The 61625-nt window shown below is 30.9% G+C and overlaps 2 protein-coding genes across 11 annotated transcripts in view; both read left to right on the top strand.

Moving 5' to 3' along the window:
* Window positions 1–8990: 8990 nt before the first annotated feature.
* On the top strand, window positions 8991–42029 carry LOC134687607 (xaa-Pro aminopeptidase 1-like). Of its 8 annotated transcripts, none has more exons than XM_063548039.1 (22): window positions 8991–9187; window positions 13446–13541; window positions 15595–15705; window positions 16312–16375; window positions 19061–19165; window positions 20249–20344; window positions 20946–21092; window positions 21387–21482; window positions 22362–22449; window positions 23562–23694; window positions 24852–24971; window positions 25718–25801; window positions 26592–26642; window positions 28471–28535; window positions 29332–29481; window positions 30991–31051; window positions 31911–31989; window positions 34310–34414; window positions 35234–35311; window positions 35900–35976; window positions 38345–38443; window positions 41166–42029. In XM_063548039.1, exons 2-22 carry the CDS (start codon window positions 13518–13520, stop codon window positions 41355–41357), a joined length of 2025 nt encoding a protein of 674 aa, XP_063404109.1. In that variant the 5' UTR covers window positions 8991–9187; window positions 13446–13517; the 3' UTR covers window positions 41358–42029. The 8 variants fall into 8 exon arrangements, with proteins under 8 accessions (XP_063404109.1, XP_063404104.1, XP_063404107.1 ...); XM_063548034.1 differs by having other exon boundaries at window positions 13446–13546; XM_063548037.1 differs by lacking the exon at window positions 31911–31989 and adding an exon at window positions 31682–31751 and having other exon boundaries at window positions 13446–13546.
* Window positions 42030–43520: 1491 nt separating this feature from the next.
* Window positions 43521–61625, top strand: part of LOC134687605 (xaa-Pro aminopeptidase 1-like) — a 22767-nt gene continuing 4662 nt past the window's right edge. The window contains exons 1-18 of one of the 3 annotated variants that reach the window (XM_063548033.1): window positions 43521–43823; window positions 45800–45888; window positions 47200–47316; window positions 49952–50015; window positions 50496–50600; window positions 50943–51050; window positions 51649–51795; window positions 52215–52313; window positions 52792–52885; window positions 53464–53596; window positions 55780–55896; window positions 56277–56360; window positions 56956–57006; window positions 57625–57692; window positions 58711–58860; window positions 59090–59150; window positions 59491–59674; window positions 60157–60234. In XM_063548033.1, the coding sequence (XP_063404103.1) occupies window positions 43766–43823; window positions 45800–45888; window positions 47200–47316; window positions 49952–50015; window positions 50496–50600; window positions 50943–51050; window positions 51649–51795; window positions 52215–52313; window positions 52792–52885; window positions 53464–53596; window positions 55780–55896; window positions 56277–56360; window positions 56956–57006; window positions 57625–57692; window positions 58711–58860; window positions 59090–59150; window positions 59491–59674; window positions 60157–60234 (1807 nt within the window). In that variant the 5' untranslated portion in view covers window positions 43521–43765. Of the gene's footprint in view, window positions 43824–45229; window positions 45498–45796; window positions 45889–47199; window positions 47317–49951; window positions 50016–50495; window positions 50601–50942; window positions 51051–51648; window positions 51796–52214; window positions 52314–52791; window positions 52886–53463; window positions 53597–55779; window positions 55897–56276; window positions 56361–56955; window positions 57007–57624; window positions 57693–58710; window positions 58861–59089; window positions 59151–59490; window positions 59675–60156; window positions 60235–61625 lie in introns of those variants that run through there. The other 2 variants (XM_063548032.1, XM_063548031.1) reach the window with 2 other exon arrangements.

Here is a 61625-nt window from a genome sequence, read left to right as displayed (position 1 = left end):
TTTCAAACTGATGAACTGCACAATGAGATATTCTCCAAAACTACATGTCTTAGACTGAATATAAATTCAAATCTTGTAAAAGATACAAGTTACCTCCTGATCTTGTCATTTTTTTTATTTTGAAACCAAATGTCGTTATTTAATGATACTTCATTAATTAAAAAGGTGACATCATAATTGTTGCCTTTAACATTCAATTTATAAATTTTGATTTTTCCATTTCTTTTTTGCATGCCGAATCAATGTACACGCAACTGCGTGTAAGTGTATATGGAGCCACGATCTTTTTCTGCATGACTCGAAACAGCTTCATCAACACTTGTAACTATAGGTTGGAAAACTAATATCCGGGACACCAACAGTCTCCGACGTTAAACAAATATTATAATCGTTTGGGATGAAAATTTCAGGAACTCAATTTTCGGCTCTCCCTTGACACCATTTGCGAGTATGGTCTTAAGGAATCGATGATAGTCCGTCGGAAGGGGACGATGAATGGCTGACCCGTGTTAAGAGAGAGCCACATCTCTTGCACGTTAAAGACGCCCTTGTAGATTTCGAAAAAGACTACAAGGCAGCACTCGCACCCGCAAAGTGGAAAGGGATTAATATAAGTTGCAAAACTTGTTTCCCAATCCACTGTAAATAAATATGTTTAAACTAAACTAAACAAAAAATAAATATGTTTAAACTAAATATTATAATCATAATAGTCTAAGATAATACATGCATCACGCGTCGCTGTCCGATTCCGATTGACAACTTATTTCTCTCTCTCTCTCTTTCTTCATTTTTTTTTGGTGAAAATGACGTGGATGTACGTGCTGTCGTGCCTCTGGGTAGCTACGCCCCTGTAAATCATTTGCTTTGCATCAAATTTATGAAATCTGCTATATATCAGAAGCGGGGAAACGAGAATGCATGTTTTTATATACAAAAAATAATTGTTTTAAAATACTTTTACTGTATATAATTTCAACAAATTTCTAATTAATAAGCTTGTAAACGTGTACATTCTACTTTTAAATATGAAATGGTGTTTATCCTCAACAGAATTAAGATACAATGCTACTGTTCTAATTTCTTCTTTAATTTTCTAGCAGGTTATCTTTTTAATTATTTGCCCTTTTCAAAGTTTAACTCATTTTCATGAATTCAAACTGCATGTTTAATTATAAAAATAATCCCAATGTCTTTATCTGCCATTTTCTTGGCTAGCGTATAATTGGCATGATTTGTTCAATTTTATATTATTAATCTCTTTAGAACGTCTGGATTTTATTATACCCAATTAGCGTTATAAGATCAATTTTGGTAATTAACATATACGGTTTTCCTTTTAAGGAACCCTGTAGTGCTAAAAGATGGACCATTTCACAGTCGGGGAAAATCCATTAATTTACACACAAGTGACATATTTACCACCTATTGAGGGATACTTGATACTATTTCTTTATTGTATTATTAGGCATTTTCAATTGTAATCATAACCATTCTGATAAAATACATGTACATGTACGTGCATACTCGTGTATTTTCAAATCATACGATCATGCATAACATTGAAAACACACGCCTTTGCTTAAGTTATATTGAACAAAATAATTAATCAATTATTTTCTTGATTTAAATTAGAAAAGATCACAAATAAGCAGAAACTAAACTAACTTTTTCCAAGTCCACACCAATATTGGTACTTTAGCTTGGGTTGAGAAACCGTACCGCTTTGATCGATATGATCATTAGATTATTTATTCTGGTTTAGAGTTCATTCTAATAATTATGCTGTCATTTCTTTTCGTATTTTAAAGTACAAAAAGTAACGCTGCTTAAAATTTAGTACAGTGTTATTATATTAGTGCATTTCTACCTACAACTGAGATTGATGTAGCATTTGCAGCTGGACGTTTACACAAATCAATCCATCAACCCATTCATTATGTGTCTTTAAGCTATAAAAAAAGTATCAATTGACTGTTACAAACGTCGTATAAGTTAAAGTTATCGTTCTGATACAAACAAGCATATCGAATTGTTAACCCCGCTGTAAGAAAAGATAAATACTTTTTTTTAAAGCATTTGTGTTTTTTTTTCACCAGCAAGTTCTTACAAAATCCTCTTTAAAGTTATAAATAGTTTCCTTGGTTCTGGAGAACAGCTTTGAAGATTTGCTTAACCATTCAAATAGAAAAAAATATCATCGGTCCGACATTGAAAAAGCACCCTGCCACTTTTAATATCATAACTTCAAAAAGTTCTGGTTTGAATTCGGGAAGAACAATATCTGCTGAATCAATTCAAATATTTTCATGGTCTCTGAAACGATCAATACGTAAAATTTGCTCCAATAAGTCTTATAATATGTAAGACCCTTTTTTTTTTTTTTTGGAGTTGATAAAATACATTTCTTTACATATAGGAACGATATCGACAAACGTTTGCAAATATTACACAAACATTTGACAGCATTTACATTGGTTGTAAATGTTTTATAAACCGCGGTCTCTCAAAGCTTTGCATACGTCTGTAAAGATGTGTTGCAAATATCAATATTTATCAAAATAACTATGATACTGGAAAGTATTAGTAAATAAAATACATTTCTTTACATACATGAACGATATCGACAAACGTTTGCAAATATTACACAAACATTTGTCAGCATTTTCATTGGTCGTAAATGTTTTATAAACCGCGGTCTCTCAAAGCTTTGCATACGTCTGTAAAGATGTGTTGCAAATATCAATATTTATCAAAATAACTATAATACTGGAAAGTATTAGTAAATAAAATACATTTCTTAACATACATGAACGATATCGACAAACGTTTGCAAATATTACACAAACATTTGTCAGCATTTACATTGGTTGTAAATGTTTTCTAAACCGCGGTCTCTCAAAACTGCCCACACCACTGTAAATCAGTTATGCAAATTTTAAACTTTGCATATATCTCCTATCTTGGAAAGTGCATGTAAATCTATGGCCTATCTTTACATATCTTTGGAGAATGACTAAAGCTATGGAAAGAAAATAATTATCTTTAGCATACCTTTGACTACCTCCTAAATAATGTCAAAGGAATAATACATTTACATATACATTAGCAGATCCGCAAATTTATCTTGCAGAAAAGTAGTTACATTTGTCATACATTTACATGACTGTCCAAATTGTTGTAAATCTGCCTTTTCGTGTAGTGCAGACAAAATATAAACTTGTGTTTTAGTATATGGATCTCTCTAAAGTTGTACTATAAAGTTCTATACTACAAAGGAAAGGCTTGGATTGAGTTTGGGGGTATTTGCCCCAAGGGGGATTAAAAAAGTTGGGGGGGGGGGGGATTTTTTCATATTTTTATTAAAGCAATTGCTTTCATGCCGTCGCGTATGGCCATCTTTGTGACCCAGATCAGAGACTCCGCCCAGATCAAGCCATAGTATTTTGTTAAACAGGCTCCTGGTCTGTCATTCTTAAACACCAATGTATGTTTTCTAATGCAATACATAGCTTGAAACTCTTGAAAAACGTTAGTGGATTTAAGAAGTTTCAGCATACGTTCTTGTAGATGTATTTTTGTATTTAGGGGGACAACCGTTTGACTATCAAAAAACATAGACGTCCGAGTGAAAAAAATGCATTTTTATACCTGCGATTCCGTTTTCCGTTCGTACGTTGTTTCAACAAAATATGGAATCATTTCAGTTGTTGAGTTAGTATTGAAAATTTGACTGAATTATCTTTTATAATATACGGTTTTATATGTTTAATTGGTGTTTTTTTAAGAAAGAGGTCACAGTCCAACATCCATGCACAAGAAAGTGAAAATTTCATATCTTCTCTCAATTATAAAATGGTTAAGTAGTGCTATAAATCTGTCATTTCATACTGATAAGGCGACTGATATTATTACAACAAACAGATGTTTAAAACACAAAATTGTTAAACTTTTAAAGTTTAGGGAAAATGCACAGGCACTTATGGGGTTGACCCTCCCCCTTTTTTCCTAATTTTTGGTGTTCAATTAATTTTTTTTTGGAATTGTTCTTGATGTTGTTTATCCTGACTTTTAAGATTAATTTGAAACCCCAATTATTTTTAAATATGTTTTTTTTTTTTAATATTTTGATCTTGCAATTTATTGAAAAAATTAAATTTTGTAAAAAAATCACAATCACATATATAAGAAAAAAAAGATACATTACTTGATTGGTATTGTGTATTTATTTTAATCTCTTCTTGTAATTGTCACCTATGAATTGAGAAAGAAACCATGTGGCATCTGTGAACTAACATAATATAATTGATGTGACAGATTAATTTGAAAATATTGTGTTTTCTAAGTGGTGCAGGAGATAAGTTCACTTTTTAATCAACATCATTTTGATGCAAATTCTTGGGCTTAGTTTGAAGACTGGTCAGGTGCTCTTGTTCATTCATAAAATTGTCGTTCATTCATAAATTTATCGTAAAATCAAAATCACTAGTTATACGTAGTGTCAAATGATTACCTGTAATCTAAAAATAGACAAAGATAACTGACCTATTTTGTTGATTTGTTTGCGCAAATAATTTAGAGGAACGAAACCCTTGTTAAAAACACATAACAATAAGTCTGTTTTCCTTTTTTGTCATAACTCCGTAAGATTTATCGATTACCTTACTAATGAAATGGACCCGTCCAAACGTGATAGATGCCAATTAAGTCCAGATGAAGAGATATTTACAATTTGGAATTTTCTAGTTTCATAGATTAAAAAAAGTACATCCTTTTTGGATATCATATTCAAAACTGGGTATGCATGACAAATGATAAAACCATTATCCTCGTCTTTCCAATGGACGAGTCTACTACGTTTGTTGACCCTCGACGGTCCACCGTGTTTGCAATTTTATTTCACATGTTTTCGAAATATTGAAGATCATTTTCACAATGTTTCCTGAAAATTGGAGAAATATCAAAGCAACTTAGAGCTGTTTGTTCTTGTTCGTTTAATGACGATTTAATGTCATGTTTGTCTGTGATGGCCCCTCTTTTCGGGATTGCACGAGATATTATAGTTATCTCGTACCGCATGAGGATGACACATATCAACTGAGCAATAATGTTTGGGACTTAGTTTTTAAGAAATGATGACAAAGTAACATTATGAAAATATTTTTAGTCAGCTGAAATATATATTTATTTTTTACATGTTTATGTCTTGTAAAATATTTTGTTTCTTTCCCGTTTTTCAACATTTGCGTCTGGAAAGTTGAAATGTTTTTACTGAAGTGTTAAATTTAAATTAATTATGAAAATTAAATCAATAAAGGAAATTATTGCCCAGTTACAAACACTACTAGGGGATAATCCATTATAATTTCTCTTGGAGTTATATGTTTCAGCACATGTATATTTGACCCCAACTTTAGCCTGGTAAAGGTGTTGTCTCCTTGTGAAATTAAATATAAAACATATTAAAAATGACTTTCTGCTAAAGTCTTTAATTGATATACAGTTAAAACCTTCTTAATTCTCACTAGACAACACTCCTGTCATGTTTAATTCTTAAATATATGTGGATGAAAAAAAAGTCCCCAAAACATAAACATGGCAGCAATTGCTTTTACAGCCTTTCAGGCTTTGATTTTCAAAATTTTTCAATTTCAAAAAGTTTCAAGAAGAAATCTTCAATTACAGAATTGTGTGATTTGTAAGATCCTTGACCACACTTATTTTGTGTCTGAAACCTATATTATGTCAAATAATTTTATCGCAATCCAAATTCAGACAGTATCAATCTTGAAAATCTATCTAAATATGCCATCAATGTTCAGGGTTCGACATCTGCAGTCATATTGGGCTTGTACTGTAGATAGATTGAAACTGGAAATAACAACAACAATCAGCAAATTAAGATCTACAAATAAGTCAACAAGCCTAGACTTCATTTCGTTGTTCAATGATAGCAATTAAGGTTAAGTACACACCTTCAATCCAATGTATTATACCATATACTCGTCATTTTAAGATTCTGTGAAATATCAGAGATATTTTATCGAGTACATTCCCTTTTGAACTTGAGACTTTTTTAAGTGATTTATATAAATTTTTCATAATTGGGTGAGTTGTTCAGCTGTCTTCCAGTCAAGATAATGTTCTCCTTGGGTGACATATCACCAATTTGTGTATCTATAATGCAGGATTCATATTTATATTTCGACCTGAACATGCATGGAATAATTGTCACTGTACACAAAGCAACCAACTATCAATCAGTAATATTCATATTCCCTTCAGATCAACATGTTCTAGTCCTAGTATGTATGTAATACTTGCCACTGGACACAAAGCAACCAACTATCAATCAATAATATTCATATTCCATTAACATCAACATTTTTAGTCCTAGTATGTATGTAATACTTGCCACTGGACATAAAGCAACCAACTATCAATCAGTAATATTCATATTCCATTCACATCAACACGTTCTAGTCTTAGTATGTATATAATACTTGTCACTGGACACAAAATAACCAACTATCAATCAATAATATTCGTATTCCATTCACATCATCATTTTCTTGTCGTAGTATTCATGAATTATTGGCCACTGGATTTCAATCAATCTTTTCAATAGTTTATTGTCAATGTGAAGTTTCTGTGATCATGTCTGTTTCTAAGGTGGTAAACTTTGTTTGGTGCATATCGATATAAAGACGTGGTATGATTTCCAATGAGACAACTCTCCACTAGATACTTATGACAAAGAAGCTATCAACTTTAGACCACTATACAGGTTTCAACCAAGTGCAAAAAAAAATAAAAAAATTGCATAGCAAGCTATAAAAAGGTCTCAAAATGATAACTATGAATGAATCAGATGAGAAACTGCTACGGCCTGAATAATGTACTAGACATAAAAGAAATTAAAAAAAACAGTTGGAATATGCTGCCACAAACGACAATTATTCACAGACTCTTGACTTGGGACAGGCACATATATATAGAAAGTGGAGGGGATGGGTACAGCATGTATGTGTATGTTCAGTCCTACCCTTACTTCAGACTGGTGTAGAATAGTTGCACAGTATATATTGTGTTCGTCTAGTATAGGGTTCCGATGGCATTGACCAAATGTTTATGGTTAGTGGTCGACGATTAGCTATTAAGGTAAGTTATAAAACAGTGGAAGATCCAGAAATTTGCATAAAGGGAGGAGCAATCCGACAATAACTACCTAAAAGGGAGCCGCTCCAATCATGCTTCAGTGCTTCCCTAAATATGAAACAAAATTAACCTACAAAAAGAGGGGCTGCCCACAATGACAGACAGACAAGACAGAAAGTAAATTCAGTATAATTCTAACAGTACTATGTACCCTATCAATTCAATGGCTGCATTTAAACAATGGTATGGGGAAGAAGGGGATTCGTGATGTTTATTTGATAATCTGGGTAATAAGATTGCCACACAAACAAAACAAGTATATACTAGTATGCGTTATTCTCATTACCTTTAACATTGCATGATGAAAAAATATATGTCTTATGTAAAATATCGCACTGCATAACACATTTTGTAACACTAGTAGTTATGCCTTATTGTTACGATATGTAACCTACAATTACATCCATACTTTTCATTTTTGTTCTCGACGTCCTGGCTGTAAAATCTTTGAAATTTTGAGAGATATGATACATGAATAATGATGTGTACAAATTTAAAAGTAAAAAAAGAACTAATTTGACCTTGCAAAAAATGAAATAATTTTAAGATTGAGTAAAATCTAAGACCAGTCTAAACGATTTTGCGTATGACATAACACAAGTAATTACATCAGGAATTAGCAAAAAATGATAAACTAACTGGTAGTCATCTTTATATCCATGTCTACACACATGTACATATAGATTGACATGCAGGCATATATCGCATGTCTTATTGTAAATTGTGCAAAGCATTCACATACACCCTGTCAATATGGATGTTTTGTTTCTTTGGCAGTAATTAGGAAATCAGCTAATCCTATTGTTCGCTGTCGGCTGATGTATGCACAGTATAATAACGAAGTAGTTAGTTATGATTTAATTATAATAAAATGTTTTTCATCAAAGCAACATTTCATGCCGTAAAATTAGCATGATCCCTGTACGATATATTGTGTGATGCTGGTAAGGAATTACTGTATAGACAAAATTTATGTGGAAAGTTTTGAAGCCATGAGTTTGGTCCATTTATATGTTTTGGAGTCAATTTTCACTAAATTAGTACTCATTTTTGGGATTTTTCGCTGTGTTGAACAAGTCAAAGATATTGATGTCCGAGATTGACACATTCCCCTTAAAGTTTTTGTTCTCAATTTTATGATAGGGAAATGATATGTTTGTTCAATATGCATTGCTACTTCAGTAATGACGTATGTTTCATTAAATATACCCAAAACGAAAAGAGTAACATTATTTGAATATTTTGAGTTCTTGGCTTCGTTTTGCTAAATCGAATAAATTCGAGAAATCACCTAGGATCTGCCAAGCTTTTCAGATCATCTATATTTTTTTTTACTTGTATGGCTCTTTCAAGATGGCATTGTTTTCGTCTGAATCTTCAAACTGCTTTTCCATACATATACTTTCAAGGCCGAAAAGTTGGATATATTTTTACAAGTATGCAGATCATGGCAAGCATTGTTTAATACTCAAGTTATTAACTTTCTCATTTCAATTTTTGCGTCTACCCGAATCTTACAAAGAATTTATGACGATCGACATGCACACTCAATACTTTGTATAATTAACTTCTGAGAGTAACGAATTGTTACATCCCCATGACTCCTCTCACATGTCTCAGTCATTGAAACATGAAAAGAATTGACGTACATTTTGTAACAAGTTACATGTTCATTAGCATGATTATTGAAGAGTTACATGCTATCCTACTTAATAATTGTTAATTATTTGCTCATGATTTAGCTTTATCAACCCATTTGTTAACATTTCTTATCAACTTCTTCAGCATGAACAATATAAAGCCTATTTACCAGGCTATAAAATCTCGCAGATTAATATAACACTTAAATAGTACTTTAATTGATAAACAGATACACATGCCAGTCTTAGTGTAGTATCGTAGTAGTTGGGTAGTACAATGCATCACCTAAATATTATAATTGGAATATCTATAGCAATCAGTTTTGCAGGTAGGATTACTTTATTCCTCCTTAGAAAAGTACAATTATTAGAAATTTTTAGCTTTAAAGGACAAATCAGATGACCATCAAGAAAATGGAAACAAAAACAAAAATAAGTAAAACAGTATTCATTATTCTATCTCCAGCTGCATTTTTAATTTATGAAATACATTTTTGTTCTTTCTTTGTTTTTATTAAAGCTGGTGTCTTATTGTTGGCTTGTTATATTTTTGATAGCTTGAACAGTAAAGAAAGGAATAAAAACATAATATGTTATCGTGCATATACCGCAAAATTCGTAAGTTTAAATGCGTCAAATTTATAATAAAATTTAGAATGGAATTAGTAAATGTTTCAAAGAAACAACGACCCGACCAAAGAGCAGACAGTAGCCGAAGGCCACCAATGGGTCTTCAATACAACGAGAAAATCCCGAACCCGGAGGCGTGGTTCAGCTGGACCCAAAACAATTCTACTAGTTCAGTGATGATAGACGTCAGAATTATATTTAACAGAAACGCTTCTCGTTTATTTCAGGGGCAGATCCATCCATTTTCAAAAGGAGGGTTCCCAATCTACGAAAAAGGGGGTTTCTAACAATATATCCCCATTCCTATGTATTGATTGTCCAAAAAAGGGGGTTCCAACCCCTGGAACCCTCACCGTGGCTTGGATCCGCCCTTAGCTGGAATCGGTGTACGGTTTGTTTTGTTTTTGAAAATGAGTAAAAGAAAAGTTATCATTCAGATTCATGCATAGCCTAAGGCAATCATTTTTTTCTAAACCCGTACATTTAGTAATGATTTCTTAGAGCATTTAAAACTCACGAAAAGCATTGCAGTGATGTAAAAAATCTCAATATCTGAATAATATGCAAGCACAGTCACGTTTTATTACTGCGAGTGCTTTAATTTGGAATTTCCTTCCAGTTTCGGCAATTTATATCATGCATGATCTATATGTTCAAATATATCGCTATATATATACTTAGTATATGGAATGTCAACTTGCTTAAAACCCTTTGATTTGACTATGAACGTGATTTGAATAACTTGAGTGCAGGAGTTGTATACATTTAGTCAGCATGGTTAACTGACATTTTATTTCTATACACGAAACTGAAAAATGAATTTTTAGCGGTGAGATGCTACATTAGGTGTATAACTCATTTATTGATACTTTAAAACCTTGAGCGTGTATTTATAGACCAATAAACTGCGTAAATAAACTTTTTTGACCCAAAAATGTCGTGGTTTATTATGTTCATATGGGTGAAATAAGCTCCGTATCAGGTTTCATTTAAACAGACACTTGTTTACTGTTGACAACAACCGCTCCGAAGGTTACAAAAATAACAATCCATTATTCTTCAATTGCATAGCTGAAAGATGAAGCATACTTCAATTATACACAGAAAAATGACATATGTACAGTTTCGATGATTAAGGACATCCTGACAAACGAAGTAGTCAAGTTGGTGATGATAAAACTCAACGTCCATATCCGTTAGTTCAATTTTTCGTTTATCCAATATGACTTTTTAAAATAGATGATCAATTATGTATTAGATTGCGAAACAGGCCCTGTTCACACTATATGGATCTATATGTATACTGTACAATGTAGCTTACATTCAAGTTACACCATACATTTCACTTACTAATAGTTTTTTGTTTTCATCAGTAGTTTTATCCAAACATGGTTGCCGCTTGAATTTACTAGTTTGTATAGCGACAATCAAATTGATTCTAAATGTTTTTGAATAAGATAAATGTCCGTGTTTGATATCTTCTATTTCAATTCGAAGACTATCATGTACTTATCAGATTTTTTAACTTTTTTTATATGAAGTGTTTTTGTCATATTAGTTTGTCACGGTGTTGTCATTTTTTTTGTATGTCTCAACTGTAAGCCGTTTACATGAAGACCGATCCCGCTGGAAACTAGCTTTATAACTTTAATGGATTATCCCTGCATGACAAAATATCAGTATTTTCTTCCCCATGCATTTAAAGGTATTCATACTCATAAAATGCCATTATATTTTACAAAGTATGCGCTAGAATTTTCTTTTGTATATTGTGTATTGTCAAACTCATTTTTTTTGTCCTCTGCTTCAAAATATATGCTACTTTTTTTATTATTAGTTTATGGTACAGGAGGCTTCCAAGGCGTTTATAGTATTTTATGTGAGATTTCTCATGGGTTAATTCGTCATTTAAAAAAAAAATATGGTCAAAACCGGGACCTACACGTACTATGCACTTGAAATTCTTGATAAATGACATAGTCCGAATCAATAAAAAATAAAATGTAATAGAAAGATTGAAAATGAAAATGTAGTCGGATTTCCCCTCCTGAGTGAAACAAAATTACAACTTTATAAATTACGAAAATACAATTCCTTACTCGATGACATGGAAACAATGTGACTGCCAGTGCCATCATTAGTAATTAACAAATTAGAGTTACCTATTTTTGAGCGTTTTTGGTTTACCTCATTCATTAAAAAAAGAAGAAATGAGGGCATATAGTCCGGTTTACTATAATCAATGAATTAGTGATCAGCAATCAATCAACTATTAATACAATCAGTGCATCCTTAAGCAGCAACCATGTAATATACTGTGGGGGGGGGGGGGGGGGGGCTATGTTGTTTTTGGAGAAAAAATAATTTGTTTGAGACCCTCGGAAAAAATGTTTGTTTCACCCTCAGCTGCCACTATATGTAATGCTAAAATTGAAAGAAAAAATTGCTTTCGAAGGCGAGAAAAAAGTATGTTAAAAATAAATATCCATAGCCCCCCCCCCCCCCGAATATCAAGTGGTTGCTGCCTTAACATGTACGTTATTGTTTACAAATTTTCTTATCTATATAATGGTAATTAGTCAAACTTGTCGGTGTTCTTCACTGCAGAGATTATTTAACCATTTTCCCGCCACAATTAGAAAAACAGAAAAATATTTGTGTTATAATGTGATCCCAAACAAGGTTGAATGTTACATTCAATGTAGACAACGATACAAATCCTTGATCCTTACAGAGACATATAAATACAGTATACATTTCTCTGACCCAAACAAGGCAAAGTTACAAATTCAATTCAATTTAATAAGTTCAAACTTTATCATTGTTTACGCAGAGACATAACACAATACACCTAATCGCTATTTATTCCATTGCGGATAGGTTCTTAAATTACACAACTTTTTCATCCAGTTGAAGCTATCTGGGTCCCTGTTTAAACAATTCACCATGCATGTACTTTTTAATGAGACCAGTTTAAACAACCGTAAATACTTCAAACAAAATATTTTTTTACTTCACTTTTAATTTCGTAAAAAGTAGATCATACTATATCAAAGTTTCTTGATGATCACTTTCTAAAGTTTTTCTTCCCTCAGCTCACTGCTGATGACCTCCATTTTCGGTCCGCGTGACCTAAACAGGAAGTTGTATAAATGTCTGTTTTTTCAGGAATGGACTAAATAGCCATAAGGTGTATTATATGTCTCTGGTTTACGTAAATAAAATTGAGAAAGGAAATGGGGGAATCAAAGCAACAACAACCCGACCGTGAAGTAGACAACACATTCCCAATTTCCTTTCTCAATTTTATTAAACATGTTATAGGGACAGAAGAATTCTTTGGTCCAAAAAATATGTATTACAAAATGAACATATATGCAACATTGACATCATACTTGTTTGTCATATTGCGCTTAATTGATTTTCATCCTTACTTTGAAATGACTTTTAATATGAGGTAAATGGGGACGAAGTCTGTATGAATTATTTTTTTGAAACTTAAATATTTGTAAAACAATGCAAAGAAACGGAAATACCGTAACATTTCTGATTTTGGTTCTGTTGTTAGGGATTTTAGTTGTGGCGTTATTTAACTATGACGTCATATGCAATGTAAACAAAGAAACGCTATCATCAGGTAACGTTTTTTTCATTTCAAAGAATTATTAATAATGAAATTGGTATTGCATTCCTTCCTATTTTATACTAGACTGATAAATATATATATTTTACTCAAAGATTCATACAATACGAGACCGGAAAAGGGAAGAACATTGTAGATTTCTGCGCAGGTCTGGGATTTCAAAACATGACTTAAAAAAAATTGAATGATTTTGAGTTCATTAGTACAATGAAAAATCCGGGGAAATATTTTCGAATATTTTTTTTTATTGAATTTTCTACTGTTATTGCAGACTTCATCCCCATAATATATTTTGTCATACATTTGTACTTCAGAGGCTGTTCCTGTTTTAGACCATTCTCATCACCGATACAAAAGAAACAATGGATTGAAAACTCAATCTCCTGATGACCGGGACAGTTGTAAGCCAGGTGTAGTAAGTTTATTAAGCCAGGTTTAGTAAGTTTATTTAGAAGTAAATAAAATGGGATTAAAGTTAAAATTCATTGTTTTGATTCTGAAGTCAAAGTTGGAATTTTTTTAACCTGTTTGGGACCACAGCACTATCAGAAAGCTTACACACAGAATGATTTATGTAGCAACATAGCTAGCATGGCTAGTCTAAAGGTCCTTCAATGATTTTTGAATTTTTGTCTGTTTAGTAAAAATGCTTCATTAAAATGTAGACATTTGGAACTAAAAGTTCAAATATCCATGAAAGTAGATTACTTTATTAGAATTTGGATTTTTTAACAAATGAACTTTGATCTAATTTAACATTTGCAAAAAGTTCCAGTACTACATCAAATAAAATGTGGCCCTAAAAATTAATATACATGTATTGTATCATTTGTATTGTTAATCAGACTTATAATCACATAGAAACTCCTCCAAGTTACATTAATATTATCACCTTTCTATATGGAAGTCAAGTGTTCTTCAGAATGAAGTGCTTAACCTCAATGACCTCTATGTTTGTCAACAAAATAATCATTTTCCCCTTCTTCATTATCAATATTAACACTTCACACTCAACTCTACAGATAGTCTTTTGTATAAAGGGACAGTTTGACGTAATTCAAACGTAAAATTTAAAATAGAAATAGAATACTCTTGACTGAATTTGTGTCTTATTCAACATTTTATCATTGTTTTATTTATTAAAATAATTAAGTTTTGATAGTTGTACTTAAGCCCTGTTTTATTGGCACAAATTAATATTTTATCTGCCTTCTATTCTACTTATATTTTGGGGAAAGGTCATGTTGATGTAAAGTACTATCATCTGGTGGTCAAATTTATACGCCTCTTCTACAATTAGCAGGTGAACATTATGTTTTCCGGACTGTATATCTGCTGTTTGTAGGTCTTCTAAACATAAAATGAAATATAAAAAAAGTGAAATCAGTACATTATGATGTTTAAGTTTGTTTTAGGGTAATTTACCATGAAGTCATAGTCTTATCAATATAAATCTTTAAGTAAATGTAGTCAAATTTCATGATGGCTAAAGTTTAACACACAGAGATATGTATCTAGCAAGGATATATGTCAATTAATTTTTGTGTTTTTTTCCCCATAAAAGTGATAATTTGTTCATAAGTTTGCAAGAAGCTGTTTGACACATATTATACACATAGAAATTATTTATTCAAATTTAACATAATCTACCATTTAAAAAGTCCTTGAAAAGAGTAGCAGATAATAAGCCACTTCTCATTTCCACTTACCCAGTAATAGCAAATGCATATATGGGCTAACATTTTTAGTTTTTCGTCTGTTGTCATCCTGTGCCCGTCGTCGTTAACTTTTACAAAAATCTCCTCTGAAACTACTGGGCCAAATTAAACAAAAATTGGCCACAATCATCATTGGGGTATCTAGCTTAAAAGATGTGTCTAGTGACCCATCCGCCATGGCTAAAAATAGAACATAGGGGTAAAATGTAGATTTTGGCTTGTTTCTCTGAAACCAAAGCATTTAGAGCAAATCTGGCATGGGGTAGAAAATGTTTATCAGGTCAAGATCTATCTGCCCTGAATTTTTAGATGGATTGTAAAATCCGTTGTTGGGTTGCTGCCTCTTAATTGGTAATTTTATGGAAATTTTGCCGTAATTTGACCCTTTGACAAAAATATAAAAATTTGAACCAACCTTTTTATCAGAAAAATTGCACTGGTTATATAGCAGTTTGACAAACACTTAAAAATTGCCTTCACAATGCAATATAAATAAAACGTTTTGCTCATATATTACAGAGTTATCTCCCTGTTGTGTTAGGTACCACCTTAAGATGAATTTAGTCAAAATTAGAAAATATCAATTATTAATTTTGTGATGTTCAATCTTTGTCAATGCTATGACTGGTACATGTTTATACATATTTTGTTTTTAATTTATTCTATTAAATTATATGACCTTTACTGTGACCTTTGACATGTTTGATGTGAATAAAGGGTAAACGTTGTATTTGTTTTATTGCAGGCTTCTCCTGTAACTAGAGTGAACACCACAGAAAGATTGAAAGCATTAAGAGACTTGTTTACTGGTAATGGAATTGATGGCTATATTATACCCTCAGGAGATGCTCATCAGGTACAAACATAGTCACAGTGACTGTTATCTGTTAAGGAATTCTAAAAATGTATGCCTATTGATAACAAGTATTTAGTAAAAACACAATGGAGTTAAGAAATGCAAAAGGAGAAGTTTAGTGTACAAATTAAACTTGCTTAACCAGGCACCACAGTTTGTGTCTCGACCAAGTCTATCAGGACTGTGGCCGCGTGGGGTCAACTTAATATATAGGACAAAGTCCTCACGACAATGAAAAATCAATGTAAGAATCAATGTACTATCTTTCACAATATTTTTTTTACAACATTTGTACTGGTGCTGTACTCTAGACCAATAGGTCAAAATCTTAAAGATTTCCTTGCAAATTTATATATCTGATAACCAAGAAGTTCTGAGTAACACCTACCTTGTACTAGCCCCCCCCCCCCCCCTGGAAAAAAGAAGAAGAAGAAAAAGACTGTTCCTATTATGCCTATGTTTAGAAAAGAATCTATAAGCATAACTTTTGTCTTATAATTTAAACTTGTGCATCAAATACAGAGTAGAATAATAATCTTAATTAATTTTTTGTAAAGAATGTCGTACAAGGTATCCCATTCATTGTATATGTTGTTAATGTTTTAGAGTGAATATCCCTCAGATTATGATCTTAGAAGAGGATACATCTCTGGGTTCAGTGGCTCAGCAGGTCAGTATATGTAGTACATGTAATTTCTTCAACATTTGGCGGACTTCTCAATGAAAATCTCATATCTGTTTGTTTCAACTTTTCCAGTAGTGTATATATAATTTATTTGTAAAAAAATCTTCATATTAAAATTGATGCTATCATGTATGATCTCACCAAGAGTTGAAAAAATGATTGAAACCTTGCTTGATGGTATATTGGGAAATATTCCACAAGTTAATTGTAAAAGGTCAATGATTTAAAGCTACCCGGAGGATGTGAGAATGAAAACATCTAGATGTTATGAGTTCATTATCCAACCATATATGATTAACTTAAATTGTTAAGAGGTAAAAAGCAGTTTATTAGTCAATAGTCGAGAAGTTTTGAAAGATGTGTTGCAAACTTGTTTGCATACTGTCCCATAAAATGTTTATCATGAGATAATAAAGCTGTAACATTGTATAACGAACTAATAAATCAACATCTGTATTTAGTTGTAGATCATCTGTCCGAGATATCTTCTTAATGTACTATCCTGTTAAATTGATATTCAAACAGACCACCTTTTTGTTTATCAGTTTATTGCAGTCATAAAGTTTAATTTATGAAGTTTTTGAAGTGTTTTCAAATCTACTTAATGAAAAAGTAGCTGTAAATTTTTATGATGTACATTGTAGTGTAACCTAAAATACAAATTATCAAATTTGGACCAATTTAACATTAAATTGTAAACAAGCACGCTTTCCAAGTTCAGTATATTGTAGAATTGATTATTGTTGACAACTCACAGACACTTATATTATGAGGCTCATAAAATTACAAAGTTGGTTTAATTCTTATGTTTAAATAAGACTGCGTCTGAAGGTTTTAATCTACTAAATTTGTTTTTTTTGAGAAAACTGCTTACTTGTATATATTGAGAACTTGAGAAAAAGACACATCTATAGTTTTATATGTTTAAATATTCTTATAAAGATATCTGCAGTGTGTCATGTACCTTTTTACATCACACATTTATCAAAATGTTTATGTACCAAAAAAGGAAAAGATTATAATACCTATCCATATACACACAACTTCAAATTCATATCTCATAAGGGAAAATATACCAATAGGTAAATCAAAAGCCATATGCGAAAGAAAAACTGACAAAACCTACTGACAAGCAAGTTCATAAAATGTTTCTCAAAATAAATAGTTACCAACATGAATTGCTGCAAAATATAAAATTTACGTCAAATTAAAGATGTGACCCAGATTTTATAGTGCAATGAATAAGAAAGAGAAAGTAGGGCATGGTATCAATGGACATATGTCCTAATTTGAAAGGAGTTTTTGTCTCGCTTGACGAAGAAAAAAAGCGAGACATAGGTATGCTGTTTCCAGCGACGACGGCAGCGTCAACAATGTATTAGTTTGTGATTAGGTCTACTTTATGGTGAACCATTAGTGGTAGGTCAAAGATATTGGTATGCAGTTGTACTAGTATCGGCACATCTCATTACCATGGAGATTATTTGGCCCTGCCCCCTCAGTTATGGTCTATTGACTTTGAATTTTTTTTATTGTTTTTCATGTATTAGTTTGTAATTAGTTCACTTTATAAGGAACCACTAGTGGTAGATAAATGATAATTGGTATGCAGTTGCATAAGCATTGGCATATCTCATTTCCATGGAGATTGTTTGGCCCTGTCCCCTATGTCATGGTCTATAAACTTTTAAATTTTAGCTTAGTTTTCATGTATAAGTTTGTGATTATGTGAGTTTATGCCCGAGAACCACAAGTGGTAGGTCAATGATATTTAGTATGCAGTTGTATAAGCATTGACACATCTGATTTCCTTGGAATTTATATGGATCCGCCCCCTCAGTTATGGTCTATTGACTTTGAAATTTAAAAATTATTTTTCATGTATTAGTTTGTGATTAGTTCACTTTATACATGTTATAAGGAACCACTAGTGGTAGGTAAATGATAATTGGTATGCAGTTGCATAAGCATTGGCATATCTTATTTCCATGGAGATTATTTGGCCCTGTCCCCTATGTCATGGTCTATAGACTTTGAAATTTTTGCTTAGTTGACATGTATTAGTTTGTGGTTGGGTTTGTTGAAATTGAACTACTGATGATAAGTCAATGGTATTTAGTATGCAGTGAGTTGTATTAGAATTGACACATCTCATTTCCATGGAGATGTTTTAGCCATGTACCTGCAGTTATGGTTCATTGACTTTGAATATTTGCAAAACTTTACATGTGTAAACGTTGCTATTTAATTCCAACATTTGCATTATCGAAATTACAAAATGGCGAGACATATCTCTGTGATAACAGTTTATTCACATATATAATGTAGAATGTATGCATTTTTATTTTAATGCCCCACCTAGGTAGGTAGAGGGCATTATGTTTTCTGGTCTGTGCATTCGTTCGTTCATCCGTCCGTCTGTTTGTCCGTTCATCCATTCGTCTGTTTGTCCATTCTCTCGTCAAGCTTATGATATGATCTTTCTAATTTTAATATTGCCAAATTAGAGTTTTTACCCCAGTTTCATGGTCCTCTGAACATAGAAAATGATAGTGCGAGTGGGGCATCCGTGTACTTGGGACACATTCTTGTTGATTGAATATTTATTTTGTGTCTGTAAGAACTGGGATGTGTTTATAATATTATAAAGTAATTGTAATTGTTTTAAAGGAACTGCTATTGTCCTGAAGACGAAAGCAGCTCTATGGACAGATGGGAGATATTATCTAGCTGCTGAAGATGAACTGGACTGTAACTGGATACTAATGAGAGCAGGTCAGTTTAAAAAAAAAAATACTTCTGCAAAAACTCAGTACAAAGATTGTTAAGGTCTGTTATGAATATATTAAGTTAGGAATGCTATTTAAACTTGATTTGTTTGAATTTAAATAATAAGATGTGGTATGAGTGCTAATGAGACAGCTCTCCATCCAAGTCACAATTTGTGAAATTAAACCATTATAGGTCAAACTACTACCTGCAACATTTTCAACACAGAGCCTTGGATCACACCAAACACCAAGCTATAAAGGGCCCCAAAAATGACTAATAATAAAGAGAATAATAGAAAATATAAGTGCACCAGATGTAGAACGGTGATTTAAAGATTAGTATCTTTTGTGGAAACTAAACTCCATGAGGTGAACCAACGCCTGTGTGAATCATTTCGATAGAGTCCCTGAAGTGGATACCTTGGTATGCAGGGTTGTCAAATTGTGCAAATGAATGCAACATTAAAATAATACTCCAAATTGACAAGAATACTTCAATTGGTATGCAATTTTATTTGCTATGGTCTACATGTTTCGCCTGCAAGATTTTATTTGCTATGGTCTACATGTTTCGCCTGCAAGATTTTATTTGCTATGGTCTACATGTTTTGCCTGCACATGTAGACCATAGCAAATAAAATTGCAGACCAATTGAAGTGTTGTTTTCAATTTGGAGTATTATTTTGTGGAAACTGTTTTAGTAAAACTGTCATAAAGGTCACATCTACTGAACAAAAACCTTTCTTGTCAGTTCAGCTTTTACTTGTTATTTTTTAGGAAAACCATATCATTAGAGCCCCAATTCAAAGGTTACTTCATAAGGCCACCTGACTCTTGTCCTAAGAATGATCTTTATATGCAGGTTTTGATTGTACTTTACATGAAATCTTAAGTTTTTCTCAAAATACTATTCTCTCATCCAATCAAAATACAATATTACTACATAAGTTGGATTTATAAGAAATATGTGCAATAATGACATTAGTTTTAGATTAGTTTATTGGCTAATTTTAACATTTTTTGAAATATTTACATTTTAATAAAAAGCTTTACACAAATCTCTTTTAATTTGACCTTGATATTTTAGGTGAAAGTGATACACCAACTATGACACAGTGGTTAATAGATAACCTTGGTGCCACAAATGGCACTGTTGGTGCTAGTCCTTTCTTTACAAGCAGTAGTAAGTATCAAGTTTAAACATATATATTTTAAAAAACATAAACAATCCATATGACTATATAGTATGGGGTTTTCTCATTGTTGAAGGCTGCATTCTGACCTAGATTTGCTTATATCCAAGTCATTTGAACTTTTGGAGATAGTTGTCTTGCTGGTAATCATCTTAATTTTAACTGGATTTCGGAAGGAAAAATCAGTTACTGATTTTGGGATGTAAGGCTGGCAGCGTCTGATAAGTCTTACATACAACTAAAAATATAGCTTTGGTTGAACTTTATATTCTTGAGTCGTATCAACATATATGTGCTCCCATAATGTCAGTTTATTTTGCAGTCTTTTGTTAACAAGTCTAATGTGTTATTTGAATTCAATAGAATTATTTCATTTCTAAAAGAAATAGCCAACTTTTGTAATAGCTTATCATTATTTTAAATCATTGACAGACGTTAAAAATGCTATGCCTTAAAACTTTTTTAGATGCACAGGTTCCTCTGCAATCAGAGTAAATTTTGAGGTGAAAATACGGCCATTTTTAGCCAAAGGGTCCACTTGAACCTTAACAATCTAGAAGAAATAAATGAATTTAATATATCTTTTTCCAGGTTCCTGGTTGTCAATGGAGAGTACTTTAAAGGAAGGGACAGTTAATATGAAACAAGTTACAAATGATTTAATTGACCAGATTTGGACAACCGGCCGACCTTCTGAACCCAACAGTACAATAAATGCCTTACCTATGGAATATGCAGGTGAGAGAATAAATTTGTATAAAAAGTTGACTTTATTTCAAAATAAAACCTCTTAGTTTGGCCAGCATATTTAAGTGCAAACTTTTAGGTAGACAAACACTTTTTGTTCAAGCTTACTAGCTTAACACCAATGTGAAAGAAACAATAGTTATAACATTTCTTTGTTTGCAACAAAGATTTTGATTGCAACATAGTTCATTAAAAAAGAACTTTTTATTCTTCAAATCATTGAATATTTAACTAGCCTCAATATTTCTGTGTTAATCTGCTTTAATGGTAAACATATTTTTACAGGACGTTCATGGCAAGATAAAATAACTGACATGCATACAGCTATGGCTGAACAGAATGTAGACACCTTGATTGTAACAGGACTTGATGAAACAGCATGTAGGTTTATTTATAGTTATTTACAATAGAATGAGTTAACCTTCTTTAACTGACAGTGTAATTTGTTTAAAGAACAATTTAAAAAGTATCACTGGAATTTTCAGCGAAACACATTGCAACTTTGACTGTCATGTGAAATAGTATATTTTGTAATTGTTGTTTACAGTTAAGTCATATTAAATGAAAAACAGCCATTTACAGAAGTTTAAACTGTTTGAAATATTTTCAGTAATTTTTAATGCAAGCTTAAATTGAACTACCGGTAGTCATACACATTTCAATTGAGCAAATCGTTTTCAATCAGACATAAGTTCTGTTGTGTCTGACAGTTTATGCTCCCTTAACCTTATAACTAAGTCAATAACATTCAGACCCTATGTTTATGAAAATTCATTAGGACACTATAAAAAGTCCTCATTTTCATGCTTATAAGTATCTATTGGAAAACAATTTAAAACAAAAATTGTGGCGCATAAGAATCTAATAATTATCAGTAGAATTTAAAAATTATTTTTTCTTACAAAAACTTATATATCAGCAACTAAATGGTTTTGAAACAGTATTTGAATAATTTATGAAATTTCTTGATGTTCATTTGATTTAGTTAAAACAGATAATTGTTAACAGAAACCATATGTCATGCAAAAATCCTTGAAATAGAAAGAGCTAATTTTTTTTGTGACTGTATGAAACGGAACTCTATGACATAAAAATATTATCTTCATTTGAAAGCCCATAGGTAAATATGGAAATTAAAATATGTGATAAGATGGATATTTGTATTCTGCAAAAAGTAAAACAATGTATTATGTGGCATACATGTATTTTAGAAAAAGTAGAAACCATGCATGTATAAGTTTATTGAAATTTATTTTACAGGGTTGTTTAACTTAAGAGCTAAGGACATTGCCTTTAATCCTTTCTTCATATCATATGCTATTGTTGATAGAAAAAACAGTAAAACAAGGTATGGTTATTTAGCTGACTTTGAAATATAAACAACTTCAAATCAGAAATTATTGTGTGCATTTACTTAATTTCCATTGTTAGACAATCTACACAAATGCTTATATAATTATTGTGATTTAAGGAAATGCTACAAACAAACAATGCTACCATTTTCAGGCTTGTATAGTTTGCACTGGTGCATAGTCCGCAACCCCTTCTCCCCACGAAATTTCAGGTAAAAAAACCTTTTTGTAACTGTTAGAAAATGTCTAATTTTAAATCATTTGTGGTTGTTTGCTGTATCTTCTTGGAAAAACCTGTAAATGATTCAAGAACAATTTATGATTGTTCAAATAAGTCAAAATCACACAAAAAACAATTTAGAAACTTGTGCATGTTTAAACCAGCGTTATCAGAAGATGGATGGTTTTCGGATAATAACTTTAGTAAAAGTAAATAGAAATCAATAAAAAAAATTTAACACAATGTTTATAACCACAAAAGGAAGGTTGGGATTGACCTTGGGGGTCATGGTCCCATCGGTTAAGGAATTAGGGACCTAAAAGGTCACAAAACATACCACAAGTTTCCATGCTTCAAAGGGATGGTTATAAGGGATAATGGATCAAATCATTAAGCAATTAGAGGCAAAAAAGAGGCCAGGGGAAACAAGGGTTTTTCTGTTTAAAGGACAATTTAGACAATTTAAAAGCAAGTGGGGCAGGGGGGTAAAACTTTTCTCACTGATTTCAGAAATTAAAAAGATTTTTTCTTCAAATTCTTTTTTTTTAGGGGATTTATAATCAACAGCATAGTGTATTGCTCAAAAGCAAAAACAAATATTTTTAAGTTCATTAGACCACATTCATTCTGTGTCAAAAACCTTTACTGTGTCAACTATTTCATCACAACCCAAATTCAGAGCTGTATCAAGCTTGAATGTTGTGTCCATACTTGCCCCAACTGTTCAGGGTTTGACCTATGCGGTCGTATAAAGCTGCACCCTGCAGAGCATCTGTTTTTCTTATGTCGCAAACAATTTTATTAGTATACTTTCTGCTGTTCTTTCTAGCCCTGTTGGACACAGCCCTTCAATTAGATAACTGCACATGCAATGTTACATCTTTACAGGCTTTTCTTGAATCATAAGAACAGAAAGTTAACAGAAAATTCAACAGATGATGCCACGAAGCAGAAACTTCATATACATCTTAATACAGGGAATACTGGTGATTGTAATGGTATGAGTGGAACCTGTGTAGAGGTTTGTATAAACTGACCATATATAATGGTATCAAAAAGTAAAACCACAAAAATGCTCAACAGTGAGGAAAAGTCCCTAATGAAATGGCAAAATCAAAAGCTCAAACACATTACACAAATGGATAACAACTGTCATATTCCTCACTTGGTACAATCATTTTCTTATGTAGAAAATGGCAGATTAAACCTGGTTTTATAGCTATGTAAACCTCTCACTTGCATGACAGTCACATCAAATTCTATTATATTGACAATGATGTCTAAAACAAACAAACATAAAAAGGTAAAAATGTCAAAAATAATGATCATGATGTCAAACTTGATGATTGATTGTTGAGGATAATGGTCAATTAAGAGAGTCAGAAGCACCTGCAATATGTAGGCTTTAAATTCACAAGCTTAATGGCAACAGACTAGTGATACAGTAGATAGACATCTTAGACCACTTGGCCACTTAGACCACCTAAAAAGTGAATAAAAATATCAAACTTATGTCAACCTTGACCTCAGTAGAACAGGATTTTTTTTTACAGTAAAAATCCAAAAATAATGAAGGACATTAGGATTAAATTTCAAAAACTTAAAATCAATAAGGGCATATCAAGTACCAGTACTGTGGATTCATTATTACTGTAAACCAACTTATTTTCGCAAATACTTTATTTCGCGTTTTACCCTTTGAAAACTATTTTGCTACTATTAAATTTCACGATTTTGTAATTTCTGGATATAATTTAATGAGGAAAGATCTAAGTTTTACATAATCGCCACGATTTATATTCGCTTTTATTTTCTACTTGTGAAAGTCGCGAAAAATAAATCGCTCACAAAAAATAAGTTGGTTTACAGTATACGTTGAAAACCAATTTTCGTTTGTTTTGTGGGTACATGTGAACCATGAATTAAAATGTTCAACAATTGACATATTTTCAATCGGCTTGTATACAAAGATTGGCAAAACCATGAAATCGAATATGCAAGTTTCTGCAATCCACGAAAATTGGTACCAACGAAAAAAAACGGATCCATAGTATTGCATTATGTTAGATTATTTTTTTGTAAAAGTTTAATAAAAATTCTTTTTAAGTTATGATAGATATAATTTGTTTGCTAGAATTATTTGACACAAACTGTATGTTTTTGTATTTTATTATTCAGGTAGTTGATTATAGCACAATGCTAACAGAAGTACAGAATATAAATACAGATTCTAGTATCAGTCAAGTTTGGGTGGCATTCCAATGTAATTATGCTCTATATTCAGCTCTTAGTTCAAAGGTTGGTAGTCATTACAATATTTAGTTCAAAGGTTGGTAGTCATTACAATATAAGTCTTGAAATATAAAGGAATTTACAGAAAAGTTAAAGTTATCAGGCCCTGAATAAAACCCTTTATAAGGTATCATCCAAAAAATATAATGCTAGATTAAAAAAATAAGTTTATTGCTGAAACCAAAGTAAGACTATGATTCAGAACCAGTTTTTATACGTCCATCAAAGACGGGACATATTATGGTAAACAAATGTCCGGCGTCCGTCCGTCCGTCTGTCTGTCCGTCTGTCTGGCATAAACATGTAGCACCGTAACTTGAGAAAGACTTATCCAAATTTCATGAAACTTAATATAGTTGTTTCTAATGATGGTCAAAAGATCTGTATACTTTTTGGTGAAAATAAGATTAAAACTTTTTGAGTTATGGCACATTGTAACTTAAACAGTGGTGTGGTTTTTTCACATGTCGCACCGTATCTCAAAAACAATTCTTGATTATGGCTTAAAACTTTAAACACTTCTTAGTTATATTAATCTTAATATCTGTATACTGTTTGGTGATGATTCAAAATTTCATATTTGAGTTATTGAGTATTTTGTAAAAAAAGGGGGAGTTTTTTTTTTTTTTTTACATGTTGTGCCGTATCTCAAAAACAATTTATGATTATTGCTTAAAACTTTACACACTTCTTTGTTATATTAATCTAAAGATCTGTATACTTTTTGGTGATGATTCACAATATTTTTTTAGAAAGTTCATCAAGCTAACACTCCAGCTGCCTTGATAAAGACCAGAAAGAATGCAGTAGAACAACAAGGAATGAGAAATTCACATGTAAGTTATATTTCATTCAAATGTTAAAAAGTTAAAACTGTTTATATGTTAAATACTTTCAATTCTGAAATATGTGCAATGTTTTATTATTAAGATAATTGTGATGGGATAGGTTAATTTTTTGCAAATTTGCACATTAACATTTAAATTAGCTTTATTTGTTGGCAATGATTTCTGATCTCTGATAATTAATCTTTGCATTTTTGTACATTGATCAAATAGCACAATAATAAAATCTGAAATTTTGGTGAATTTACAGATCTTCTTCCTTGTCTGATTTATCAATTCAAATCAGAATTATTTATTTTGTCACTCATTTTAAAAAAGAAAGATAGAACATTCAAAGCAATTTTTATTAGAAATTTTCAAGATGTGGGCATGAATTATAATTTCTTCTGAAGTTTATTTTTGTGCTGCTTAGTTTGGCCAATTCCACATTTCTAGTACCAAAGTTGGTAACAGCTGAACAAGAAGCAACAAGATATAAAATTTTGAATTAATGAAGATACTGATATATGCTGAGATCTGTCGGGGCATTTTCATTTCTGCCTGTATTAATTGGAGATGGCAGCAGACGCATGTCTTCTATTTGTTTCACATTTGCATTATTAGGATCAATCAAACTGCCATATTATTATTTTACTTAGAAATATGGATATTATTCTTTACAATACTGAATTGGAAAAGTACCTGATTCTATTTGAACAACAACACAACAAAAATATGTCAATTTTCAGAACTTTTTTTCAAGAATGGCAGTTTAACATTTCAGTGATTTATATTTTTTTAGATTAGAGATGCAGTTGCACTGATTACCTTCATAGCAAATTTAGAGAAAACTGTAAGTATAAATGATATGATTTTCTTGCATATATTGCATTTGAAAGATTCATTTTTGCTTTACAACTGTTACATTGTACATACAAATAGTTATTCCGTGATTTCAGTTCTGATTTACCTATTTCAATTTATCTCTTGTGACAAATAGGGGACAGTTAGGGACACAGGAGTTGGTTTCACAAAAAAAACTTTCAACTAAGATTGGTTGTATGCAGACCTGCCAACTTTTGAAAATCTCCATGGGGGATTTAGCGCGCGACAAAAATTTCAACGGTTACAATTTTAGCGACTTTTCTGTGAGCATTGTTTTTTACTCCTAAAATGGTCTAAGTTCTCTTCTTTTTTCTTTTGGTATACTAATGATGAGCTTGTAGGCCTTGATTTCTTTTATTTGCATGATTCTTGTACTATTAACTTATAAAATTGACAAAATAACTGAGAAAATGGCATTAGAAATAAAGGATTGAAAGTAGAGACCCCCCTTCCCCCCCCCTCCAAAGACATTCTCATCTATGAACCTTGACTCAAAACAACTAAAACTAAATGTCCTAAAGTAAGAAGGGTGAAGACAGATTTTGATTTAGTCAGGCTTACTCATAGTCTTATCAGTATCAATGAGAAAATGGATAAAATTTGAGTTATCTTTCTTTGAAATCAGAGGTGCTCTTACTGGTGGAGGCTTATACAGTAACACAGTAGAAGTGTAAAAAAATTGCGTCTATTTTAAATCAACAGACACACGATGTCTGGTTTCAAAAATAAAACAGATGTCAAGATAAACGATGTTTTCTTGAGAGTTCATTACAGTTCTCATCTTTCAATTAATTATGATTTTGCTGTGGAACTACGGCAAATGTTGCAAATTGTGCTTGTATGATAACTTGATTAAAATTGAAAGGCTGTTTGACCGTGTATACAAATTAATTTTGAGGACTGTTACGACCCATTAGGTAATCTGATTACATACAACCACTAATTATGACACCTGTTGTGACTGTTGATTAGCTTAGGGTCATTAACTTGTCATAATATGTCCCCAGGTAAAATGATTGATCTTTTAAAATTGATCAGAAAAACTTCAAAATCGGTAAACAATAATTTTTTCGGGTATATTGGTTGAAAATCGGGATTTTGACTAATTTTACGATCCCGATATCGGGATTCAGGTTGAGGGGTTAAAATCGGGATGATACCGCGAAAATGGGGATAGTTGGCAGGTCTGTGTATGTCGGGAACATTTTAATATACTTACGATCTATCTTAGTAGTAAGTATTTTTGGTGAAACCGACTCCTGAAGTGACAAGGACAGTTAGGTTTTCAGGCATTGAAATCATGAGAAGTTGATTTGTCATTTTTTTTTTTTTCCTTGTGACTATATTTTGTCTTTGATGTAAACATTTTTGTCGGGTGAAATGTCTTTCATTTAATTATCTAACATTCATTCACTTTGCTAGTCCTAATATAAACTGTCTATATATGAGGTTATGAAATTGGGATACCTTCATGACAAATAACAGTAAAAGTTCTTGAAAAATGACTTTTAACGGTAATTTTGGTACACAAGGGAGGATAAAAAGTGCTCTTTTTTTAGACGATAAAAAAATCGAATGATGCTGACAAATCACCTTAAGTTTTTTCCAATCATAAAGTTAACTATAATTATTTGAAATGCTGATGAATCACAATAAGGATATTTTGATCAATTATGGTAAGATGTTTATCAATTTGAAGCTTGACGACTGATGGTAAAGAGTGTTGCTACCCTCATTAAAGGGATCATTTCATAAATCTCTACCAGTGAAATAATCTTATTCTTAATCATTGTTAGATGAAAGATGGTACAAAGGAATGGACAGAGGTATCAGCAGCATTAGACCTCAAAGAGCATAGATTGTAAGATATATTTAATATACTAGATAGAGCTGCTGCTGCAGGTTTAGATATGGACTGTGATACATATCATGTTTGAGGAAGTTCCAGAAATTTGATTTTAATCATTTTCTAAGGCTTTGCATTCAGCTTTAATTTTCAACATCACCCTGGACATCTTAAAGGTCAAAAAGGTTTTAATGCCAAATTATAGTATTGACCCAGATTTAACTGTTGTCTGATACAGTTATGGCTGTGGTTAACATTAGGTTAAGGTTTTAGGTTGATTTTCATAAACATTTTAATCTTCAGAAGATATATGCTAAATTACTGATCGGCAGTTCATTGAAAATGGAAATGCAAGTGCGAGCAGGGCATGGTGTCAACTATAGAAAAATATTCATGCATAAAAAAAGCTATTAGAATTTCCTATAACTTTTAAAAAATATTCACCTTGACCTATATATATATTGTCACAGAATGTGACTGATAGAAGCCTTTTTCCTTTGTTTTTTTTCATATTTACATGAACATATATTGTGTATATTCCAAAGAGGATTGGATTAAATGATATATGATTATTTTTCACTTTAGATTAAAAGAAAAAAACCGAGGTTTGAGTTTTTCCAGTATTTCAGCTGTTGGTAGTAATGGAGCCATTATTCATTACCACCCGTCTGCAGACACAGACAAAAAGTTATCTCTCAATGAAATGTATCTTCTAGATTCTGGTGGTCAATATTTGTAAGTTATTATTTTATTTCCAGCAATGCTGCACATAACAGAGGTCAATATTTGTAAGTTATTATTTTATTTCCAGCAATGCTGCACATAACAGAGGTTTAAGTTTTCCAAGTATATCTGGAAGTGGACCTAATGGGGCAGTTATACATTATTTTCCGACACCAGCTACTGATAGGAAATTAAGTGTCAATGAAATGTATTTGTTAGATTCTGGTGGCCAGTATTTGTAAGTTAGCTTTGTTCTAATGCTGACTCTGACCACATATAATCTAGATCATTAAAATAACAGCTTCTTTCTGATCACTCTAGACATGACTTTCATGCATTTTCAAACTCTGATTTACAGCTTTATTTTGTTTAGCTGAAATTACTTATTCTTTAACTGCTGCACTCAGACTGATTATATTTTCCTGGCATACTCTTTTTTTCATTCTTCTGTTCTTAAACAATTGTTTCTTTTATTTCTAAGAATTCATAATGATAAAAGTCTTGCCATCTTATTCATGTTATTGCAGAAAGATGGAATATGTTGTTCTTCTGACAAAATTAATATATCATTGATGGTATACATTTTAAAAGTTTACAAATTAATGCCTTTTCATAAAATCCAATGATGGTAAAATGTTTTTTGTGGCTTAACAGGAAAGACAGGTTACATAAGAAAGATATTTTGAAATTTTAGAGTTAGTATATAAAATAAGTATTGCATGTATATCCAAGAGAAAAAGTAAAATGAATGTACAGTAGCATGAACATAGTTGTGAATTGTTATAATTCTCTGTTAGAGTTACTGCCCTTTGTACCATAGATAACACAAGTATCCATTACTTTCATACGAGAGGAACTAAACTTAACATGATTATATGGCACCATTTGTTCATATTTCACATGTGGAAAGAAATAAAAGAAGCTATTCTTTATAACTTAGAAATGGCCTGCAAAGAGGATTGAATGTGTACTTGTTCATAACACAAAATCTTTCTCTTAAGTTATTAATTTTCATTTTAAGCCACATTAATTTCAACAGAAAGTAAAAAATCACACCACTGCAAGTTTTAAGATGACCCTTAGCAACATTTCTCGAAATTCTGTCCTAGATTTTGATAATATTACATCTGTACATTGAAAACTGACATTAAAGGGGAGTAATTTGTAAATACACCTTACAATTTATGATTTGTCCATTACAGAATTTATAACCATGATACAATGCATACATAGATGTATTTTTTTTTTATAAATTTAGTTGTATACATGTATGCTTTAAACCATAGCTGAGATAGTTAGTAGGTCAAATAATGGGTTTAAATTTTATATTAAAACATGTACTTCTATATATATTACCACACAGGAACATGTTGGTTAAAAAGCTATTTACTTTTTGAAAATTTTAGCTTGTAAATTATATTTTTAAGAATTATATACTTTGCTTTACAGAGAGGGCAGCCATAAATGTAAGATTGAACTTTGAATTTGATGAATAAAATGTTTTAAGAAATAGAAGGCAAAAACTGATGACTGGGCTCAGGTACTCATAATCTTGATGACTTTTTGTCAACAAAACTGAATTTTGTTAACATCCACATCATTTGGTTTCTAAAATAGATATTTATCTTGTTGACAATCAGACATGATTTATATTTAATCTTATTTTATCATAAAAGAAAAGTTTTTTTGATGGCTATTTATAGTAGAGAGGGAGTAAAAGATATCAGAATATTCCATTATTTTGTAGGGATGGAACAACAGATGTGACAAGAACATTCCATTTTGGTACTCCTACAGACTACCAGAAAGTAAGACATTGTCACATATATTACATGTTTAATATTGCACAAAGTACAATTTCAAAACTTATTCCTTTTGCTTATGTTTGAATTATAATACATTTTCACCTGTTGGACACCTACTTTAAAAATGTTGGGGTGTTCCTAGCACGGTTTTTAATTTCTCACATTTTTTTCATGGGGAATATAAAGATTTGTTATGGTTTTAAATTAAAAGAAATGTTTATATGTTAATAATTACATTAGATGTATGTTTCATTATAATACGTTATTCTGATTGGCTAATTGCACATCACATGTTATTCCGTAAGCAGTTGCATGAGACAATAACATTTCATTCATGATGACACGAGGTCCCACAATAAAGTGCACAGGTGAATTTAAAAATTTATCTTCATGAAAATCGTGTTTTTATAATCCTAGCTAAAAAATGTAATTATAAGTATTGAATGCTTCTTTTTGTAACTTTATAGGGTTGTAAAAGCGTTGACCGTGCGTACATTTTTAGAATGAAGCGCTTCTGCGCTTCATACAAAATGTACTTCGGTCAACGCTTTTACACCCCAATAAATTTATAAAAAGAAGCATTCAATTCTTAAATGATAGTATTCCATGATATTAAAATGATTGATTTTGTAGGAGTGTTACACTAGAGTATTGATGGGACAAGTTGATTTAGCTCGCATTTTATTTCCTAACACTTTATATGGTAAGTTTGGATGTGACTTCCGTCATAAAATTGTCACAATGAGTAACTTAAAATAGCAATGTGTCTCTAAAATGGGTTTAGGATTTCAACGTTTATGCAAACTATGTATAATAATACCAGATTTCAATTAAAATATGAATGCATTCTTTGTTACTACAGGAATGTTACACTCGTGTCCTCATGGGTCAGGTTGACCTGGCCAGATTTAAGTTTTACAAGGGGCCCCATGGTCCCTATGGTGAGTTATGCACTTTGTTTGTACATGTTCTAGCATTTAGAAAAGCATGTAGATTGTTTTTTGTTTTTTTTTCATATTTAAAATTGTCTTCTCTTAAAACCCATATATTACAACCACAGATAATAATCATACTAAAAAAGTAAAATGAAATAACACACTACAGATTCTGGGCTGGTTTAATAACAACCATTTAATTAAATTTACCATATATATATATTTCAATAAACACACTCATTAATAAATCAATCAATATCTTAATGCATGATAAAAAATACCAAATAACATGAATATAAAAATTAGCATGATTATTGAGTAGACCCTGTTGTGCAGAATGATATATTACCGCCAAATCACACAAAAAACTTAACCCAAAATGCCATCTATGGTCAGACAATTCAGAAGAAAAAAAATTTCAATCTAAAAAAATCAACGGACTGAAATTATATTTTTGTTGAATTGAAATGACGTGTTATTACACCCATTGTCTTATTATCTTTTACAGTCATTCATCACACTGAGAGGATGTGTTTTAAAAAAAAATAAAAGTCTGTTCAAATGAAGCCTTTGAAAATAACTTTTTCGTTTTTTTTTATTTTGCATGCCATAATCTTTGTGCTTGTGAGGGTAAAAATAAACATGTAAAATCTATTCAGAATGTTGACACCATGCTTGAGTGAGTTAGTGTTTGCATGATTTTAATTCATGTATAGTTTATTTTTAATTTAATATAGATGTTAAAGTGATGTAACTAGAGTTGTACGTTATATGCTACAATTCTCCAATATGTTATGCATCAGATTGTACAGCTAGATGTCATTAAGTGAACAAACAAGGATATTATTAGTTTTACATTTAGAATAGTTTGTAACACAATTAAAATAAGGCCCTGCTGCAAAGATGTGGATGTGGTAGTCATATAGATTTCCCTTAGACAATTCGCAATTTTTGTAAATGATAAAATTTAAAAAATATAGATAGGAGGCCAATGGAATTTCCAACAGTTGTTGTGTATTTTAAATAGATGTATTAATTATATTTTTGTGAAATTCAACTCTTTAATTTTGGGGAAAAATTTGTTTTTGTTAAAACAAATCACAAATTTTAAGAAATGACTTTTGTAAACGTAAAACTGGAAAAGTAAAGGTAAGAAGCCAATTAAATTTTATAGTTCTGCATATAATATTATTGTGAAATGCAGCAAATTAGTTTAGGATTTTTTTTAAATTTTTTTATATCACAAATTTTGAGAAATGTCTGGTAAATGCAAAAATTCCACAAAGAATATATGTATGAAGCCTATGAAATGTTGAACAGTTGATGTACAAAATATTAACTTCTGTTATAATCATAATGTCACTTTGAATTTAAAAAGAATCTTAATCATTTTATTTTAAATCAATACTTAACAATTAACCAATGATTATTTTAAAACTAGTAAACGTTGGCAATCATTCTATTCTGTGTGAATGGGAGATAATCCTGATTTTTATGGTTTCATATACATTATCTCCCTTGTATATCATTTATTAATAATAACTATAGAAAATTTATTCCAAATATAAACCAGTACAAAATAACTTTTATTTATTAAGAGCAATAATCTATTCTTATAATCATAGTTTGTTGTTGCTAATGCAAAAGCAGACACCTTTTTGTTAAGAACATAATATAAAGATCAAAACATGCATCAAAATCTCATGTATTTTATTTTAAAACAAAACACACATATTTGATATTGTATAAAAATGTAAGTAGCCTGTAATAGTTTGACTACACCAAGAATACTGTACAGAACATAACACATGAATTCAACACATTATAACACTTTTACAGAGAAGAAACATAGTCATACCTAACATTTGATGTCTGTAGCCTTGAAGAAGAAAAATTTAATCAGTTCCCTCCCTTGACTTTCACTTGAATTTTTTTTTAACTATGATACCTATATCTGGTTACTTTTACATTTGGTGGCGTTTTGTGGTTTTAGTTATAGACAGAGGCAGTATAATAGTCACACAGTGTTCGTTGGATTTTCACTGCCTTCTACAATGGGTTTAAGTTGACATGGAAAAAGTCAAATAAAAAAATGGAAAGTCACTAAACAAATGTGAAATGACAAAATAAAAAACTTGAACACATCAAACAAATGGAAATGTTTCTGTCAAATAAATTGTGAGGTCAAATGTCTAAAGAAAAAATCATTAGCATACAAACATTTCCAAATATAAAATGTTAAATATCAGTGCATATTAGATTATAATTACATAGTTTTAAAGCTTTATTATGTCAAGATTACTACTTCCATATTAATTATTTTTAGGACGTGAAATTGATGCAATAGCCAGAAGACCATTATGGGATGTAGGTTTAGAATACAGACATGGCACAGGGCATGGTATAGGGTCATATCTCAGTGTACATGAAGGTAGAATATATATCTTAACAAAAATGATGAAAAAAATATTAAGTTTTAACCAGTTCCAGATTGTAAGATGAAAATCAATTATCCAAATATAAATGAGATGAATAAGATGAATGGGAAAATGAATTGAAAATCAATAAAAAGATGAATTTAAAACATTTGCTTCTTTATGCAATGCTTGAGCATGTATCAAACATAAAGAAAGAATTTAAGATAAGGTGGGGAAAAAGAACTGAAACTTGGAAGAACTATTTTTTTAGCTCACCTGGCCTAAAAGGCCAGGTGAGCTTTTTTCATCACTTGGGGTCCGTCCTTGTCTTCTGTCGTCCATCATCGTTAACTTTTATAAAAATCTTCTCCTCTTAAACTACTGGGCCAAATTTAACCAAACTTGGCCACAATCATCATTGGGGTATGTAGTTTAAAAATGTGTCCTATATATGACCTGTCCAACCAACCAAGATGGCCGCCATGGCTAAAGATAGAACATAGGGGTAAAATGTAGATTTTGCCTTACAACTCTGAAACCGAAGCATTTAGAGCAAATCTGACATCAGGTCAACAGCTAGCTGCCTCATATCTTCAGACAAATTGGACAATCGATTGTTGGGTTGCTGTCTGTTTCTGGTTAATATCTTAAATATTATTATCTCACCTGGCCCTTGTCATTAATCCATCTGTCTTTTGTTTAATATGCACATAGACCAAGGTGAGGGACACTGGCTCTTCAGAGCCTCTAGTTTCATTTGCCACTTAATGCATGGAAAACAGTATTAATTAGGTTTCCAATGATAATAATGTAATTATTTTAATATTAAACAGGTCCAGGAAGAATTTCCCTATCTCATGCCAGTTTTGCTAGTGATGAGAAGCTGGATGAGTTTATGTTTTTCTCTGATGGTAAGTTAGAATGTCGAAGAAGATGTGGTATGAGTGACGTTAATACAACTCTTCATCCAAGTCACAATTTGTAAAAAGTAAATCAATAATGGTGAAAGTACAGCCTTCAACACAGAGCCTTTGATCACACCTAAACAGCAAGGGTTAAAGGGCTCCCAAAACAACTAGTGTTAAACAATTCAAACAGAAAAAACAATGGTTTAATCTATATTCAAAATGAGAAACACTTATGAACTACATCAACAAATAGCTACCACGCAATAAAAGTCTCCTGATTTAGATCAGGTGCATATAACAATGCAACAAACTTAAATATTTTAGGCGCTAACCTTCACCCTAACCTAAGATAGTAATGTAACTCACAACATGAATTAGCTTGTTTTTAAATGTTTTACAATAATTTACTCCTTAAAAAACAAATTTGAAATAATAAGTTTAATATATACAAATAAATGTATTTATTTTCAATACATATATAATTTTATAGATACAATAATGGTAGGTTGGTATATTAATACAATTGTTAATAACCACTGCTATATTTTTTTATTTTTGTTAAAATATTAACATAACAATATTTATATTTAGAGCCTGGTTATTATGAAGCTGGCCAATTTGGTATCAGATTAGAAAATATTGTCATGGTAACAGAGGCAGAAACTACAGTAAGTCTATGCAATACATATTATATAAATAACACATATCTGAGAGGGCAATAAAGCAGATTGGTACCTTGAGAAAACATTGTCAACTGCAGGTTTAGAAATCTTGCAATTTATTTTCATAAAATGAATTCAAACTGCTTAAGAGATGTCAGACCTTTTGTCTGTTAAAATCCTATTCTCTGTGTGTTCATCCATAGGTGGATACAGCTAATTTTGATATTATAACTTTAGTTTGAAATATATGAAGAAAAAGATAACTTGGTGACCAATTTTTCATTCAGAAATCATGGAATCACGGATGGATTTCTGTATATCACTGCCCCGGAGAAAGTTTTTATAAAACATAACAGCTATATTTAGATTGATATATTATCATAATCTATTATTAAAGTTTTAGATGAAATTTCTTTGATATCACTTTTCAAAAATCAGCCATTTTATTGAGCATGTGAGTTGGGATATTATCTGCACTCACATTTTGCTGTTATATTGAATATATCTGAATTTATTATTTTGATTACAGCTTTTAAAACAGTGATGCAGTTTTAATTTGAGATCTGTCAACATATTTGTCAAAATTAAGATTTTTGCTGTGTTGAATGAACTTAATATTATTGCCACCATTGAGTTCAACTTTACAGACTCACTTGATATCTGGTTTGTAACAGGGACAGTGATGACATTTAAAGCTTATAAAGCAATTTAAATTAGGGTAATTTTAGACTTCCAATTTTCCCATTAATCTCCAATACTATATCAACACCCAATTCCTCTGAAAAACGGGCGCATTTCATTTGCGCCAATTTTTAAAAATTCAAACCTTTCATTTGCGCCACAAGGTTATATAACATTTGCGCCAAAAATAACAACCTTCATTTGCGCCATTTTACAGGTATGACAGGTAATATAACGGAAAAGTTAAATATCATTTACGATTTATTTTGTTTTTTGTTTGTACATAACTCCCCCTGGATATATGTGTTAGTTTATACTCATTTTTATACAAAACTGAGAGTCACTATAAGGTTATAATTAAATATATAGTGTTCACATGACCAGTCCAGTGTAAGGTGTCAAGATGGACATAGTCAAATCTGAGACAAAAAGAGGAAATAATTCTGAGATATTTGAAGACCACATATATAGGTTATCATATGTTTTAAAAAATGTTGACGTTGTAAAGAAGTTCGATGGGAGAAAGAGAAAGCTGACGATCTTATGGAGAAATATGGCTTGCACCTAAGAGGGGAAATTTCAAGACATGACTACATCAAGACCGTTGCTTATAAATTTGGTGCCAGAACAGACTTGTAATTTTACTATAGTGCTAACAAATGTCTCAATAATGTACTTCAGTGTATAGTGCTTTCTTTTCTGTTTTTATCAAGGTTTTAACATTACTTTCATGATTTTACCAAAGTTTTTATTCAGGTTTTAACATTACTTGTATGATTTTAGCATTACTTGTATGATTTTATCGAGGTTTTAGCATAACTTGTATGATTTTATGATAACTGATTTCTGAGGAATATGTTTAGATATAGAAACCTAATTTCTATTTCAAACAACAACGGCAGACATTATCTGTTCGTTACCGGTTAATAAGTTAAATAAAATTTTGGAGGATTGCAACACAATTTCATATAGCAGTCCTAACTATGAAATTGTTCAAATTATTATGGCATATTGTTATTCTAAATTATTTCCCAAAATTGATCGCCCTGAAGATCATAAAAAACATTTTATTAAAATTAAGTATGTCAATAAAGGCTTTGATTTTGTAAATAACGACCATTCTGTTAAAGAACAAATTCCTGGATATTTTGACAATACTGAGCTACCTCTTATTTGTAATTTTTACAAGAAATCTACCCGGAAATTTGTGTTTAATTATAGTCAATTGTGTAAAGATGTTAATATCAGTGAAAATACACCTACTTCATGTAATTGTAGTAAAACGAATATATTTATGGACCCATTTCCCATGTTATAACAAGAGATCTTAACATGAATCTACATGTATTTACCTGTATTTACCTGTACTTACCTGTAATATTGGCGCAAATGAAAGATTTAGTTTTTGGCGCAAATGAAATATGGTTTGTGGCGCAAATGAAAGATTTTTTTGGCGCAAATGAAATGCCAATTGGCGCAAAAGCAAAGCACCGCTGAAAAACATACATGTACATGTAAAAAAACCATATTCGTGATAACCAGACTTTGTTTATGCACAAAATGTGGTGGGTCTAAACCAATTAGACAAGTTCACAACCTGTTCTTATGCCATAGAACAGTTAGAAAAGCCCTGTTTGAGGATAATTTTGAAATCATGAACAATAATTTTTATAATACAACTTTTTGTTTTCAGTACAACTTTATGAACAGTACCTTTCTGACATTTGAAACAGTTACTCTGGTACCCTATGAACCAAACTTGATTGACTATGATTTGTTGAGTCCAGAACAGGTAAGTGGTTTATGTCTAATTCGATTAGTGTTATAGATGTAAATCAAAGCTGAGGATACCAAATACAGAAAACCATCCAACATGACTTAATATCTGAGTGCCAGAACACACCTTGCTCAATTTTTGGAGATGAATTTGTAACAAGGAGAAAAATCCACTCAAAATATCATTTGTTAAAAGCGATTGTCTAAACTGCATAAACAGGGGAGATAATCTTACAAAGGGTTACATTTAAATGCCTCTGATATAAAGCTAGATTAAAAAGTGGTGTACAAGAAGGCAGGTTTTTACTTAAAGCTGAATGACCCCATGCTGTCCTAACATATCTGTTGACTCATTGATTTGTAAAATATACAGAGTAAATTATTATTCCATATACTCTTATTTAATTCAATTCAAATAGTTGTCTACATAGACATAAATAAATCAGATTTTTTGGAAAGACTGCAATGCAAATTCAAGTTTTGTTTTGATCTCAATATTTTCAAAGAAGAATACAGATTAATGTATTCTTGATATGATGTTAAGATTATTCAATAATGTTCCCAAATAAAATATTGAAATATATGAGGTCATTACCACATAATGTGTTATATATGAACCAGGTAAGCAACATTAGGTGGGTGTTAGCTAGCCTCTAGCTAAAGAATATATTAAAGATTAAATGAAATGGTCTTCAAGGAAAGTTACAGATCTTTAATTACTGTTGGTCAGTTTGACATTACTGCAAATTGTTTAAGGATGAGTTGGACAATTGTTTTCGAGATACCATTCAAATGTTCAAGATTGTGCATAATGTCAATTTAATGTTGCTTCTTCTTTTAATATCAATAACAGAAAAAATTGTCCTAAATATATGTGAAAGTCTCAATATATTTGAATGTGTATCATTATCATTAACAAATAATTGGTTAAGTTTTCTTACAATTAGTGGATTTTGATGTCTTTTTTGAAAATTTAATGATGAAGATCTACTCTAAGAATATCAGAAAACACTATGATATTTGAGCTGCGTCGGATAGAAATTGACCCTATAAATTCAAGTAAAAATATACAAGTACATGTACAAGATTTTGATAGATTTTTGGACATTTAAATACAAAATAAAGGATGAATTTTGGTTTGTCTTGTAGGGTTCTTATAACAACTTATTTTTCAAACAGTTGCAGACTTTGTAAAGGATTTTTTTCAACCCAAAATAAGTAAAAAGATGTAATGTTATTTATTTGCATACAGTTGATTTATATTTGATGCAGCTCATTTGTTTAGAAATCTTATTTTGTTAAATCAGACAATTGAAAATTGTTAGAACTGCAGTAGTTCAAAATTAGTGGATTTAAAAAAAAAAATTGTCCAGAAATTTTCTCAACATGTGACCTTTTAGGGTTTGATATATGATACCGAATGTTGTCTATTCCTGATTCATGCTGACCTCTATATATTAATTTTGTGTGAAGTTAGATTGTTCTTAGATTAATGTTAACTCTGCAACTTTTATTTGTTTGCCATGCAGTGATGCAATGTGACCTATTATTTTTCCAAACTACAAATGTGACTAGTATATTATTAGACCTGAATAAGCTGGTCTTATTCTGCCTGCTGACTGCTAATCTAGTATATACCTGAATTCAGTTATTCCTGCAGGTGCTTGTTTGACAAAATACAGAACAATCAGATAGTAAATAATTTAGAATAAATTGAATATTAATCAAAACTTGGAATGAATATTAGGTAAAATATCTTTGACCGAATTAATGCATACAAGGGCATTACCGCCATTAGTGATACATGAAACTTAATATACCTGCTGGCAAGCATCTATTGGATATTCTTATTTGCTCAGTCAAGTTTTTAAATAAGTGTTAATGTTGAAACATTTTTTTTAAACTGGACTTGATTTTTCCTTTTAGTATATAGTTTAACATTAACAAAGGGAAGGAAAGATGTTTAGCAATTTAATTTAAAAAAAGATGAATTTTACATAACAAAAACATGCTTACTTTTTTGTCAGATTCCCGTATCCCGCTTACTGTTTTGTCAGAATCTTGTATCTCGCTTACATTATGTATGTAAAAAATTCTCTTTTTTTTGCAATTTCCTGTGTCCCGCTTGACTTCATCTCCTGTTTTTACGGCACAATAATTTGACTTTCATGTATCACTCTTATAAAAAATAGGCAATCACACTGAGACGTCCCCAATGAGACCCACATCATAGTGTGTTTGTTTTAATGTTATGTTTTTTTTAGTAATCACATACTGATTAAAAATGTATGAAATTCATAATTAGCTGTCTTGTACATTATAACTTTTAAAAGAACAATCAAATCTCATATTTAGGAGGCAAAATACTTTTTATTTTCAGTTTCGTAATTAAAATTGAAAAAAGTTTTATAGGATAACCTCCTGCTTCGTCACAAGTAGAGTATTTATTCTTTGACCATGGAATTTTTCATAGGAATAAAGTCGAAATCATCAGTGTTTATTTTTAAAACTGGGAAATCTCGGTATTTTATTGCAATTTATGTAATAATAGATTTTATCATTATTAATTTCATTTCTATTGAACCTTACCTCGAAATACCAAAATGATTAGTCCTTTGGCTCCTCAGGTCACAGATGTCACATGGTAAAGATGGTTATCATTAGAATGTTTACAAACATTACTATTATTACCCTCGAGTTAAAGACTTGTTCTGATTAGGATCATCCATGTTTTTCAGATTCAATGGATAAATACATACCATTCGACAGTACAGAAAAAAATAGGTCCTTTGGTCAGCAGTGATCCAGTTGCATCAGAATGGTTGAGTTCTCGAACACAGATAGTAATGGGACGTACAAACATGGGAGATAATCTTCATACAAACTTAGCCTTCCTCGTATTGTGTGCTATACTGACAACAATATTGTAAAATAATCCAAAATATATTATGTGTAAATTTCTACTTGTACAAAATTTATATTTAAAATCTTTTTATTTGTTTCTATACATTTGGATTTTGTTGAATTGTTTAATAAAAATACGATTGAAACTCAATATCATATCATTCAGATAGATCTTTGGTTGAAGAATGCATCATGGGAATAAAAATAATAGTCTTTTATTTATCTGTTGTAAATTCTGTCAAGATTCTGAACTATTAGAAAGATATAAGCAATATGAACAACAAAATACCTTGTGGATTATTGAATCCTTACTAGTTGATTCGTGGGTTTAAATCCTATTATATAAATGTGATTCTCAAATTTAAGTATTCAACCAAATACTAATTCCTAATAGGTATATATGCAGATTGTGTGAAAACCACTAAATCAAGTATGTAGGTTTTTCCTCATTTAACAAAAATTGGTACCAAGGAAAGAAAATTTGAATTCAAAGTAAACACTTTCCTTTGCAAATTTCTTGATTAATGATTTTATATTTTTTGTATTATTGATCAAGACTAGATGGATGTTTTTCTTTCCTATGCACTTCATTTATAATATATCCATATGTTTTATCCATTGTAAAAATAACATCATTGTTAAATACACCTGTACATTCAAAAATATTTTATGTAATATAAATAAAATAATTTTCTTTATTTCCTTACTTTATTTTTGTTATGCCCTATTTATGGACATTATTTTTTTCCACCTGTGCGTCTGTCCTATGATTATTTTTCAGCACATCTTTCTCAGGAACTACATTACAAGGATTAAGGAAATTTGTTTCAAGGTTTATATGCGTCAGTTATACCCTGTGATGCGTTTTCAGATTCATCACTCAACAATTTCCTGTTTACCAAACACTTACATCATTTTACACATGACATCAAAGTTGACAATATTCATCACATTTTTCTCACGAACTACATCACAAGGATTTCAGAAATTTTGTTTCACGGTTAATATGAGTCAGTTATACCTTGTGATGCGTTTTCAGATTCATCACTCAACAATTTCCTGTTTACCAAACACTTGCATCATTGTTCACATGATGTCCAAGTTGAAAATTTTCATCACATTTTTCATCAGGAACTACATTACAAGGATTTCTGAAATTTGGTTGCAGGGTTTATAAAAGTCAGCTATACTGTGTGATGCATTTTCAGAATCATCACTCAAAAACTTCCTGTTTACCAAACACTTACGTCATTGTTCACATGATGTCCAAGTTGAACATTTTTGTCACTTTTTTTTCCTGATCTACACAAAATGGATTGCTGAAAGTTTGTTTCAGGGTTTATATAAGTCAGCTGAACTGTGCGTTGTGTTTATAAAGTTATCACCCAACAACTTCTTGTTAAGGGCGTTTGCTTCTCAGTTTAAAAATAATTAACTTTTCAAAAAACTGGTTTATATCAATAGGGGATTAATAATTATAAATGAATCAAAAGAGCAAAAAAAATATATAAGTCAATTTCCTTGTTTTCAAGATATTAGACCATTGAAATTTTGGCGGGAAAAATGTTCTCTCTTGACTTTTCATAGCTTTATCATTGACAAGTTTAAGTTCTCAAAAACTATTTAAATTTTTTTACAATATTATTTTAACAAGACTTTTCCCGATGGCTTATCATTTTACATGTAAAAGATTTATAAAAAAGAAAAGGGGTCAATGGACAAACTTTTTTTAGGCATTCAAATGGATTAAACTAGAGGATTCCTAAAATCTGACAAAAAATCCATAACATGACAAGCGAACCTCCTTAACTGTCAAGTATTTGGGTTATCATCAGTGAGCAGTAGCTCACAGTTTTACTTGTTTGTATACTCATAAGATCTAATAAACTGTTGCAGTTTGAATAGTTGAAAAATATTTTTTACTGATTAAAAATAAATGTAATTTTTTTGTTAGAGAAAACAAAACTGGTGCTTATTTGAAATACATAGATATCAAAGAAACAATTTAATTTTCTGAAAATTTTTGACAGAGTCATGAGAAGGTTAAAGTAAGCAAAAAAAGATTGATCATGAAGTTCTTATAAATTATTTGTCAGTTTCTGCATTTAAAAAAGGTTGAGGAACACTAAAGTTTTAATTTATTAAAGTAAGATTGATTGATTGTTGGTTGCTTAACGTCCAGTGTTAAAATAAGAATTCATAATACTATGTAGTAACTATCACATGCATCTTTTATTGTTTCTGTGATTTTTGTTACTATGATGAAAAAATGTGGTTATATATCAAAATGTTGAAAAATTGTCCTGAGGCAATAAAATGTCATCAGATTAGATTCACTAATAAGGACCATGATCTATCCTCATTGTTATATAGTATTTGTAATGATAAACACAGCGTGTCAATTTCTTTGAATTGTAAACATTGGAATTAAAAGATGATGGAATACATGTGGATAAGCTGCGTTTTATTGGTTGTTTGTTGTGCAGAAGCAGGTGAGGTTTATATAGATGCCGTACGGTTACCTATAGTTGTTAATGTTTGTGTCATTTTGGTCTTTTGTAGATAGTTGTCTCATGGGCAATAATACCACATCTTTTTTTATATATACCGATTTAAAAAAAAGTCAATTCAAATCTTTAATATATTTATAGCATGTGACAAAAAAAAACAAATAAAAATAACAAAAATATCAACAAGATCATTAATATTCATAGTTAAAGTAAATATTTCAAAAGTCTCCTGTTCTCACTGTTTTGAAATGGATCAAAGCTTATTCACCTGAATATGTGATCTTGGGTTGAGTTTACATGTATTTGTAATTTTATCTATATCATTTTAATTTGTAAAGTGCATATTATATAGAAATTCAAAATAAACCATATTGAAATGAAATTAAATCTAGATATTTAATTTGAAGAATGAAGTCACGATAAACATGATAAAACATAGCTATATTAAAGGTTTTGATTGTTGGGTTGTTGAGCTTTCACCCCTTAAATGCATAGAAAAATGTTAACTGTAATTTCATCTTGTTTAAGTTTTGCAAATTGAAATTGATAGAAGAAATTAACTTTTCTGTACTATTTTGTTAAAGTCGATTTTAGCTTGAAGACATATAAACCTGGAACTATTAATAAAAGTAGAACATGTATCTTAGTCCAAGTATAATGTTGAGAGTAAAAAAATTCAAAAGTCTAATGCTTTCTCACCAAGTGTTCGCAGCAAATAATAACAAGCCACACTGTTTTACAAAGTACAGAAGTCACAAAGTGTTTTAGTGCATTATTTTTGTAATAACAAATGATATACATCAATGCCTTGGTACTGGGAGATACATGAAGGAAAACATTCCCCTAATTAGAGACCTCATGCATGTTTTGTAGTGAACAATATTATTTACCTTGTAAGAATCCTGTTTTTTACTAGTAGTTAGGCCATTATTAATTAAAATTGCGTAATAGTAATGACAAATTCATTTTTTTTTTCAATACAATATTCCACACAAGACTTTTTTTTTTTTTTATTGATATTGAAAGTTAAACGAATTAAATACAGCATAAGAAGTGATAATTAGGAAATGTGGTTAGACTGCCAACGTTGGTCCAAATAACGTAAACAAGTCTGTAGGTCACCTTCAACCAGGGGTAAAACCCATTCCAATTATAGTCCCCAACATTACCAAATGTTCACAATAGTGGTTTTTCATTTGACATTTCATTAGCCTTTGAGAAAAAAAGGTCTTAATATTGAAAATTTACAATTTCAAACACATTCAAGATTAGATAAGATGAAAAACAGAAAATAAATTGTATGGAGCCTGGTGTATTTTAACCTTTCCTTTTTCTAAAGATTTGCTAAGAAGATCCTGTAAATTAATCACAAAGAAAAAACATGAATTATGACCGTGTAACAGTAATAGTGCAAGCACCTCTACTAAATGTAATGATGATAAATGTAGATCTAAATAGCGTAACAAATGTATAAGAGCAACAGGTAAATGTACATGTTGTGTATGTAAAAGATGATGGAAGCTTTTGTCGGAGGTCAAATGAACGGAATTATTGTTTACTTTTGACCATGATTTTTTGGAATGCTTATGATGATAATTCTCTCTATGATCATTTCTCTTGAAAATCAATTGGAAAATCGGAATAAAACTTTATCAGGTAAGAACAATGGTTTACATTGTTTTATATTATATAACTTGAATGAATTCAAGGGAATTGTTTAAAATTGACATTTTACTATGTAGAATTCTGTTTTAAGTATGAAAAAATAAATTTAATTTCCTATTTTTTTTATGGATGCCCAAATGAATATTAATTTTGCAGTTATTTCACAATTTTTATAAAATATCATGATTAAACCTTACATAAACTTCATAAGGTAAAATTTGAAAACTCGTGACTATAACAGCTAAAACTTTTGTTAAACTGAAGTTTTTAAAATTATTTTATTATTGTAGCAGAATTTGTCAACAACCATGACCGATTTAAGAGACAGACCAGCATTAAGAGTATGTCACCAGATGATCGTCCAAGTTGCAAGCCTGGAGCAGTATGTAGATTTTTATAGATTAATCTGATGTTTACAAATACAGTGGAGTTACAGATCTAACAGATCTCACATTATGTTAAACAGTTTATTGACCATAATTTTATTATCTCATTAGATCAAATGTCTCGTGGGTGTTTTTACTTGAATTTTTTAAATATTTAGAAAAAAATTACAATGATAGACTTTAATTTGATCTATTAATTTTTATTGCATTTTTCAATATATTATATATATCTTTGCTCACATTCTGAAAATTCTGTTTTAAAGTCTCTAATTTCAATTATCAGTCAGTTTTATCCTTTTTAAGCTGGTTTAAAGCAATGGTTGTCACATAATCACTTTTAATATTGAGTTTGTTGCACTTTTAAAAACTAAAAATGTTACATCATTAACACAATATCTGTGAACTTTAGTTGTTCACATCTTTATTCTAATTATAAAGTTGCCTCAAGACACATTTTAAATTGTGCATGTACATGTAGTTGAAATTTACGTTAACAATCAAGATTTTGTTTCAGAAGAATTTGATAAAATGAATTTATTTCTCAGCATTTTTTAGATTTTTATATCAGAAAATATAAAATTATAAGTAGTTGTTGTTACTGATAAATGCATGCCTCATCTGTGGTAAGAGCTGTGAGACTTGAGATTGAGTATTTTTTCAACATAAGGGAGGATATGTTAACCATAGTGTTTACGTACCTTGTACATTTTTTGGACCACATCACCAGTATCTCAAGTTAATTTTATGGACATTGCTTATGATGTGACTTTGTCAATGTCCAGGTAGTCAATTATTCTAATGCTTTCTTGATTAGAAATAGTATTTAAACTGAATTACCATGTGGGATTTATAATTATTAATTGATTGTTGGTGCGTAATGCCACTTTCAGCACGGTTATTATATTTGTATAGATGGAGAAACCCTGAGTGTTGCTTTCAAGGACTTTCATTGAAACTTCAGTGCTAATTTTCATGCGAACCCATTTTCTTGTTGATCCAATTTGATTTTGAATTTCATTGAAGCAAGATTGAACCCAATTAAACTTCAGCACTATAAAAGGCGGAAATGTTTTGGGTCTTTTTGAAGGAGGGTGGTTGTTTGCAGAAAGCAAAATATTTTAAGAAGTTTTATATTTGGTTTGATTCCTGAATCTAATCATGTGTGAAAAGTTAATGCATTGATATTGCAAAAAAAAAAAAAAATGTTTACAGTATATTAATTTCTATCTACATGTATATTAACAGCAAGTTCCACTGGTAAGAGTTGATTATAGTATGTTTATACCTATCTATATGTATATTAACAGCAAGTTCCGCTGGTAAGAGTTGATTCATCACAGAGACTATATGATCTGAGGCAAGAGTTTAATTCCAATGGTGTCAACTTACAAGGGGTGATAATTCCGTCAGAAGATGCACACCAGGTAGGTTTTTTAGGTTTTCACAACAGGAATAGATTATACAGTAAACATTGTGTAAGATTATACAATAGCAATTTCAAAATTTGACCACAAAAATTCAAAGTTATTTAGAACTATTTAAACTATACTGAATATGATACTGTCTCAGAGATGATCTTGAGCTATTTGAAAGGATATTTGTATGGAGTATTTTTTGAAAAAGTAAAGAAAATAACTGCATCATTTCAGTCTGGTTTCAAGCTTTAATTCAGAGAATCAATTTTAGGAAAAAAAATATACAAGATAAAACGTATTCATACAACACATAAAAGTATAAAAACAACTTTAAGCCAATTTTATATATTTGAAGAACAGATAGTTTGTGGTCAGTGTGGTCAGTTGTACTGACAGTAGTACTGTTAAATAAGAACATTTATTATTCTAATCAAGGGCCTTTGATGGGCAACATGACATGTACACATACAACAATACATCATGATTTGTAACAGAAAAACCCCAACATTTTTCATACAATTGAAATCATATATTAAATGTTCAGACAGATGTTATTACCTTCATTCTATATAAGTCACAAACATTTAATTCCAGGCAGGACCTGAGAACTGTACAATCATTATGATTATCATTGTTATGAAATACGTAACTTGACATTTTGACTAACATCTAGACATGAAATTATAAAGTTTCCTAAATACTCAAGTACAAACACATTTAACCAAACAATTTTGCCTCATTTGACAGATATGAAAAATTAGGACAAATACTGTTCATCTCCTTGAAACATTTCTCCCTATCATCTTTGAATGCTGAACAACTTGTAATAATATGTTGTTCGTCTTCAACTAGATTTTTTTTCAAAGCCTTTGGTCTCTTTCTATATATAAAGTTTTATATACCTGTCTCTTTCTATTTTGAGATCTTGGGCCCTGATTCCTGATTTTTCATATGGCACTTCTCAATGGAAATTATTTAAAGATATATATACATATCTGTTATCATTATTCTGATGGAAGCAGTTACTTTTTGCACACATACCTATATATTGATGAATACTATGTTTGATCAATTGATTTTGTTATGTTTGTTTTTTTTGTGTTGTGGGTCACTGATTTATTAATGTGAGCCTTTCTTCTTTTATCAATACCATAAGTCACCAAACAAGATGCAAAATTACATCCCTTGCACTTAATTTTTTGTTGGGAAAAGTAAGGCTTGTCTAGAATTAAGTATAAAGGAGGGGCCTGATGGGGGGTTCTCATCACAATTCACCAGTTGATTTTTTTGTCAATCACGAGTCACAGAAAATAAATTTCCATGATCACGGATCACGAAAATATAAAAAGAGTATCGCCAATCAATCTCGATAATAGAGATTCAGAAGCTGGTTGTTTGTGTTGTAGATTGGTGCAATTAAGCTACAATCAAATACATTACTGGCTCATTACTTGTTTACATGTTGAATTCTCCCATGTTCTAAATTAAATCGTTAAAAACAGTCACATTCTGACTTCTTTCATTGTATAATAATAATATTTCATAGAAATGTTTTACTGGCGTAAATACCACGGAACCACATCTGTGTTTTATCTTGAAGCTAAACTAAGAGATTATAAAGTATATATATTTATTTTGTCAATAAAATTTACTGCTGAGCCTGATTGTTCTCCCACTCCTGCTGGTTGTCCCTTGAAGAAAAGTAAGACATTCTGGGGTGTCAATAACATTGTCCGTTTCTTCAGTGTAGTCCACATCTGTTTCTGAATCATATTCAGAAACTTGATCGTAGTCCGTGTTACCTTCTTCAGCTATTGAAGGAAATGTGATTTTTTTCACTTGTGGTACTGTAAGTTGCATTTTTGTACATATTAAGTGGTAATGTGCCAGTGTTGTACATTGTCGTTTGCTGTCGTACTGATCTTTGTCGAACACACTTTCCGAAGTCCTGGGCCCACTCACGCATTTCTCGTTCCTGCGCCTTTGACAGCAGGGCTTTTGGTTTCGAGTGCTCCAAAGCACTCAGGGACGACAATGGCATGTGATTTTCAGGAATTGGGTAATAAAAGGAGGGATGCGTAAAGTAGTAGGCAGCCCATAGAACACTCCTTTTTATTCCCTCATACACCCTATTGCTTAAGTTCCGGGCATGTTCTAACATAGTTGGTAATTTGCATTTGAAATGTCCAAGAGCATGTAAGTTTAACTTTTCAAATCTTACAGTGAGACAAGACAACATGTTAAGGGGAATTGACGAGTTAATTGACGTTATTTGACTTTGCAAATAACTCAGTTCACCACATGTCTACGGACTTAAAAGTTTTCGATGATATGGTTACATCTGGCCCATTAAGTTTCCGTAATGAAAAACGAAATATATGTCTCAATCACGAAGAACGAACATAAAATTCATATGAAAACGATTCACGAACAATAGTTTCATCACGAATCACGAAAAATAAATTTGTAGAAAAACGGATCACGATAGCGAAAATGCGCCGATCACGAAGAACGTAAATAACCCATCAGCCCCCTCATAAAGGTCGCATGAACAAATTAATTTAACATGTTATCATTCTGAGGATGCATGCCATGTTTGCCAATTGAAATAACACATCCATATATCAATATATTACTATTATAGAGTGAGTTCCCAGCAGAGTATGATAAAAGAAGAGCCTATATTTCAGGATTCGATGGCTCACATGGTAAGTATCACATTATTGTTCTGATTGTTGGATAAGAATGAAATCTTGTGTTTGCCTGTCTAATATTTGGGATCTAAATTTACATATTTATAAATCAGAAATAATTAATACCCTCAATAACAATTTCGAAGACACAGTTATCATCCTTTGTGAACAGTGTATAATTTGCAAAAATGTTTTTATTCACTTTCCCAAATTATTTCTTGATTTTTTATTGCATCAAATTTTAAATAAGAGGATGAAATTACATGTTTGGGTGCTGAATCTTAATGTTGAGTATTGATTTGCCCAATTGAAAAAGGTCCAAAATTAGTTTATATGTCTGAAGCTGTCAAACTGAATTTTAAACATCCTTAACATATTATTGTCCATATTGTAGCTAGAGCCAGTTGATAGCATAAAAAAGAAAACGGGAAATGTAATTCCCTACTAATCAGCCATGACAATGATAATAATTTATAAAATGTATTCTTTTGATAGGTTTAGCTATAGTGTTGAAGGACAAAGCTGCACTATGGACTGATGGTAGATACTACACCCAGGCTGAGAACCAGTTAGACTGTAACTGGATACTGATGAAACAAGGTTAGAATGCCTTGAAATTTAATTTTAGTTGTTTTAAGTAGTTGATTACATAAAGAGTGGGAGGGCATACAATAATCAAGGAATTTATTTGGCTGGTTGAGATTTTTTTTATTCCAATTCAAAATGATAATTGCCAACAGTTGGTATGAGTAAATCCAAGAAATTAAAATCAACTGATTGAATTTGCCAAAAAAAATCAAAGTATTGAATAGAATATTGAGAATTTTCAATATAAGTACATCTAAAAAAAAAAAAAAATAGTTTTAATACTACCTAGATATATTTACTATTTTTGGGGGTTAATCTGCTTGTGGGTCTATAACATTGTACCACTTTATTTAGATGAACCGAACACACCAACCTATGAAGAATGGATCCTTGCCAACCTGGGAACCAGTTCATCAATGTCCAACAGAAATATTGGTCTAAATCCATTGTTTATTACCAGTAGTAAGTGTATTTAGTATAACAGTGAATAAATTGAGGTTATACATTGTATTATATAATGCCAGGCTTTTTGTTGCAGATTTGAGCGTTAAAACCTTACCATTAGATTATTGTATTACATAATTTGATTAATTTTCATTTATACTTGGGGGACGGTGCCATTAAGTGAGTTTATATTTACCTAAGATGACAACACATTGATTTTATATTTAAGAATTGATACTTCTTTTTGTAAATTCATTGGGGCGTAAAAGCATTGACCAAAGTACATTTTTGTATGATGTGCAGAATTGCTTCAATTTAAAAATGTACACACATTCAATACTTATAATTACATTTTTTTGCTACGATTACTTTCAAGTTTTGCTATTATTATCTGTGCAATTTATTGTGGAAATGTGCATCATCATATATATGTTTGAATTCATGGGATTCATTTTAATTTAAGAATGATGCAAGATTGCTGATAGCCAATCAAAATAGCGTATAATAATGAAACATACATCTAATGTAATTATAATGCATTGAAAGTTGTACAAGTTTAAATGCAGATTTTTGTTATAATCATGTATTTTATTTTCTCTACAATTTTATGCTACAGGTGCTTGGATTACAATGGATAGAAATTTAAAGGCAGAAAACATCAACTTATACCAAATGAATAAAGATTTAGTTGATACTATCTGGCAGTTTGGTAGACCAGGAAGGCCTAGTAGTAAAATTCATGTTCTAGAAGATAAATTTTCAGGTAAAGCTTCATTAGTTATTGGTCAACAGTCGACCTTGATAGTATTATTTGTTTACCTTAGGGGACATTTTGTTTTATCCATTATAAATTTGATAGGATGAAATAAGATGGAAATTATGTTTTTTCACTGTTTTATTATTTAGTTTAATTTTATTTTTTTCAAGTTGATGAAATCTGTGTTGATTAATTATAAGTAGAATATTATGTTTTCGTACTCCAATAATATAAATATTGTACTTTTGTTAAAAGTTTATTGGAAGAAATTAAATATTGTCAAAATAAATATTCTGAAACAAAGAATACTTCAGTGGAAGGTAAATTTTTATTTGATTTGAAAGAGAGAAATTGGGAGTTACAACTGATGCAAAATTGTAAAAAAAACAATTGTAATTTTTTTTTTAAATTTGACCTTTTTGTAGGTAAAAATTGGCAACAGAAGGTAACAGAAGATGTATACAAAGCAATGATGGACCATAAAGCTGATGTCTTAATTATCACACAACTAGATGAGATTGCATGTAGGTTTAGATAATGCATTTAATCAATTTCTGAACCATTCATACCCACATACCGACTTTTGGCAGCACCCATATATTAACACTGTCTGTTGTCAACAATGTAAGCCCTAGGGCCATTTGTAGTTTAAGTCGTTTTTTTTTTTTTTTTTAATTTTTCACTCCAACAGAGGATGTATCTGATTAAAGTTTGTTTCAAAGGTCACAAACTTGTATATAGAATGATTTGATCACTGACTTAAAGATGAAACATGTTCATGGTAAAAGCGTTGCCTATTTCTAAAAGCTCTGGGAAAATGAAGTCTTGAGTGGTTCCTCGGGAAATGTGAAAAAAATAACATTGCAAGGTGTTTGCAAAAAATTGTCTGTAATAAAAGTGAAATAGTTTAAGGTTGTATATTTTGAAAATAATTCTGATAGAAAATGTTTGGCTTGTTTTATTAGTGCCTAAACATTTGTTTTCACTTTTATTTATTTGCAGGGCTTTTCAACTTGAGAGGATCAGATGTAGAATACAACCCTTTCTTTATGTCATATGCTATTCTGGAAACTCAAGATGGTAGTCTTAGAATTAGGTATGATATGTAATGTATATTTTTCTTAAAAATTTATCGAGTAAGGATTTTGATTAAAACTTTGTAATCATGGTTTTATGGTGAACTATACAAGTGTTAACAAAAATATCTTGCAACTGATTGGTTCAAATTGCAATGAACCTGTACGAAATTATTATGGTAGCACATACAGTCATATTTGCCAATCCAGTTTTGTGGACTTTTATTGAATAGATGTTTTTCATACAACTAACTCTGACACTGAAGTATATATTTTAGGATTGTTTACCTTTTCTGTGGTAGAACATTTTTGTTTTTGACCAAGAAAGAACAAGAACAGAACAAAAACTAAGCTTAAAATCCTCATTCACATCAATTTTAGGGAAAATTTTGTTGTTTATAAAATACATCAAAAAGTTAAATTTTCCTCCAAATTGCACCAACTGTAAACTTATTTTAATCCTTTGTCATACTTTACTGAGTACCATATTGTCCTACCACAGAGTAGATAATTTTTGAAAAAAAAATATATACCGTACTCCTAATTTCAGCAATATGAAAAAGTAGAAATGTCAATTTGTACTGTTGTCTCTCTGTAGATTATTTTTATGGGATAAGTTGAGGAAGTTAACAGAACAGCCATCAGATCCAGAGTCTATGTCAAAGCTGAACGTGTTCCTTAACACGGGTGTCAGTGGATCATGTACTGACAGGATAGGAATGTGTGTTGAGGTATAGTGACTGGGATTAAGAACATTTTGCGTATTTAGTACAATTACCGGTATATTAAATGCGTATGGTTGTTATTTATTTAATGTAGGAAAGATTTCATGATTTTATTTGTCTCATGTGTCGAACACTTTATCATGAAATATTTTTGACTTTATTGTTCCATTTTCTCTTAAATTATGTGTAAAAAGAACTTTTGTTTGTCAACTTGTGTCTTTTATCCTTTTTAGCTCACCTGGCCCAAAGGGCCAAGTGAGCTTTTCTCATCACTTTGCGTCCGTCGTCCGTCGTCGTCCGGCGTTAGCTTTTACAAAAATCTTCTCCTCTGAAACTACTGGGCCAAATCAAAGCAAACTTGGCCACAATCATCAGTGGGGTATCTAGTTTAAAAAATGTGTGGCGTGACCTGGTCAACCAACCAAGATGGCCGCCACAGCTAAAAATAGAACATAGGGGTAAAATGCAGTTTTTGGCTTATAACTCAAAAACCAAAGCATTTTGAGGAATCTGACGGGATAAAAATGTTTATCAGGTCAAGATCTATCTGCCCTGAAATTTTCAGATGAATCGGTCAATAGGGTGTTGGGTTGCTGCCCCTGAATTGGTAATTTTGAGGAAATTTTGCTGTTTTTGGTTATTATCTTGAATATTATTATAGTTAGAGATAAACTGTAAACACCAATAATGTTCAGCAAAGTAAGATCTACAAATAAGTCAACATGACTAAAATGGTCAGTTGACCCGTTTAGGAGTTATTGCCCTTTATAGTCAATTTTTAACCATTTTTCGTAAATTAAAGTAATCTTTTACAAAAATCCTCTTCTCTGAAACTACTGGGCCAAGTTAATCCAAACTTGGCCACAATCATCTTTGGGGTATCTAGTTTAAAAAATGTGTGGCGTGACCTGGTCAACCTTCCAAGATGGCCGCCACGGCTAAAAATAGAACATAGGGGTAAAATGCAGTTTTTGCCTTATAACTCAAAAACCAAAGCATTTTGAGGAATTTGACATGGGATAAAAATGTTTATCAGGTCAAGATCTATCTGCCCTGAAATTTTCAGATGAATCGGTCAATAGGTTGTTGGGTTGCTGCCCCTGAATTGGTAATTTTGAGGAAATTTTGCTGTTTTTGGTTATTATCTTGAATATTATTATAGATAGAGATAAACTGTAAACATCAATAATGTTCAGCAAAGTTAGATTTACAAATAAATCAACATGACCGAAATGGTCAGTTGACCCCGTTAGGAGTTATTGCCCTTTATAGTCAATTTTTAACCATTTTCCGTAAATCTAAGTAATCTTTTACAAAAATCTCCACTGAAACTACTAGGCCACAATCATCTTTGGGGTATCTAGGTTGAAAAATGTGTCCGATGACCTGGCCATTCAACCAAGATGGCCGCCACGGCTAAAAATAGAACATAGGGGTAAAATGCAGTTTTGGGTTTATAACTATGAAACCAAAGCATTTAGAGCAAATCTGACAAGAAGTTAAATTGTTAATCAAGTCAATATCTATCTGTCCTTTTTCAGATGAATTGGACAACTGGTTGTTGGGTTGCTGCCCTCCAATTGGTAATTTTTAAAGAAATTTTGCCGTTTTTGGTTATCTTGAATACTATTATAGATAGCTATAAACTGTAAACAGCAATAATGTTCAGCAAAGTAAGATCTACAAATAAGTCAACATGACCTAAATGGTCAATTGACCCCTTAAGGAGTTATTGCCCTTTATAGTCAATTTTTTACAATTTTCATCAATTTGGTAAATTTATGTAAATTTTTACCAAATATAGTTCTCTGTTACTAATTGGCAAAGTCTATTATAGATATAATTGTAAGAAGCAAAATCGTTCAGTAAAGTAAGAACTTCAAACACATCACCATCACCAAAATACTATTTTGTCATGAATCCATTTGTGTCCTTTGTTTAATATGCACATAGACCAAGGTGAGCGACACAGGCTCTTTAGAGCCTCTAGTTTTAAAAATCTTAAAGTTTGATTTGAGGGAAACATTTGAAGAGGAATAACACGTGAAACCCTAATAAATGCTTGAATAAGAGCAGAAAGTCCAGTAATTTTATAGCTGGAGACATGATATAACAAACTAGCCAACTTTTTGTTATGGATTTAAGACAAAACATAATTTATTAATGCTTTTATTATTTGAATATTACAGGTAGAAGATTACAGCACCTTTATAAATGCTGTTATAGCTACTGTAAACAAAAGAGATGTAAAGAAAGTATGGATACCATTCCAGTGTAATTATGCCATTTATAAAGTCATAACAAAGGTTAGTTGTCTCACTATGTAACAATGACATATAGCTACGGCCTTCAACATTGAGCAAAGCAAATATCCCAGTCAGCTGTAAGAGGCCCTGAAATGACAAATGTGAAATATATAACAAGAAAATTAACAGCCTAATTAATGTATAAAAAATGAATGAAAAACATATGTAACACAGTAAAAAATGACATCCACTGAATGACTTATGTACTTTATGATTGAACTAAGAGGTAATTAAATCAGAACACATTTGTGTATAGTACCTCAGGAAAAATTCAATAATTCCTCAAATTAGTAATGTCACTGTATAACACTGGTTTATATTGTGTTCAAGCTATAATATGACCAAAGCAAACTTTATTAAAGAAAAGTTTAATTTTACAGGAAATATACCAAGGAAATACACCAGCAGCTCTGAAAAAGTTCCAGAAAAATCCAACAGAGCAACAGGGTCTTAGAAATGCACATGTAAGGTTTATTAAATAGATAAATTAGATTTGGAATATTTGCTTGCATTTAAAGTTGTGATTGTTGAACATTTAACAAAAATTGAAAATATATATAAGTTTTCAGAAAGTTCTGCATTCAAATATAAATTTTATCAAAAAAAAAATTTAAATGCGAGTTTTACTATCAAAATTTCAATTGTTAGTTACACTTTTGTGAAACCTATATAGTTCAACTTTTACCAATTATAAGAACACTGACAATCAAGGTTTTTGATTAAAATTTATGTAATATTTATATTTTCAAAAACTTTAATGATCTTATAAATAGTTTCCTGTATGGACAAGAGGTGAATTTCAGAATAAACATCACATTCTGAAGTAGAGAGGGTTAATGGAAAATTAATCATACATTTTTTTCAAATTAAAAAAATTATGTATCACAAAACTAGTGTACCTTTTGTGTAGAATGAGGAATTAACTGCCTTTTATAATGGAATCACATATTTTTTATAAAAATATTTATAACATATTTTGTATATGTCATTCAAAAGATTAGAAACGTGTATTGATCTCCATTTGAATGTAGAACTTCAGTTTACTTCAATTTATTTCAGAAAAGAGATGCAGTTGCACTTATTACATTTGCTGCAAGACTTGAGAATCAGGTACTATATAATTTATTGAGTGTATACTAAATCCACCAGTTTGTTTGCATATAATGAATTCATTTTTTGTTGGTAAATCTAAGTGAACCATGAATTTAAATGTTCCAAAAAAGTACAGATTTTCTATAGGCTTGTATACAGTCATTAGAAAAACCTTAAAATAAAATGTATGAAAATGTAATTTTTTGGTCAATCCATAAAAATATGTGCTCACCAAAATAAATGAACCTACTGCAATAGATAAAGGAAAGCAAGACTTGTACATTTTATGTCATTTTATTGAGGATGTTTGTGTTATGGTTACTTATAAAGAACACTTAGTCTAGTGTACCATTGGCACATCTCATGTCCTTGGGGATAATATTGTATATGCAGTCTAAAAAAAAATTTCAATCTTTGTATTCAAGTTTATCCGAGATATGATCAGGAAGACAGTTATGCACTTTTAGGTGATTTATTAATTGTTGTTTGCTCATAGTCATTCAGTGTTGTTGTTTAAAATTTAACATTTGCATTCATACTATGGTAATAATGCTATAGGTAGACATGCACTTCTGTGTATGCATTTAAAAGATCCTACAGAAAATAAAGTCTTTTCCTTTATTATGATTGTTTAAGGTGAAAAGTGGTCAGTTTCCTGTTGCAACTGAGCTATCTGCAGCCAACCAACTGGACTCATTTAGAGGGTAAGTAAAAAGTCTTTGTCATTAAATCTATTTTTAACTGCTACTTTATGTTAAAAGCATGTGCAGATAATTTTGACACGTTAAATGGTACCAGTTCTGATAAATGTGGAATATTGGTTCTATGTTTTTCCACAAAACTCTTATTTTATAACCATGTTAATAATCTGGTTTAGAAAATAAAAATATGTATATTGGGAACCTCGATTTGATTTTTTAATTTCAGCGAAAATACCTACATGTAAAGTTTAAGTTTGTTAAAAAATGAACAAAATTTGATCTGACGTAGTATTTTTTATTGTTTTATTCAGTGAGTCTTTTACTTTCATATAATAAAGTGTAGATGTAAAAAAAATTAGGTTAAAGTTAATTCAAATCCATGTTTAAATAGGGATAACACAACCATTTTGGGCAAATATTTAGTGTTAATTTTGAGCCATCATTAAAAATAATACAAGTGCTCTTTAAAAATTAAGGATAGTTATAAATTGTAATGTTTTGATGTTAAGTTAAGGTGCCTGATATCAAGAAATATAGATACTGTGATTGTAAAGTTGTGATTTTTATGCCCTACCCATTATGCCCTACCCACAATAGTAGAAGGGCATTATGTTTTCTGGTTTGTAGGTTCATTTGTTCGTTCGTTTGTCTGTCTGTCTGTTCCACTTCAGCTTAAAGATTTTGGTCAAGGTAGTTTTTGATGGAAGTTTAAGTCCAATTAACTTGAAACTTAGTATACATGTTCCCTATGATATGATCGTTTTACTTTTAACGCCACATTAGAGTTTTTACCCCAACTTTACAGTCCACGAAACATAGAAAATGATAGGTGAGTGGGGCATCCTTGTACTATGGACACATTCTTGTTTTTGTATGTGAAAAGTGTATGTATTCTCCGTTTTGTCTTTCATTGTATATGTGTTATTGTAGTTGGTCTTTAATTTGTTGCCATAACCATTAATTCTCAATGCATTAGTGCTGATAAAGTTATAAATTTTAAAGTCTAACATCCCTATTTTAGAAGAGAGATCTACAACAGAGGTACCAGTTTCCCAACCCTGTCAGCTTATGGAACAAATGCTGCTATCATCCATTACATGCCAAGTCTGTCTACAAATGTAGAGATTAAAACAGATAATATGTATCTTCTGGATTCAGGAGGACAGTATCTGTAAGTAAAACATGATTAAAAATCTACTGTGATGAAATTTAAACATTTATTTTATTTAAACTTATTAAGGAGTAGTTGTTTTGAATTGAAATCCTTGTATTAATGTAAGTCATTGTTTTGTCCCGGAAGCTCTTTTCAACAGAAAAATACTAGATAAATAAATTCCTGGATTCAGAATGAATACTACCTTACTTTAGCAGAGATAATGGAGTTTTTATTTTTTCTTCAGGGATGGAACTACTGATGTGACACGTACATTTCATTATGGAGTACCAACGAATCGTCAGAAGGTACATAATTTTTATAATCATTTTTCAAAATCATTTTGAGTGTATTTTTGGTAATTTTTTTGAGAATTTGTATAAGTTAAATGGACCCTTATTTAGAAATGCTGTGAGCAGCATATATACATTTGTACAACAAATAAAGTTCTCAATATGAAGAACGACACTAGAATTGTTGTTTCTTTGAAAATAAAAAAATGGTTCCCATATTTTATGCTGTTTCTGTGTTATTTATATTTCATCAAATGATTTCTTTGTATTAAAGGTTGTATTTGTGTCTTAAAAATACATATCATCTGACATCATTTTAACTACATAGTAAATATTGAAAATTAATTTTGAACAGGAATGTTACACTAGAGTCTTGATGGGACATATTGACCTGGCTAGATTTATCTTCTATAAAGGATCTTATGGACCCTATGGTAGAGAAATAGATGCTATAGCCAGGAGGCCGCTGTGGGAAGTTGGACTGGACTACAGACATGGTACTGGTCATGGAGTAGGGGCATACCTAAGTGTACATGAAGGTATTTATTGGTGTCATTTCTTATGCAGATAGTTAAAACATGTTTGATACTTAAATCCTGTGGGCAAAACTGTCAATAGTGATAGATTTTTTCATCTTCAAAAATGTGAAAAAAATCGGAATTTGATATACCGCACTTAAAATTCATTAAAAAAAAGAACAAATAGAATTTTTCATTTTGTGGTTTCAAATCATGTAAAATTTACCAAACATAATGTTTCAATGTTTCATATAAAACTCTGAAGTGTAGAAATTGTACAGCTTGTTATTAAAATGAAATAACCAACAAAAATCTAGAATGCACCAAATAAACTTATTGTAGGGGCCAGGTGAAGGACGCCTCCAGGTTTGGGAGTTTCTCGCTACATTGAAGAGCCATTGGTAGCCTTCGACTGTTATCTGCTCTATGGTTGGGTTGTTGTTGATATGACACATTCCCCATTTCCTTTCTCTATTTTATTATTGTAATGTATCTTGTTTCAGGACCAGGCAGAATATCCCTAGCTCATCCCAGAGTGGATAAAGACATACCTTTAGATGAATTCCAAGTCTTCTCTGATGGTACGTTAGTGCACACATGAATAAAGATATCTGTATAAAAAAATTCTAAGTAAATTATAAGTTTATACTCTCTCTTTAGAGTACATACTTACCATTGAATAGAAGAGAGTAATTAATAAATATATATATGTTGGTAATATGTGTGTTTAATATATGTTATTATTGAACTGTAGTTGATATTATATTGTGAATTTATAAATGTACCGTGGGCTGGAGGCCTGTTTTTGTACAATAAACTTGATTTGATTTGATATGATTTGAAAAAGAAAGTAATAATTAATCAAACATGAGTGTAGAAAGCCACAAAGTCTGTAAAACTTAGTTGGAAGTTTGTTGGAATTTTATTTTTATGCCCAAGGGAATATACTGCTCAGAGGTAGGTAGGGTATATGTGAATTCTTTATCGGTCTATCCAAATGTCTTTCTGTTGAATCTTGAGACACAAAAAAGGGTTAACACAGTTATTTTATTTTATTGTTAAATTAGTAGTTTGTTTTCAACAAAACTTTGAAGTAAAATCTTTTCAAACTTAAGAGATGTTATGGTTGTGAGAACCTCTTTAAGGTCTATACATAATTTATCTAGAATACCATCTTTTTTTCTGTCTTTTCCCCAGCTTCCACAGTATAAAACAGTGTAGCTACCTTAGAATGTACATCTCTGGTCTAACAAGACAAAGAGGAGTTACATCCAATTGATTTTCTCCAATATTGCAATATGTGATTATAGTGCTCAGTAAGTGCAGCTCCTCACAATTTGTTGATCAAATATTAATGAAACTTTACCATTATTGGAGAACACTACACAAGGATCCATGCATTAAGGAATAAAATTATGTTTAAATGTTCAAGGGGAGATAATAGAATTGATGGTGTGGAGATATCCTTTTGGGAACTCACTCACAGTTCTATTATATCTCTTTTGAATGAAAAAAATAAAAATTAATACGTTAAATATTGATCAAGTAAAAAATTATATTCTGAAATGAAAAGGCAAAATTTGCATAACAAAATTGATAATTTTATTTGGATATCCTTTACAAAGTACAGTCTATTAGTTTTGATCAAATGACGCAAAGCAGCTATGACATAATGATGGTTCTAAGTGAAATCATTTTTTTTCAGCTGTAATATGTTTAACCATTTTGAATCTTATCAGGTTTTTTATGAAAAGATTCATGCCTATAAGACCTGATGGGTGCTCATTGGAAGTAGTTCAAATATCTGATCAGTAATTTTAACACCCAACCCACCTCCCGGCCACCCTCCAAAAAACCTGGAAAATGGTTAAATCTTTAAAAGTTATGGAAAATGAAGTATGTATTTGGCTTGCAATGACTACTCCTAATATTCTATAGAGATCCTTGTTGTTTGGTACATTCTCTCTTGCTT

The sequence above is a fragment of the Mytilus trossulus genome, chromosome 10 (assembly GCF_036588685.1).
Source record: "Mytilus trossulus isolate FHL-02 chromosome 10, PNRI_Mtr1.1.1.hap1, whole genome shotgun sequence".
NCBI lineage: Eukaryota > Metazoa > Mollusca > Bivalvia > Mytilida > Mytilidae > Mytilus > Mytilus trossulus.
This window is presented reverse-complemented; position numbering and strand designations above follow the sequence as displayed.

What these genes read in the sequence shown, in the direction of transcription:
- LOC134687607 (XM_063548034.1), top strand. Translation starts at nt 9,136, where the DNA reads ATGCATCACCTAAATATTATAATTGGAATATCTATAGCAATCAGTTTT. An exon ending in AGGACTTGATGAAACAGCAT is followed by an intron (nt 21,483 to 22,361) that starts GTAGGTTTATTT and finishes TTTATTTTACAG; the next exon opens with GGTTGTTTAACTTAAGAGCT. An exon ending in CTCCTACAGACTACCAGAAA is followed by an intron (nt 31,052 to 31,910) that starts GTAAGACATTGT and finishes TTGTTACTACAG; the next exon opens with GAATGTTACACTCGTGTCCT.